Source organism: Adiantum capillus-veneris, chromosome 29, assembly GCF_014529385.1.
Source record: "Adiantum capillus-veneris isolate H3 chromosome 29, ASM1452938v2, whole genome shotgun sequence".
Lineage (NCBI taxonomy): Eukaryota > Viridiplantae > Streptophyta > Polypodiopsida > Polypodiales > Pteridaceae > Adiantum > Adiantum capillus-veneris.
In genome coordinates, this window is record NC_140959.1 from 16841263 (window position 1) to 16913351 (window position 72089).

Sequence of the window (72089 nt, forward strand, 5' to 3'; positions counted from 1 at the left end):
AACGACAAAGCGATCACTTTCATTCTCCAAAACGTAAAGTTCAATTTAAAAAAGTTGGCCTTTATGCTTTTCCAGTGGTAAAAAGTTGGTCCTCTTGCCAATATGGCTCATAAAACTAGCAAACCAAGTGCCCTAGGTAATAAGTTACAACTGGAAGTCACCTAGCAAGGCCATTCAAATCTCTTGTGAAATGTGCTTTACAACTAAATACTATGTGTTGGACGGTCTAAGATATTGAAGTAGCATTGCTAGAGATTGTCATCAATCCAAGATGGGAGGGATGGTCAAGCCGCTATACCAAACGGTTTGTGTCTCTGGTCGAATCACTCATTTTTTGGTGCAATAGTAGTGAAGGTATGTTGTATTAGCCATCCTTATGTGGAGCTCTTAAGGATTTTCAACATCAAATCTTTTTCAATTGGCATGGTGTTCTCAATGCTATAGACAAATGAAAGAATTGAACCAGCTTATTGTAGAAATGAAATGAAATGAAATGTTATATTAACATCTTCAAAAGGCCCAAGTGACCTATGAGACCAAAAAGTTACAATGCGGTGTATCTAATACAAAGTCAGATTAACAAAATAAATTAAACTAGGATAACAAAATATAAATACTGCAGAATCCTAAACTAAGTTGATAGGTGTGAAAGGTGAAAGGCGTGAAATGTGTGAACTAAGCAGTACAATGTGTAGAAAATATGGGAGGGAAGTAGAGATCCATCTTCATAGAGCTCCATCCTCATCTGGACTTTGGATGAAGAAAAAGTATGGCTCAAATCCTTTGCTGTAGCCGCCTTCGAAATTGTGTAGCTCCTCTTCTCCATCGGGGTCGTCTAGATCTCCCTAGCTCCAATGCTTGGTCTATGAGATTACCAGTAGTGCGGGTAGACCTCTCCACTATTGGCTGCTCCTCTGTCTATTCTTCTGGGTGTACAATATCTAGTGTAAATAAATCAGTGATCCGTCTCTAGGGTTGTCTCTCATCAACTCTGCTAAGTAAAGTTTCTCTATGCATGTGTAACTCAAGTAGATATAGCCCCAGACATCTCTGATCCTCATAACCCATGACCCTAGATAGAGGACCAAAACCTTCTCTGAATAGACAATGAAAACGGCCTCGTATCCCATAGTACACTGGGCAATGACATATGTAATGTACCTCTATCTCTATCTCTGGATGGCATAAGTGGCATATCCTGTTATTTTCTGGTGTCCCTCTGACTCTGCCAGTCTCAATCTCGAGTTGATATGAGGACGTGTGTATCTGACCAATGGCACAACGCAAACAATGAGAAAGATGCATGTCCATATAGCTAGGTCAAATCACAAACCCATCCCCTGTGAGGTGGAGAAGATTCTCTCTATAGAAAGCCATATTTGTGCCCAACTCCTGTATCGGCTATATCCATGTCCTCCTCGTGTCCAGCTGGATGAGATCCTGACGAATGAGTCTATTAATGTCTACCCACGTCAGAGACCTCAAGGGTGCTTGTAGAGAGTATTGAAAAGGAGGCAACCTGTCCATGGTGAAACCATGTGTCTGAAACCATGATGCCATCTGTGCATACCAACATGATGTATCCCCATTAAGAGCTAATTGTCTAGAGGACTCTAGAGCCATCCTCGCATATCTATCTCTGGTAGTATCCCACAGACTGTGTACAAAGGAGACTTATTTGGTAAGCGCCTCAATCTCCACTAGGGGGGATAGCTAATTTTGCTCGAATGATATCATGCGGTACGGAAGCCTTGGCTCTAATGAGTCGAGAGATCACAGATACCAGGGGCTTATCCATAAGCCTCCAACCATCCTGGCCTACAGAAGGTCCCCAAACCTGAACCCCATATAACATAGTAGAGGCAAACAAAGTATCAAAGAGTCATAACTTTGTCCGAGGTTCGTGGAACTGAACCTACGAACACATCCTCTCCATTCCTCCCAAAGCTGCACCAGCTCTAGTTAGTGTAGTCTCTACTGCTCTTCTCAAAGAAAATATCGGCGCAGTAAAGACTACCCCCAGGTAAGTGTATGCATCTCTATACTCCACAATCTCTTGACCATATTTGAAAGTAGGTACTGATCTCCTGACCCATTGCGGTGTGGTGTTAAACACCATATCCTTGGTTTTACCTAGGTTTACACACAATCCACCATCCTTTGCAAAAATGCGTAGTGCATCCAAATGTCGTTGCATACCTTTTGGCGAGTCAGATATCAACACAATATCATCAGCATAAAGCAACAATGGGATCCACGTCCATTTTAGCTGGGCATTCTTGTAACCCTCTTTGTCAATGTAATCAGACACCTCATCAACATACATACCAAATAGAGTAGGAGACAATGGGTAGCGATGTTTCACTCCAATAGTAGAGTGAACCAAATCAGATACCCCTTCCAGAGTGCGTACATGTCCCATCACTAATCTGTACAAAGCCATAATCCCCCAAATCACCTCTATGGGCACCCCCATATCCTCTTCTCCCATGTGCTTTGCCCTCCTCAATGATGGCCCTGAGTGTCAGAATATGATCAAGAGTGGAGAAACCCTTCCTGAAGCCGGCCTGACCCTTTGCTCGTACATCCTCGCCCTCTACCCAATTACTCAAGTGTTGCTCCAGAATAGATGCATACAACCGTGCCAATGTGTGTCCAACCATAATATTGCGGTAGTTCCGAGACTCTGTAGGGTCACCAGCCTTGAAGATGGGCACAATATTAGACAACCTCCAAGTCTCAGGTAATCCCTCACACATGGTAAGATTGAACAACTCTACGAGAACCTCCATCAACATATCCTTCGCATGTATAAAGTGCTCCGCTACTAGACCGTCATGATCATATGCCTTCCCGGTCCTCGTCCTGTCAATGGCCCTTTGTACCATCTTAGGTGTAAGGGTGAAAGCATGTTAACCTGTCGCGCTTTTTGTGCTAGTTAGCAGTTTCAAGTTAGCACATCTTCGAAAACTTGGGCGTCCGGTAATTTTTTTACAAATAATATCAAAATTTGTTGGAGGTTGTACATTTGGATTCCTTGTTTCAAGTGCTTTCTATTGATATGTCATATGTCATAGATCTTGGTGATGTAGCTCAAGTTATTGTACTAGTTAGCATATGTCAAAATTGTGCTAGTTAGCATTGTCCGGGACATGAAAAAGCATGACAGGTTAACATGCTTTCACCCGTAAAGAAAGTGCTCCTAGCAGAGAGAAGGCCCAAGTAGAGGGACTGAATAAAAACATTGAGCCCAAATGCATTCATATTCGAATAGGTGAGTTCTACCAAACATCAAGCAAACTTATCCGAGCAAGCTCAAGACCGAGCAAAGTTATTAAATGAGTTGCTGAAGAGAGATATCAAAGAGAGAGAGAGAGAGAGAGAGAGAGAGAGAGAGAGAGAGAGAGAGAGAGAGAGAGAGAGAGAGAGAGAGAGAGAGAGAGAGAGAGAGAGAGAGAGAGATGCATATTTGCAAGTGTGACATGTGTGAAAGAAGACACAAACTTACTAGCACATATATCATATGATTGTGCATTAAATCTCTTAGAGTTTTTTCTCTTAAGGCACCTCTCTCTTAGGTTCTTCCCTTCCCTTCCTTTCTCTTTAGAGTAGTACTTCAAGACTCCTCAATAGAGGTATGAAGTATCTTGTGGAATGATCCTATGATGTTAAAATGTCTCTTCCTTTCCCTCTTCTCTCTCTCTCTCTCTCTCTCTCTCTCTCTATCATTGCTCAATCAACAGTTAATTGGTAAATACGAGTAGCCATTAAAGACTTCAGTTATTTACTATACATTCATTTCCTTATTTCTTCATCAATAACACAATAGTATGGGCAACAACGCTATGATTCTCTCCCAAGCTATCAACTTTCTTATGGGTTATGGCCTTAATATTAACTACTAAAGGATCTATGCCAAGAAGGTCACAAAGGTTCCACTTTTTGACCTCCTTATATGGGAACCTTTGTAATATGAGGGTGGCATCCAAATTTCCCATACTATATCTCGCTTCATGCATCAATTGAACAGCTTATTTCACAAAGATTCAAGATACAACTCCTTTCCATTTTGAATCATTGTTTGGAAAAAATATGGCAGATGTTAGGAAGGACATAACATCCATCACACAATGCACAAGCATATCACGGTTGGAATATGCTTCACATCCTAGGTCATGTGGAATATTTATGTTGCCGCAAATTATAAGAGGTAAATTTGGCTCCAATATGTAAAGACCAAATCCATGCCCTACTCTAAAAGGTAGTACAAGAGCCTTCTTCACATCTGGACAAACACTTTCAACAAGAAGGACTTTTGCATACTAATTTTTTTGTGAAAAAATTTAGTCTCATTTGAGCTTGTGTCTATTTAACATAAGGTGGTATGGAAATCTTTCCACCTGAATGAGAGAAAGGGTTGCATGATTTTGAGAACACATTGTTTTGCTAGCTATAATGTGCGCCCATCACGAAGAATGATGCTAAGTGAGAGAATCTCTCTCTCTCTCTCTCTCTCTATATATATATATATATATATATATATATATATATATATATATATATATATATATAAACAAGAAACAATATTACTATCACCGGGACAATAAGCAATTTTTTTTCGGTAGATCAGTGTTTGGGAAAAGTGTGCCTCAGCTTGGCCTTTGGCTAGTAGAAAAATCAAAATAACCAGTCGATGGGAGACGGAGAAAGAAAAAATCCACTAGGAAAATTTAAGAAATTAGAGTAAAACACCATTTATTTAAAAAAAAATCCTCTTTGAATCTATCCAAAAGGTAGTTTTGCATGTTTTTGGAATGGATTTTTCCCTGACACTACAGCAGATACAAAAAGTCTTTACAGCAAAATGTCAAGCACGGACAAAATATCGAGTCTCAAGAATCTCCATGAAAGTTTGCAAGTACTAGAAAAAATCTTTGCAATCCAAGAGACCAGCTGACTACTTTGGTGTGTGCCTCATCTTTCTTCCACTTAGTCCTCATGATAACAAAGCCAAAGCACGCACATTAATACACTACTATGGAGGATCCTCTCTCTCTCTCTCTAAAAACTATCTGAAAGAGTGCTTCAGAGAGTTTTTTTTCTTCTAAATGGTAGTGTATGTGGGATGTTGTGTATAGGCTGGTGGCTCTACTGCTAGCTCTAAGGGCATGCGATGAGTGTCTATAGTGAAAAGAGATTGGACTTGTGAGCAAAGGTTCTCACACTACCTTTGGATGACCTGCGTACAAGCTGGCAACAGCCTCTGTAAGAAAGAGCTCATCGTAAGAAACACAACAACATACACGGCATGTTGAGAGAGAGAGAGAGAGAGAGAGAGAGAGAGAGAGATGCAACGGGAGGCTTTCAGTGTGATGTGATCTGTCGTGGAGGCTACGATGGCGGGTCTCGCATGGAGGCTCAAGTTGGAGGCTTACTATGCTCTACATATTTGAGGATTATGGCTTATCGGCAACTGTAAGATGGTGAGGGGATCTTAATGGTAGGATTTTAGTGAGATGAAGCCTACAAATGCAAGGAGTCTGAGGTTTGCTCATGATTTTTTGGGCTTCTCTGGCTCCTCTCTGGTTCTAAATGCATGGAAAAGTGAGTAGCAATGGCTGCAACAGAGCACAAGAAAGTATAATGAGCGCATATGGTAGTGAAAACAATATGGCATTGAGTTGTGGTGCAATGATTATTATGGTATCACAAGAATAGTGCATTGTACATGGTTTTTCAATGTTGTAGCCGAGTTAAAGAGATCATGGATCACCCCTCTACGCGCCCGCGTAGTCTGAGAGGAAGTGGTTTTTTCTCTATGCCTCTATGGCATAACCAAGCTCTATTTTTGAAGTGTGTAAATAGAGGTTGGTTGGATCATGCAACCCTTTGATCAGTAGCCTCACTCCATTCATTTTGAGCTCTCAAGTACCCCTTGTATGAGGGGCCTTAAACTTGATTTAATAATAAGTTGGCTTGCTGACAAATACAACTTCCATTTTGGATACCTTGTGGAATTTTGATGAGTTGGCATGCATACACGGCTGAATGGATAAGCTAGGTAATTATGACAAAAACAATAGCTTTTGATGCATGTTTCCCTATCTTTTTTCAACTAATATTTCTATTTTTAATTCGAATGCAAGGAGTCAAGGACAACATCAAACAAGTTTCTTTCCCTGTTTCTAGTTTTTATAAAAAAGGACCCAAAACTTGGTTCTCTACTCTCCTGTATATGCTTTCCTTCGAAGGCTTTGTCCTTGTTGGTGGAAAATCTTGGATACATCTACCACAGGGTCTTAAATGAACCCTGGGAGTTGGAATCTATAGTGGACAATGGAGCATGTGAAGGTTGAAGCGCGTAAATGGCTACAAAACATTCGACAACGTTTACGTGCCCTCGTCACTACCTCAATATCAAATCCGTGACCTTCCCGATTGGAAGCTAATACACTATCCATTGGCACACACTCTCTCTATTGAAATAGTGGAGACACATATCATTATACACATACACATACACATGCACCTCACAATCATCTCTAGGTATACACATACAGATAGAGGAGGAGAGCCATTCTACATCCCTCACAAGAGTAACGGACGCGAGGTCAGGTAGTAGTTTATGTCTTAATTTGGAAGGATGTGTACTCCCCAAAGAGATAATTTCATAAGCTCAATCGCTGGCTCAAGGGAGTATGTGCATAAAATCAAGGAGCAGAGCCAGTTTTTGAATATCATGGGGTTCATGATCTTGAAAGAGTCTCAAACGAAGGGAGAGAAAGATGTTAAAGCCCTATGGGCATGGAAGATTATCCTCTGGTCAAGAAAGGAGAGATGCTAACGATGATCAATCTATTGATCAAACTACTGTTGATTGCACGCATTGGATGTGGCATTCACAACAAATGTAATGCTCTTTTATTTCTTTAGGCTAGGTTGTTGAAGACTACGTGCATTGGTAGATGTGCGCACACACACTTGGCCAGGAAACTACCATGGCTTGGCTACCTATGACCACCGGTCATGCTTTTGGGGAGGGAGCATAACCTTGGATAATCAAGGAGTTAATATAAGGGTGTATGATTGAAGTTTCCATGAGGAATGCTAGAGGAGGACAATGATAGATAGATAAGATGTAATTTGATGTTAAATGTTTACTTTTAGTATTTAAGTTCTATATGTATCTTATTGGGCTTTGCTCGTTTTTATGATTGCTCCGAAAGGTTTTCTCGGAGTTTGAAATTCCCCTACATAGGCTGGAATTTGTTTTGGACCCCAAACTTCAACTACATGGGAAGGGGTCTAATAGAGAGGTCATGTGGGACTTCAAAAAGGTATGTGAACAATTGATCCTAGGTGACGAGGATAGAGAGGCTTGCCACAAATGTGTTGATTACGTTGATAAAGAAGATAGATTTGGAGATGCATGGCACATTAAAGTGATCAAGAAGCACTCAACTTTGGTGTGGTGGAAAAAGTATGGGGGAGACAGAGTGCAACTCTAGCATGTGTCCACTTGAGTACTATCAATAGACTCTAATGAAATTTGCAAACAAATCTATTCTACCTATGATTTCATTCACTCCAAGTGTAGGAATTGCCTTAATCCTAAGAGTGCCAAAGACCTCATGTATTTATTTTGTAGCATGCATCATTTAATTCATGACTTATAAAAGATTGAAAAGAAGGAAGTATATAAGCACCTCCACCCACCACAGACCCATGAAAGTCTTTCTACGAAATGAGTGAGTGATTATGAAATGGACTGGGAGGTAGTGGTATTAGAGAGTTGAGACTTAGAGGAGATCAATGATCTAGTGCCTATGATAGATGGATGTCAAGAGTGACCTACCCTAAACTTTTTAATGACACAAATTTCTTATTGAATAAAAAGTTGAGCACTCTTTGACTTGTTAAATCTTCAAATTGATAAATTCACATATATAAGTTTATAAATCAAAAACCAAAGTACAAAGACTCGTTAAATTGATGATTTGTCCATCTGTATAAATACTTGCAATTACAAAATAGGGACTTAGTGGTGATCATGATTCATAAACACTATAGCATAAAGTTTGGTGCTCACACTCATTAGCCAAAATCTCATTGATGCCAAAGAGTTCATCCTCTAGTGCAGCTACAAGGGTAAGAAATCAAAACCCAAAATATAAATCTCGTTAAATTGATGATTTGTCCATCTGTATAAAGACTTGCAACTACAAAATAGGGAATTAGTTGTGATCATGATTCATAAACATTATAGCATAAATCTGGTCATATGCCTTGGTGCTCACACTCATTAGCCAAACTCTAGTGTGTAGATTAAGCTTTACAATTAAATATCCATATATGTACTAATCAAGTGTGGCTATAATTTTGAGCATTATAGGCATTATGTCATATCCTTCTTCATCATAGGATTTAGTTGTTGTAGGAGCATTAAAATAGGCATCCATTGTTTTAAGAATTTGAGTCCATTCAAATAGCTCAAGTATGTCCCTCTAATTTTCGGAGCAGGTGGAAGCGATGTGAATCTATGGAGATGCTGGAGGAAAAACTGAAAGACAGGAAAGCATTTATCGACGTGGCGCAACGTGGCCAACAGGCATGTCGGGACTGTCAACAACTAGGAGCTGGTTCTGGGTTGTATTTCATGCTGTGTGTCCTCGCGATTTTTTTGTCTACGATACTCTCGACCAACCAGCGGGTGCTTACTATAAGTTCTCTACGTTAGCTATTGTTGCTCGTACTCTGTTGTGAGTGTGCTGGGTTCTGTCCGTTTGTGTGTCATGGTGCGCCTAAAGTCTGAAGCTCAAGCCAGGGGGGGAGCAGAGCCGTCAACTGTTTCTAAGAAAAGAAAACGTGCTGATATGAAGCCACCAAAGGGTAGACCATCAAGAATAGCTAGTAAGATGATGGAGGTTAGCATCACTATCTCCATAGGCAGTGGGGATGTGGATGTAGGGTTGCTACAACAGATGGATCGATTCCTTCAGAATGAGGCTGTAGCTGGGGTGTGTGTAGTTGAGAAGGGGGGTGTTCTTTTCCATTTGCATTTACAAATGGTGGTGCGACTCTGGGTGTCTTCACTGATTGTTGTCAACAAGAAAGTTAAAGAATACCTAGGATGGTACAAAGCATTGCCTGCGGGCAGCATGGTATTGTGTCATGGGCTCAAGCAACGCAAAATGCACACTTTCGAGGGTATGATAGGGTATTGTTTGAAGAAGAGTGGTGAGCCGTATTTTCAAAAAACCAAGCATAATATAAGTGCTGATGATGTCAATAGAGGGATAGAATTGTATAGCTTATATGGTGCGGACGAGGTCAAAAACAAGGTTTGTTTGACACCGCGGAACATTTTCGATAGAGCGTTGATGTTTTGGAAGTATAGGTTGAGACACCCTGTGGGTCACGATTTCTTGTCACTTTACATAGAATGGTTAAAAGAGGCAAGTATTATCCCTCTTCGTCATGGATAACTGTGCACCAAGGGCGAGGGATGGAGTGTGGCAAAACAATTGCTTCGTACCAAGATATCACTAATATCTTTGTCAATAGTGATACATATAGCACGACACACCCATGGTCAGATTGGTTTCTATTGCGTTGGCAGGAAAGAGGAAGGTAAAACACGAGCTTCGTTGAGATAATGGTTAGCAAACACAACAGTTTTTCATGGTTAGTGTGTTTGGCAGCCCGAATGTTCCTTGTGATGATATTGCTGACGCGCATGTGCGAGATGCTGATAATGACAATATGGATCTATATGTGAGAGATGCAGAAATAGGGGACAAATATATCCCTCTTGTCCATGAGATTGGTGTAACAACAGGTGCTTAGCATAGTAATTTTGGTTATTTGTACTCTTGTATTTGTTTGTTTTTTATTTGGAGAATGGAACTAATAGTATCGTGCTGATGCTATCAGGAATACAATGGACGACCAAAATCGAGATCACTTACTAGCATTGGAGCAGACGCAAGGAGATGAGTCATTTACGCAAGTGGAAGATGGACGAATTGATAGGATTGAGGATGTGTTGGTGGACATTTTGAAGGAATGCCTTGGTGATTAGACGAGGAGTCACCCGTCGCTACGCTCTAAACTTCTTCAAGCAATTTCTAGCATCAAAAATGTAATCAACAATTATGACGTTAATGTTGCTGATGTCCAAGTGACAAAGTTGGAAGAGCGGATTTTGTTGTTGCAGAAAGAAGTTGGTGTGTTGAAGACACAGTTGAACCGCCTAAATGCAATAGCATGTAGGCTTTCGAATCTACTTGCAAGGACTGGTATTTGAAATATGGCTACACACAAGCCAGTCAGCAGCAGCTGATGTACAGTTATGTGCGTCGTCATCTATGTTCAGTACTTAAAATATGAGTGCACAAAATCTGATTTTGTCTGCTTGAAAATTATCACCTGCTGATGTATAGTTATCTATGTCATGAAGCAATACTTCAGTTTTGTAGAACTCCAGAATTCTGTGATATGAAACTTTGTGTTGGTTGCAGTCCCTTTCTCATGCTGTATCTGTGCATCGCGAACATTCTCATCACCTATTGATGTGCGATTACCTATGTCATCATGAACAAATGATGCTTCCAGAAATCTGTGCTGTCAAATTTTGTGTTCATTGCACTCTGGTTGTCATGCTGTGTGTGTCCATTGCAAACATATTTGTTGCGAGAAGATCGGGAGAAAGAAGCTGCGATCATGACACAACTGACGTAGGTATGACGCACACAGTGGGCTACACCGACCAGACTTTTCTTTTCGAAGACGAGCGCGAAGTGAATCTTTGCGATTAATTAATTAATTCCTTGTCCAAAAGACCCAGTATGACCTAGGGAAAAGTATTAGGAATATATTCTTGGTCTTCAATTAGAATGTAGTTTAGTATTTTTGGTAGATAGTGAGTCAGATTCATATAATGGAGTTTTCAATACATCCCTATATAAATGGTATTACAAATTAATCCACAAAGTTGAACCAACATGTCTGAGATATATGTAATTATAACCCCATCCTCAATCTTGAACCATTAGTAACCACTATTTTTTTTCATAGTTGAATTTCTTTTCAAAATCCACTATTGCAAAGGTGTGTAGGTAATGAATATCACAACAATTGACCAAAAAACTTCAAATGATCCCAAGGGTCATTCAACATGTGCATCAACAAGCTAAAGTTTCATTCTCATCTTTCATATAGTTGGTTTTTTCATTATTTTCAAACTGCTTTTGCCCTCATAATAATCTCCAACTTTGTTCACTAGAGAAGGTTTGACAATTTTATTTTGAGCCCTTTTCTTATTTTATTTCCTTGATATTCTCTTGTGGTAGATCCTTGATTCCCATGTTTTTAAATCCCTTGAATATCACTCCATAGATAAGGTCTAACCTTTAGCAAATCAACAAGTGTTACCGTGCATAGATCTCATGTTGACAATATAAAATGCAAGCTACCAACAAAGTCTTTGCATGTGATTCTTGGGAATTTTCTAATCCACAATCGTCATATAACGACTCCATATCCAACAGTCAAAAGATATATCCAACAGTAAGAAGAATGGAGCATGGAGTAGAAAGATCAACGAATTATCCAAGCAGATATATGAGATCTCTAGAAGTAGACCTCTGGTGGGAAAAATAGAGACCCGGTGTACAAAATGTACATCTAAAAAACATCAATCCACTAGTTCTATAATTGGACACTTAAGTGTCCTGAGACACTAAAGTGTCCTGTTTTTCTACCAAGTTTTGGTAATTTATTTGTCAAGCTAGAAAGAAGTTTTTAACACCTTGTTTCTACCATAGATTGGTTATGAGGAAAAGAAAACACTAGATTTTTCTCCATTTCAAAATACGGTGTGTATGGAAAGAATTCTGGTGAGTTCTAAGACATAATTTTAGTAAAATTTCAAGCTATTTTGCCAAAAAATTCATAAAATTATTAGATCTTTTTGTAGAGATGGCCTTTTTTATGTTTATAAAAGCTTAGTGTTAGCATTTAGTGTTACAAAAACAATGGAATGCACTTCAAAGATACGTTTTCAAGTCACATGCAAGATATACACATAATTTCATACTTGAGCAGGTGCTGAATAAGAGCATAATTTTGGTCTTCCAAAGGTCCCCTCATGAAATTGGTACTATACTAGCGCAATTTGAAAACTACAAATGACTTTATATGTTTAAACCAAGAAACTACGTATTTTTTGGGCTCCCTAACTCAATTAAATCTCGTTGCTTGAACTCTATCTTGAATTCTTTTATCCTACAAAAACTCTTGAAAATCTTGAGTTCTCTATAATAACATTGAAACTAAGGTTTTAGGCACCCCAGTTGTGTATGTACCACGTACTTTGATACATTTAGTTGATCTACATGAAAAGTTTGATATTATTTGAGGTTTTGAATGCTTATGTCTCAAGAATGAAATATGAAAGTTTTCTCTTATGCAGTTTTGAATATCTAAAATGATCCAATAACTACTGCATACCAAAGCCCTTCTACTTGCCACCGTAAGTGCTCAATGGAAAGGGCAAGCAATGTATCACTTTCTAAATAGAAACATATTTTTCTTTGTATACAACGATATGCTTGAAATGACCATATCAAACAAATGGAACTTTTCATTATTTTATATACTCCAAAGTCAATTTTTTTGCACATGAAACTTTCAATTATCTATGGCAAAATTGTGGAAGAGTCACCTAAATTTTCTACAAGGCCGCTTCATTTTTTCTTGAGCTTATAAAGGCAATTTCTTCAAAACATCAATCACAGTCTTACGAGGGTCAACTTGATGAGTATAGTTTTTGATCATGATAGATTCTAAAATGCAAGGTTATATTTTTAAAAGACCCTCTAGCTAATATAGTTAAGCATATCAAGAGGATTTTCTTAAATAAACCGTCTAATTAAAGTAGCATTTAATTTAAATTTGTTAAAAAAAGACACTTAAAGTGTCATGTTTTGGTACCAAACTAGTGTTAACAAACTCTTTGTCTTTTTTACTTGGGGTCCTCTAGAGACATAGCTCACCCCTGAGGTGGTGATTGTGGTTGCTCTCGTGACTATGAGAAGGCCCATGAGATGTTGATGTTGGTGGATCGTGTTTCTCCTCCTTAGGTTACTTGGAGGGAGACTTCTTGGGTGATTTTTTAGGTGACTTCATGGGTGATTTCTTGGGGGACTTCTTAGCATTATATTCTATTTTCTTGGGTGACTTGAAAGGAAGCTTGAGAGGTTACAAAATATTCCTCTCCTTCTTTGTAGAATGGGGATTCTATAGTTTAAACTTTATTGGTAAATGATATGGTAGGCCGTTTCCTTGGATTTTTATTGGAGTCTTTTGTTTCTTCTTTCCTTTCTCCTTGCTTGGGATTTCTTTTCATCCAGTATTCATGCCTTTAGGACTCTTAAGATGCCTATGTCCCTTTAAAATCTTTGGATGTGGCAAGGGAGATTACAAATCATTGGGACAAAAAGCCTTCTTCAAAATTAAATAAACTTCCTTTTTGTTGACCTACTAAACCCAAGGCACAAGATATTCATGCAGCTGCAAAACAAACAGAGTGCAACAAATGGTGAAAAATCCTAAAAGTTCTCTTTCAAAACACTATAGATTGTTAACTAAATTTCAAACATACAATCAATGTAGACATTCTAAATTTGGATTCTCTAAATCTCCAATGTTTGGCAATCACTATGAAATTGAATCAAAACACTATAGATTGTTAACTAAATTTCAAACATACAATCAATGTAGACATTCTAAATTTGGATTCTCTAAATCTCCAATGTTTGGCAATCACTATGAAATTGAATCAAAACACTATAGATTGTTAACTAAATTTCAAACATACAATCAATGTAGACATTCTAAATTTGGATTCTCTAAATCTCCAATGTTTGGCAATCACTATGAAATTGAATCAAATTGGAGAGGTACAATTTGGTTGAAATATATTAAAATGGATGGTGATCATCCTCTATCTTAGAATCCCTATAGTCCTTATTCAAGAAGGCCACAATGACATTGCCATCACTGCACTAAGAGATAAGAGATCTTAGGCTCCAAGAGGTTTAGAACATATGGATATATATATAAAGAAAAAGGATAATTACATGTTTGATTGTCAATGGATGCTTGGAATTGTACGAAATTGTATGCATAGACAATGCATATCTCTTCAATAGGTTGAAAATGATAAAACTCCAATGTCCATTGAATGAACCAAAGAAAAGTAGTACTTTGCTCAAACAAAATAAAACAATTAAAATTATATATTCTACCTTTTGAACAAAGAAATAAAAGTTACAATCAAGATTTCAAAGCATCCAAAAAATCTTTCAAGTTTTTCCTACTTCTTGAAAGACATTGTATGACTGATGGATCAAGTACAAATAATGGCTTGGAGAACTCCTCAGGTAGGTCCCTTACCAAATATCTTAGAGACATTAAGCAAAGCAAGCAAGATAAAACATACATTTACCAATTGGAAGGCCATAAAGCAATCACAATACTTACTTCAATTTGCAAAACACAATGCTATAAAAAATCTCTAGATTGTCATCATTGAGCATACTTCCATTTTTAGGTAAAATACTAATAAATTTGGCACTTTCCCATGGTAAAGAAATATCCACTATGATTTGCCTTGCAAATCTCTCAAAAAACTTGGAATTAAAAGCTTTAAGCACTTCAATTTTATCACTAAGGATATTCTCTTCTTATAATTTCTCTCTCTCTTTCTCCTTCATCATTCACTTCAATTTGATCACTAAGTAAGTCTAATGGCATGCATAGGCAAAATAGAGGTGCAAATGATGCAAAAAATTCATGACCCCCTCTCCCTCGTCATCTCCACATTTGTGCCCATTGAAATTGAGTCCTCTACTTGTGACATGATTGCATGAATCTCTCCTTCTCTTGATCCATCTACAAAGCAAGCCCAAGGGGAGAGCAACCACAAGGAAGGGGAAAAGAAAGTCTCTATAGGCCACTTGCTTGCACGAAGCAAAAAAGGGGGTACGTAGATCAACCCCTCTTTTTTGCTTCGTTTACAATAGTCTTATTGTCCAATTTTTTTTTTTGCTCCAAATTTCCCAGCGCTCTGGCTCTGTTGACATAATCTTTATTTGTAGATTTGAAATGAGACAAGATCTGAATCTTCTTACATCACCAATGCATTTGGAACGTCCAAAATCCTCGAGAATGACTGGCTACATGCCTCATTCCGACACCTAGAGAGGCTCTTATGACAAAAAGGCCTCATTCAAAGATTAAGGGGGATTAGAGAGTGTACTAGCTCATTCATACTAACATTGTTATAATTAACACCAATTACTCAATGCAAGAGTGTGTGTGAGAGAGAGAGAGAGAGTGTGTGTGAGTGTGTGTATGTTGACTCTAAGTGATAACTTAATTAGCTTTAAATGAGTGATTACAAGAGGTGCTTAAATAGCACAAGCGAGCCTTCTACCACTTGCCACAAGCACATGCTAAAGAGAGAGGGCTGCTTTCTAGATCCACCCTTCTAGGGCACTTTAGGATGTCTCCAATTACTCCAAATGACCCTCACTATGCTTAGAAAGGTCCCCATGGGTAGTACCTTGACCTAAAAGCTTTTTTTGAGTATATCCCACATGCCATAGACCACCTTAGACCACCTAATCCACCTAGAATACTAGAGATTGTTCCCACTTACACAATTCCAAGCTACACCGAAGCCCAAAAGCAAAATCCTAAATTTACATGCCTTTAAAATAATATTTGGGTGAATCCATTAGCCAATTGAATGTTTTATGATCATTCATCGTAGTGAAAAAACACAGATTGTTGAGATGTTGATGTTGATGTTTTATGGTACTATTTGTCATATTTTTATTGAGGATTGAATTGGTCTATTTTGAGCAGTTTGTGTGCCATACTACCTTGAGTTTTTAGAGAAGAGAATCTTTCAAAAACATCTGGAGGAATTTGTGTCTACTTACTGAAGTGGGAATACACAAAACATCTACATGGCTGGTCACTGAAGTTTTTTGCTTCTTTTGGTATGGTGTTCCCTTTCGTACTCCCTTGGATGCAAGCATTAGTCGTAACATAGTTTTATAATTAAAAAAACTTTGAAAATATACGATGTTGAGATATTATGTCTGCATTTTGCTTCCTATTAAAATAGTTTTAATGTTCTCTCTTTTGTGTCAATTAAATGGATTTGTTTCAGTAAAATTTCATCTTTGACTTTTAAATAACCTTGGTGTAAGATAAGATAGTTAAAGTCAACATTGAATGATAGCAATACATGGTGGGACTTGCTAAAAAATGAGATTGCTAGCTTTGTGAAAACTCCTCTCCCATAGGATGTATTATTGCTATCAACTATGTGCCTGGATTGATCAAAAAGAGATCGAGCAAGATTGTTTGAGACTCTGTATGCTCAATGTTGTGGCAATTGTGCTAGGAAAAACAAAGAGAGGGGAGAGCAAGACTGAGGATGCATATTAAGCCACATGACCCTCGAAATATGGCCCTCCATTATAGAGTAGAAAAATGCATTCTCCTTCCAAAGGAAATGCAAAGTAGTGTTTGCAAAAATTTAAATGACCAAAATTGCAAAGTCCCCGCTAGATTTCAAGATTGCCTTGAAGAAATTCAGTAAAAATATCTAAGTTCTACTAGCAAATGCTCCAAAATTTTTAAGCTAGAGATTGAGGAAGTTTTAAATTTTTAAGCTAGGGATCGAGGAAGTTTCAAGTGTGCCTTTTTTCTTTGGTTAAAAAACATGCTTTTCATGAGCCTTGGTGCAAAGGACCTACAGGCTACATGTATTCGTAGTCTCCTTCGATATGCATCAACTTGTTCGCTTGGTCCTTGTGCACATCTAGGGTCACTCATTGCACCTTTTTGCAAAAATCAAATCAAATGAATCAAAAAACAAAAGTGTCTGCAATTTGAAAGCACTACCTTCAAAGTACTTCAAATCTGGAAAATCCATGTGCCAAAGAGATAAATTTACTTTCCATCTACTTGCTTTTTAAAATTGCTCCACGAAGCCCTTTGGTATGCCTTTTCTTCGTTCCTTTTTTGCTTTGCAGAGTTAAAACAAGGATGTTGGCTCAGTGATGGGATCTTTTGATGTGACAAGTCTAATGATCTTGGTTGCATCAATCCGCTACTTGAAGGTGCAAGGCTCCCCTCAATAGCCTATTCGGGTTGTGCTGGTTTGAGCTTGTGCTTTCGGGGATTCTACGAGTGCAGGTCCTTCGGGTTTCCAAAATTTGTCTTGTGATCTGGCTTCAAAGCGGCTTGGTTGGGGCATGTTGATGGTTGTGGCAGGGTTATCGGCATGGTGGCAACCTGGTTGGTCGGATGGTGATGGGGACTTGGGCCCCATCCATGCAGCATTATGTTTGATATGCTAATTATGTGTGGTGATTCCCGTGGGCTTGGTGGACATGGCGGGTTGTGGTGACAGCCTCCCAACATGGTGGCATTCTCCCGGTCATCCACGGGTATATTTAGTATGATTTATTATGTATCAAGGTTGTTTCTCTTTGTAAAAGCCAAGACTTTTTTTTTGGTGTCGTTTGGTACAGTCGAATCCTGTGGTGCCCTAGCTCGGTCTCAACAGGACTTTCTTTGTAAATTTTTTTATATCCGATTCATTTGACTCATTAGCTCTCCTCAATCTCATAAAAATAGAAATATTTTCAAAATATATTAAGGGTATAAGTGACGGGTGAGTTTCGGAAATAAAAAGACACATGAAGGTGGAATGCCAAAAGAGATATGAAGGGGAAAGTCAAGAGACTTTTTCAGTCGACTATAAAAAGAGGTGTTTCTCTTTTCTTCTATTTTTCTTTTAGCGTTTTCTTCTCTTTAAAGTGTCTTTGCTCTCGCGCTCTCTCTCTCTCTCTCTCTCTCTCTCTCTCTCAATGTTGTATCCGTCCTTCTTAGTTAATATTGTTACAAATCTATGTGCTTCATCATTGCCCGTTGCTACGTGTTACAAACTAGCGCATCGTTTTTCTTGTTGTTGAGAGAATCTTTGAATTAAGAATACAGTGAGCTTGAAATTGAGTTCCACGGTATAGTCTACATGGCCCATGTATTCAGTAGGGAGACATTCAGTGAGCTTGAAATTGAGTTCCACGGTATAGTCTACATGGCCCATGGGATTCCATTGCCATCATTTGAACATGATTAAAGAAAAAGCTTGATAGCTCCACACACATCCACAACACTATATCACACGGGGTGGTCTTTAATGAGGCAGCATGATTGACAACACGGGGCTCCGCCCAAATCCTAGCTCTGCCCAAGTCTCAAAGTCATTGGAGGGTGCAAAAAAATCCAAAGGCATGTTCTTTCACCCCTTGCAGTCAGGTTTTGAACCCATGACCTCCACTTTGAGAGCATAGGGCCTTAACTACACACCACATGGATTTCATTGATTCCATGGCCATTTCACTTACATATAAAGCAAATTGATGCGGGTAAAAGAAACCTCTGCCATAACAAGTAAACTCTAAAACATTGGACGAATAAGGAACATCGCAAGAAACGGGCTCTGTTTGTCTATCATCGGACGCATCGCTCGACCTTCATTAAATACCCCATGTGATATAGTGTTGAGGCACACCCATGGATACATCGACACTCTAAGTTAGGGCATGTTTAGAAATTGCAAGGTGTCTGAGTCACTCTTCCTAAGGAAGGAAGGAAATCCTGAGAAGTCAAGACTAATATCCCTGTCGGAGAACGACTCTTTTGACCCTGCAGTCTGGACAGGAGAGATTATCTGAAAAGGGAGTGTATTCAGACACCTCGGAGCTCCCATTGGGGTGGATGTAACCCACAAACAAAGATTTCAATGGTTCCTTGAAAGAATAAGTTCGAAAATGAGAAGATGGGAGTTTGTTCTCCTCCCCTTCCAAAGCCGGATTAAAGTGGTTAATGCTTTTATGATCCCGTATAATTCTTGTTTAAACGCTGCAATTACTATTACGATCATATTGATTTACGACCCATTTACCCTAGCTTAGCATAAGCCCTTAATCTATGCGTGCATCGGAGCTTTGACCTTTAGCAGCCCCGTGCTCAAGATGGCTAAGTGTAATTGGAAAGAATTCTTAAAACCAGTGAAAAGGTTTGTTTGGAAGAACAACACGAAAACCTCCCGGCCATGGTAGTGGGCTAGATGAGAGGTAGTTGCTCGCCCGTTAGACCAAGGAGGGCTCGAAACTCTTAACCGTGTATCCCATGCTGAGTCCCTTTGTGCCAAGTTTATGGTCTCAGTGGCTAAACAGGACCAAGCTTGGGCTATCATGACCAAGGAAATGCTTGATGTAGTAAAACTGGGATCGAAAGAGGGAAAGTGGAAGGCGGTTGTGATGCACGACAAACTTCTCGCCCCGAAGTGGTCTTATCTTAGATATGGTGGACTCTCAGGGGGGCTAATGAGGAAGTGCAAAAGTGCAGTTGAGGTTTTGGAATGGGGGGAAGCAACCAGATACTTTAAGAACTCCATTTTTGCACTGGTCCCCTTGGCTCTTTAAAATATTGGGGCCGTCGCATATCCCCTACTACATAGAAATGGCCAGGAATGTGAATAATAAGGGGCTCGTTCGACTTGAGCAATTCTAGGATGGAAACAGGAAGTGCTAGAAAACTGTTGACTCTTTAGCCACCCAATTTCAACTGAATGGCTTTGAGATCTTACTAGTCTACAAGGTGACGAAAGAGCTTGATAAGATGGTGATGCCAATTTGTGAATCCAACTTCAAATGGGCCGCTTGGAGATGATCCGGGAGTAGCCTCTTTTGGAAACCACATTCTAAAGGCATTTACCATGCATCAATGCACGAGGCTAATTGGTGTAGCCCCCTCAACAAATTATGGAAGAGGCACTGGACGGGAAAACGGTGGGAGGGAGTCATGGAGAACATTTGGAAGCCAAGGTGGCCTCAGTATATGAAGATATTTTTGTGGAAAGTTATGTGGGGTGCTCTGCCGATGGGGGCGTGAAGATATAAGAAACAAGAATCAGGTCCGATCGTTGCTCGGGGTGCAGAAAATCTAGTGAAGACCTAGCCCACCTTTTCATAGGATGCCAGACAATCAGTGGCATGGCTGGAAAAATATGCAAGTGGATTCAAAGGACATTGGAAAATTAAGTTCTTCAAGAATGATCTGTTCTTTGGTAGTAATAGGTTGGGAAGTCCTGCTCTTCTTGTCTGCACTCAAATAATCAGGTAGTACTTCTTTCACCATATTTGGCAAGCAAGGAACCGCCGCGTGTTTGAGGGGGATCTGGTTGTGGCAAGCTTCGGTGCAATAATACAAAAGAGTCGAGTGATGATCCACATGATCGCAGGCAAACAAGCCTCCGAGGACTGGTCTAGAACAATACATGAAATCTTGTAATAAGTAAAGCCTAGGAGTAGTTGTGGTCTCTATGTCAAGCAGAAAACTTGTAATCCTTTGACCCTCAAGGCTCGGTTTGAGCTCGAAGTTGGTGTATATTTCTGATGTTCTTGATACTATCCACTCACAGTTATCTCTTGAGGTCCATAAAGGTGTCTTTCAGAACAAAAATACCTGCATTGCAACCGTTGGATGTTTGACATTTCAACATCCAAAATTTGAGAGCAATCGTCCAATGATTGCATGCAAAATCAACTCTCGTAATGATTTTTGATGCGCCTTGCAACCGCACAGATTTTGTCACGTCAGCATGCAAAATTTCATTGCATTGGAACGAATCACATTTTGCCAAATCAACTACCGGAATCACGTTCTTGATCCCCTTCCCCCTGACTATGATAGCCAGGAATGGTCAGTCAGAGACCATTCCCCACTAAGAATGAGGCTCCCACCATGGCTCCTGGCTCCCCACCAATAGCCATGTGGTCGCCTACATTTTAGGGAATGGTCTTTGACTGACCATTCCCTACCCCATCTTCCTCAAATGTGACCATGGCCCGTTTGTTTATTTGTTTTTGCTTTTGAAGAATGTGAGGATAACCTTGTTTTTGCATTTTTGGAGTCCCCAATTTCCTATCAGAATTAGGGGCCATTGATGTAGCATGAAGGATTGAGACGTAAAAACAATGCATGGAAAATTGTTTGTTTTATTTCCCATGATTTTTTTTCATGTAGCACGCAAGATTGAGACATGGAGAGAATGGATGGAAAATTGTTTTACAAATGTTGCAGTACAAAAGTAGTCATTGTTGAAGGCATTGCCTGAGAAGAATTTAATGCTAGTTTGGCACTTTAGCACATCTTTTGAATTTTAAAAGAGGTCGTCAAGGCACTTTAAGAAAGTTTTGGCACTTTAAGAAAGGTTTGGCTACAACATGTAATAGATGTGAGGGAGGGGACTAAACATGATTTAAAATACAGGGGATGGTAAAAGCATCGTGCAGCATAAGAGTGCCAATCACGGTTGCTCTCCAAAGTCCATGCAAGCCAATATCAAGTTGATAAAGGGCACACTGCCTACTATGATGATGCGTATGATAGAGATAGTTACGGAGGGGTATGTTGCACATAGAAACATTTTGTCTCCCTCTCCCAAGAGTGAACTCTACCCCTAACTTAGATTTTCTTTTCTTACAACTACTAGTTTTACCCTCATTTCTTTATATTTGGTAGTGAGCTCACATCCATCTCTACCTACCCTTCATCCCCTTGTGCATCTCTATCTCTTTTTGTTGATTCATTGCCACCTTGGCTCTACCCTTTGTCTCTCTCCACCAACATTATCTGAACAAATTTTTTGGGACAAGTGAGACTCCCACCACCCGGAGGTGGTGGTGCCACCCATGGAGGCAAAAAAGAAGAAGAGGAAGAAGGAGAGAAAGTGGGAGGTTTTTCCTCTCTTTGATTGAAGTTGCCACCACCTGGAGGCAAAAAAGAAGAAGAGGAAGAAGGAGAGAAAGTGGGGGGTTTTATCTCTCTTTGATTGCAATTGCCACCACGTGGAGGGGAAAATTTCCGCTTAAAATAGAGTATACATGGTCCAAAATTAGCACTTCCCTACCTACATGCCCATTCACCATGCACTTGGTCTCTTCCAAACTTGCCTAGTGCCAGTTTGTCCCACTCTACTGCCTCCAACAACAATTTGTAGACAAAAAAAAATATTGATAGACGCATAGGTAGATAGATGATATTAGTCCCCTCAAAGGTGAAATATGACCTGTGGGACCCAGTCAAACATGTCAAAATTTTGGGCTGGGTTGATCAACGGCTAATAATAATAACCCTTCAACTCTTCATTCCTGGAATAATGTAGCACTTGCTGGCCTCCTAAAGGTGTTCATGAGACTACATTTAGAAAGAAATCCTCACTTCACATTCCCTAAGACTTCAGCTCATTACTTCCTCGCTTCTAGTGAGATCATGAAAGAAAGGCTCATTGCGTTCAAGTCCTTAGCATTTTCTTCTCCAAGTTAAGAGGATATTGCATAGCATAGCACTTGGCATACAAACTAATGATTGTGATCCCTATTGTTACTCTTGTTGTTGTTGTTGTTGTTGTTGTGTGTGTTGAGGCGGTCCGGGGCGGGCAACAAGAAGAGTGTCCTCTAAACACCCTTCGAGGATCCCGTGCTTCTCAATTGGGGCTGGGGCAAGTACAATCAGAGACGACAACAACCCACAACAAGAAACCAAACAAGAAAAGGGGCACCACCTAGTTGGAGATGGGAACTAGGACGCACGTGATATCTCCTTGTACTCAAACGCACAAAGAGAGGGGAATACAAGATAGCCATAAGCACCTTAGTCATCAAGTACGACAAGCACCTCAAGCACCTTAGTCAAAAAGCACAACAAGCACCTCAAGCTTAGGTCGGGTTCCCATCTCAAGCTCAGCACTAGCTTGCGAAAGGTCAAAGGACTTTTAACACTAACTATTGGAGGTCTTTAATGAAGCTAACCCTAAGGTATTTTAAGCTCCATTAGATGTACGTTGCTCTTTGATAGACTACGTTCTTCTAGACTTATCTCAGTAGCGGACCAAGAGGAGAGATGGTTACATTTCAATACGGGTCCAAAAAGAACCAACCATTCTAAACGTCTTCCATGTACGGCCAGTACCAGAACTAGTGATGGTGCCAGAAAAGTCTCAGCGTGATAAAACAGTGCCAGTGGAAGAGTCAGTAAAGTGTCAGAGTCGGTACCAATTCTTGTCGGGAAAGGGCTAGTGGGAATGCATGTGATAATCATTAAAGGGAACTTGGGAAGCATTAGCCAGTGCATGTATGCCACGTTGCTGACGGTGCACAAAACTCTAGGAACGGTAAGTAGTGGAGCTTTTATGGCACGTACACGTATAACAGTAAGGCGAGTGGACATTCTTACTCAAAAATCTCTTGCATGATGTCTACCTGCTGTTACACACTCGCCATCGCCAAGCTCTGAGGATTATTCATTACAACTACAAACCTCCTCGTCAGAAGAATCTATTGATCACTGTCTGTCCCTACCTGACACACATGGTTGCGGCTTGGAATATACAAGCCGAAACACTACTACAGCTATGGGATTTGCATGTGGTTTTACAAGCTACTATGGGATTTGCATGTGGTTTTACAAGCTACAAGGATAGATTTTGACACGGCCATAATCAAGAAGGTTCTTGATTCTTTTAATGTCGAGGATGGCAGTGTTGTTGTCAATGGTGTAAAAGTCACAATAACTCCTAACGCCATTGCTTATGCTTTCAAAATGCCCAATGAGCCAAAGCCAACCACAACGTCTACAGAGCATATAAGTTTGGCTCTGAAAGAGGATGAAGCAGCCAAGAAGAAACAAAAGGCTAATGCACAAGGGATTCTAGTAGCAGGACTGGACGTCCCCTCAGCTCACAGATTTGTTGTTGAGGCTGCTAGCTTGAAGAACAATCCCACATATGTGTCAGAAAAGCTGTTTGCCATGTTTCTTGCAAAAAGATTAAATGCTACAGCCAAAATCAACTTATGTCAGATCTTATCTCACAATGTGCTCCAGCAAACTGCCAAGCTAAAATCTCAGAATGTATTCAAAGCTTGGTATGTATGGTAATTTCTATATTGGGCAACTGCTCCAGAAGCTAATTTCCAGGTAAAGATGGCTTGGGGTCCAAAGCCTATTCCATCCACTAACAATGTAGAGCTGTCCTCAGACGAAGAGGACCGAGCTAGTCAATTAGCCCTAACTAGACAAAAGAGGAAGGCCACACAGGTGGAAGCCAGTGGTTAACCTTCGAGGTTATTCGCCAATGCTTGTAGGGTGCCAAAGGCACATGCATCTGTGCTCTGGTCGTGTGCTAGAGGCTGAGCAACTAGAGAGAATTTTGACTTACTCGAGTCTCAATATCCACCTACCTTAGGTTCCGGGCCCTCGGCGGGGACCCAAGGTAGTACAAACCAAAACCCAAACATAGCGGCTGGTGACTCTTCCTCTGACGAAAACGTCATGGAGGGTTACCCAATGCCTAATCCTGATAGCTCAAGGCAAGACATGCATGCCATGGGCCCACGGTCCGGGCCAAGCGTGCTTAGCCGCTTGAAGGAAACCTTTAGTAGAGCCACTCGCTCCGAACATGGAGCTAACAATGTAAATGAGGGGGTGGGAAATTAAATTCGCCATTCATGACTAACGTAGACCCCATGTTCTTAGAGAGTGTGCACATGAATACTCCATTCACTGCACCCCCTGACTCTTCAGAGCTATTCCCCTCCGAGGTTATATTACCTGATGGTAGAAGCCTTGCCGAAGTACAAGAAGTTGAGAGGTATAGTAATCTATAGTCGACACACATGTGATATGTGTTGTCTTTCTTTTGCACTAAAAGTAATGGTGAAAAAAATGGAGAGGAGCTAGACCTCACCATCCCTTTTTCCACCAATTCATGCACTTGCCTCATGATCTCCTCTTGTTGAGCTTGTGAAACTCGATAAGGAGACTTGTTAGGCAGTGAGCTCCCTGATAGGAGTTCAATTGCATGGTCACCATCCCTCATTTTAGAGGTAGCTCACTAGGGATGTCATGAATGAAAAACATCTTGGTATCCATTTAGGAAATTAGACAACTCTAATTCCTCTTGATTCCCTTTATTGCAAGGATATGGTGTTCCCCGACTCATTAGCATCTATGTACATGCTCTCTTCCATGTAGGTGAAGTAGATTCTCCTTTCAAGGAACTTCATGTTGGAAGCCATGCGGTTAAACCATGGTGCCCCAAAAATAACATCCTCATGTTTGAGAGGGGAGATGAAGAAATCCTCTTTGTCCACATAGCTTTGGACATAAAGCCTTAATTTTCCAATTAAGGAAGTAACTGAAACGTCTTGTCCCTTGATAGCTACATTGACTTTCAATGCATCTCCCATCTTGTGGGCTTGTATGCCTAGCTTAGTGGTCAACTCCGTGGATATGAAGTTGTGAGTTGAACCAGGTCAAACAAAATAAAAGCATCATGCTCTTCCATCTTCCCCAAGCATAGGAAAGGAGAAATCATTGGCAATGAGCATCCTCTTTTGGAGCTTCAAACATAGAGGCTCTAGGAGTCTCATTGTGGGAAATTTTCTTGGGGCAAGGATGATAACCATGGCATTGCTCCCCACACTTAAAACGTTTGTGGTCCTGACAAAAAGCTTCTAGCTCTTTAGGAGAGAGTTTATATTTACCTTTGTACACTCCCTTCTCCTTGGACCGATTGTTATTGTTATTGTTCGAATAGCCTTGGTAAGAATTTTGGGCATTGATTTTTCTCTTAGCATCACTTTTGTCTTTATTTTCCATGGGCTTGACATTCCGTCTAGCCCCTTGTTGGAAATTGATGCGCGAGCAACCATGGTGTGGTGGATTACTTCGGTGATAGAACCAGGCCATTGAGAGTTAACATACTCGGCCATCTCTTTGGGTAATCCCGCACATAACTGTTGCTTTTTCTTGGCGAAGTCTATCTTTTGTAAGAATAGCACTGAGATATAAATCCCAAAACTTGTCCACATATTTGTGGATAGACTCATGAGAGAGAAGCCTTAAATTCCGCCATTCGGTGAGCACTTTGTCCTTTGCATCGCTTGCAAGGAATTTCTTCATGATGAAAACACGTAGATTTTTCCATGTCTTTGGGGATTCACCATTGCCACGAAGGCTAGCTCAAGTATTTATTAATCCAATGTTCTACTTTAGTTGTGCCAGCTTGAGGAAACCATTCGAGGTTCAGTGCGATGCTTCATGTGATTGCATCGGTGTTGTGCTTAACCAAGAAGCCCATGCAGTGGCTTATGAAAGTAGACGGCTTAAGGAAGTAGAATTGCATGCCTCGATCTATGAGAAGTAACTTATGGGTGTGATTCACGCCTTGCGTACTTGGAAGCCGTGTCGTGGTTGATTATTAGGCTAGAAAGGCAACATTGAAAATGAGGAGGGAAAAGAATCCATCCTTGATGTAAATTTAAAGGGTGCGTCCATCCCACTTGTATTAGCTTCGGTCATTTCTTAAGAAATGAAGTCTAGTCTTTTCTTTTACTTGATCTTTTTGAGAAATTTGGCAGAACATACAAATTCAAATATGTCAGAGTTAGAGAAGAACATCAATAATGTTTGCAAGCTCAAGCAGGTTGGTTCTGTGAGGGTTTGCTAAGGAGCTACCTCTTGAGAGACCCAAGGATCATGTGATTGAGTTGATACTTGGCAACGCGCCATCGAATTCACCTTATAGAGTGAGCAAAGGCTAGAATCCTTTGTGACCTACTTTTCTCTATAGCTCTATTTAGGAAAGTCCCATCAGTCGGAAATTGACATGTCATGGGGTCTTGATGAGAGATCCTTCATTGGAAGAAATCTTTCACGTGCTTTTGAATGAGTCCTCTATTAAGAGTGTGCTGAATTTTGTAATAAAGCATGTGTGTACCTATGTAGCTGCAACAACTATAACCCAAGTTAACTACTTTGTCACCTTGGACAAAGGACCCAATTCCTCTCAGAAGAGACATTGAAAGGATGTTGTTTGTCTTAAGATATCGCGCGTGAACTTATGGGTGAAATCATGTTAGCCTGTCATGCTTTTTCATGTCCCGAACAATGCTAACTGGCACAATTTTGACATATCCTAACTAGTACAATAACTTGAGCTACATCTCCAAGATCTATGCCATATGATATATCAATAGAAATCACTTGAAACAAGGAATCCAAATGTACAACCTCAGACAAATTTTGATATTATTTGTAAAAAATTTACCGGACGCCCAACTTTTTGAAGATGTGCTAACTTGAAACTGCTAACTAGCACAAAAAGCGCAACAAACACCATTTTAGATAATTTGGGAAAATCCCGTTTCCCAAATTCTAAGTGTGTATGCTAGGATTGTGTTATTTAATGATTTCTAAGCTCTAGTTGCCGTTTATTTAGATAAGTTATCATGATTGTATGAGTCTATTTTAATTTCTCTACTATAAAATTTAAGAATAAACCTCCAATATAGTTTTTGGAAAGAGGATTTGTATGACATCAGTGCTTTTCAAAATTCAACAAATGCTTCTAGAAGTAGCTTCTCAAAAAATGAGGTGTCAAAAAAAACAATTGATATGATTTTAAAGCACCATATAAATTGATTACAGCAATTAAAAAAGATAATATGTAAAGGCAAATACTATTAAACACTCTTGTCATAATTTGGTGACCTTAATCCATGTATAACAAAATACTTGGTCATGGTTTTGTAGCATGCTATCAAGTTTTAAATACACGATAATTTAAACAACATTCAAACTAATATTTCACACTTAAAAAGTCAAAACAATACTATATAGTATCCTATGGCTATAAGACCATGAGATGCCATCTATTGCACCTATGGCCTTAAGGCCATAGGTGCTCTTTGTAGACATGTCTATGACTTTAATATGTGTCTTTATGACCTCAAGGCCATAGGGCTAGGATATTTAGCTGGTCCCAACGTACAAAGAGGTCCAGTCCTTCAAATCCATATGGGACTTTATTTATGTGCCACCCTATGTCCCTAAGGATGTAGGTTGTCTTAGGGCCACAAGATGTTGTTTATGCCAATAAGAAACCCTTCTATGCTCTATGTTGGCACACTATGTCCCCAGGCGCACAAGGTGTGCCTCATATGCTAGTTAGAAACCCTTTATTCTATATGTTGTCACCATATGGCCTTAGACCATAGGGTGCCCTCTATGCTAGTAAGAAATCCTCTATACTCTGTGTTTGCACCCTATGGACCTGGGGCCACAAGGTACCCTCTATGCTAGTAAGAAATCTTCTACGCTCAATATTGAGACCATGTGGCCCCAAAGCCATAGGATATCCTCTATGGTAGTGAGAAAAACCCTTTATGATCTAAGTTCACAAACAATTAAAAAATCTAAACAATAGTATAGAGTATCCTATGGCCCTAAGACCATAAGATGTCATCTATTGCACCTATAATTCCATTTGGTATTTTATTTAACTATACAAAGTTAGATGAGACACTTACTTAGATAAAATATCATAATTCTAACTTTGAAATTATTTCTTAACATAAAACTCCTAATATAAGTTTGTGCCAAAGAATCAATGTTAAGATGAAGATTTTTTACATCAAGTACATGCTTTAAAACTTCACTCAAAGGTTTTAGAGATGGTGTCTCAAAAAAAGGAGGTGTTTAAAAACACCATTTGATGTCAATAATATGCATTGTATACATTGATTATGTCAAAATAGTATAAAGTATAAACATAAAGATTACCACCAACTTGACAGTTTCATAAAAATGATGGTCTTCATCGCATGTACAATAAAATACTAACTAGAAAGAGTATGATATCTCCAAGATTGAGGGTGTTCAAAAAACACCGTTTTGTAACACTACCAAATGTCAAGAAATTATGATTGTTTGGATCACTTAATAAAGACAATTAATAAGAAGAAAAATTTAACAATACCATAGAAGCATCAAACAATGAAACCAAAGAACTTGAATGAGAGAAGTCTCCTGACAATAGGATGCACTTCATTAAAAAAACAGCTTAAATATGTTTCAAGATATCCCACAATATTCGGGGAATCCCAAAATCCGAGCAAATATAATCGAGCGAGGGGGAAACCGAGCAAAGCTTATAATTTTTTTGACACAAAACTGAGCAAACCATAAACTTTGCAAAACTTACAATGTTTTTTTATATCCTTGTGCAATATATTAGTTGTATATATCTTTGACTTTTATTGGTTAGAGACACTCCCTACATAGTTTCTTTACATATCAAAATAATTTTTAAATTGTTCTATCGCTAACACATGCCAAAAACCTTCCATCAACATTGAAATTAAGCAAAAAGGTGTATCGCATCTACAAATCAAAATGGAGAGCGCAACAACTAAAATACTTCCGCACGAGAATATTTGAGGCAAAAGTTAATACCAATAAGCACATATATATCACCCAAAAAACTACTTCTCAAAACCATTGCAAGGTCCACAAGCCTTTAAAGCTGCATCAGCACCTGTGAACCTCCAAGTGCTTGGACTAACTCCAATTTCGTTACAGCAGCTTGATGCATGAACGCATGAGCATGAGGGTCAAGGCCAAGTACTTGCAGAAATATGAAGTAAATGTGCTTACATGGCATATACACAAGGCGCTTGCTTACTTGGTTTTGAAAATCCTCGCAAGTACATCTAGGAAAATCTGACATTGTCACAGAGTATGTCACTCCCTTTGCACTTGACCCCATAGTCTTAACATAGAAAACATGTGTTTCATTGCAAACCACAATGACCTCTCTCACCAACTCTGCTGCCATGGTTCTACCCACTTCAATCTTGCCATGAAACTCCTTTGTTAATCGTGATCTCCATTTCACAATCTTTCCATCTCTAAATTTGGGACGAATGCTGCTAGCAACTCTTTGGTTCAATGGAACTGTTTCATGCATTCTTGTTGTTGATGGCACTCCTGCTTGCAAAAAAAAACCATTGGCTTGCAATTGCGTTACCTCTTGGGGTTGCAAATTTGTGCCCTCTGCAACCACCCAAACACCAGGAGCTGGACCTGGTGGCCCTTCAACTATGCTGTGAACCTTCAACGTGTGCATGTTATTGGAGTTACAAAACCAAATGTACCCTTCGACAAAGCCTCCCTGGTGTGAACCAGATGGAGGATAATTTCTGCAACCCCAAAAACAAGGAGCTGGCACCCCTATTTTGGCATCCATTGAGCAATCATTAATGAACCGCCCACATCTATCTCCATCTTTTGACACCACACCAAAACAAGTCATCTTTTGCCCAGGTTCTGTTCTCCTTATTGCCCAAACTGACTTTGCTATATTTACTTCGGGATATGGGACATCCCTTGGACTTTTTTTTTTTGCCTGAAGCCCACCAATTGAAGTTGTCATTGTAACATACTCTGGCCTGTGGCTATCCTCCTCCAAGACAATATTCGCATCAGCAAAAATTGGCCTCTTTTTTCTAATACTCTTTTCTTGGAGTATATTTCTATTCATTTCAGGACTATTGACACCCATTTCATGCATTGAAGAATGTGTGAGGTCAACTAGTTTATTTCCTGTTGCCACTGAAGCAGATGAAGGTTGGTTCATGAAGCGATCTGCCAAATCTTTAATGCCAGGACCGGCGGAGCTCCCAAAACCTTTCAAATAGGCATTATATTTCACACTTTGAAGCACAGCTAAAGCCATATCTGCACATGCTGCCTCATACAAACTTATGTGATCCTTATAACCAACAGAGGCTCGCATACTAGCATGTTTTGATTCAGACAAGTTTGTGTTAGGGACAAATATTCCTGCAGCATCTTGTGATACAAATCTTTCCCCCCAATGAGGCACTCGCACATCCCACCAAGCCAGCCATGTCTCCAACGAAGCAATCTCCCCTTCAATGGCCATTCCTGTTTTCCAAAATCTTCTAAGCTCTCCCTTACAATGCTCAGCGGCATTCTCTGTAGGTGCAGTTCTCCACTTGTGGCACAAAATCTTGTGCTCCTCTTGAAATGCGGGACGGATGAACTTGCCAGTATGTCGAACCATACTTTTCTCCCAATGAAATAAACATGATCTCTCTTTGTTTGGAATAGACCTCTTTGCTCCTCCAAAATAAACAGTATGCACAGCAATCCAATTGGCACTGGCTTCATCTGCCATAAATCCCCTGAACTCTGGCTTATCAAAACCCTGTTCCTTAACCACATTGTTCAGCATCTTCCAAAATTCAATCTGAGCATATTTATTTTCCATGCTAAACTCAGCAGTTGCAATGGTGAGTAGCTCTCGCACGTAAGGGTCATTGACATGCGCTGACATAGTCGGCCATCCTTGTACACGGTGAACATGATCAAAGTGCACCCACATTTGCTCTAAATTACCTCCAGGGCGCATCCAATTCACCAAATCAACTCCACTGCCTGGTCCCTTAATTGACATTTTAAATACATGAGGTTGTACCTTTTCACCCAATTGACCTGGGAAAAGGATACTATGGATGAAAGGATATCTGCACTTGCTTTTCAAGTCAAGCACTGCCTCAAGACCCTTTGAAGTGATATTCTTTGATCTTTTTGCAGACTCCAAGCTTCGTTCCACTCTCCTTTTATTTGAAAGGGGAGTCACACTGTCAAGGAATTCAGCAAATTCCAAATCTTCAATCATAGAAGTTGCTGTTGAACCTGCTCCAATAATCTTTTCCATGATAAGATCATGGGTGGTGGCCCGTTCCAATTGTTTTGCAGTCACCAAAGGATCTCGACTCGCACGATCAAGCAACATTTCATCAATGTTACTTTCAACCATCCGACTCCTCCCTTCTGAACATGGATGATTATGTTCTCTAGGATGCAAAGCACACCTAGTACAATTATGCTTATCTCTAGGCAAACAATAGTAAATAACTGCAGGACATGTAGAAACACATTCGGGAATTTTTCCACAATGAGTGCATACGAGTGTGCCATACTGAGAAGAGATCAATCCTTTAGGACTAGATTTAACAAGCCGACCTCGCCATTGAGACTCATTGGACATATTTGAACGCAAATAAAATGGACAATCAATGTTGATGCAACGCAAATGCCCAAAGCATCTACTAAATTTGACAACACCATCGAAACTATCACTACTACAAGTAACATACTCTGTCCACATGTGACTATCATGTCTTTGTTCCATACCACTCATACCTGAACAATGACCAGGTGGCGGTAATTCAAAAGCAATATACCCATCATAATGAGCTGGGAGCTCATCAGTAGAGACCACTTTCTTGGCTTGATGGAGTGCAATATACAAATTGATTTTCAATGGCATGCACTTAATCATGTCAATCACACTTGCATTGATCTCTGAGATAGGTACTTTCTTGTCTTTCTTGTCATGAGAAACTCTGCCAATGCCAACATCAATCTGATCCTCACTTCTCATATCCACCTTGTAGAACTGGTGTTGCTCATGATCAAGCATAAAAGTTAGTTCACCATCTGATGATATAGTAGCTTCTACCTTGACTTGCGATCCAGATAATGTTAATGGACGAAGACAGAAATTAGCATCATGAAGCTCAAAATGTTCTTGCAAAGAAGCAACTGTCAATGAATAAATTCTGGTATCAAACATAAGCACTAGCTTTTGTCCACGCTTTGGACCAAAAACTGTAATACATCTCCCCATGGGTTAATAGTGTGCAGAGTAGAAGGTAAGAAATATTAGCAAGCATTGGCATGGTTTTGAATGATACAACGGGTGTAAATATAATAGACTTATATGCTTAAAATCCTATTCATAACCGCAAGCCGCCAAAGAGGATTGCATGTTCGTGCTCCCAAGAACAACAATCATAGCTTTATAAAATATATTATAATAAAAATAAATCACTTTGAGTTTTAAGATTTTCAGTGAATCGTGCATAGTAATGACAAGCGAATTTCACCTACCCTCTTCAATATCCCATGCACAAATCCCAAATACCCTCTCCAACCGTATTTTAGAGTGTTTGCACACTGCTGAGCTACGGGCATGGTCATGTGAGGATTAGTTAGAACCAAGCCCCGGCAGTCTCCGACAAGAGCTAATAACTTCCACCTTCGACAGCAGGTAGAGAGATGAAGATCGATGCAGAGATGAAAACCTGGCAAGCGTCAGATATGGTCGGCAAGCGTCAGAGATTTTTAAGCTTGAAAATCAAGGTCCCATGGTATTATGATTGGGAATATTTAATTTGCAAGCCCAATTTACACTACAGACCGGGATATGTGAGCACTAAGCTAATCTACCAGCATTGGGACTATGCCCCAAACAGGTAATATGGTGAGGGATGCAAATAGTTGTACATGTGCCTTCGACACACAGGTTAGTTTGAGATAGATTCCAAAGTTCCATAAAACAAGGTCAAATTAGCTGTATGTGTAATCGAAGGAAAGCTCTAGCTGAGGGTATCCCCCACTCTTGGATCAGACATACTACAAAGTAGGACTCATTTGAGATAATATATGGGACAAAGTACATTGCCTTGGAGGATTAATTGCATTTGTCCAAATTTTACAATAGTTATTTTAAGCGGACACTTTCCCCGAACAATGCAGTGAAAGTGTTACAAAAAGATTTGATTTTTTATAAATAATGCGATTTTTCAATTGCTTTCTTGCATTTAAAAACCTTATTCAGGCCCTGCGTTAGCGTCTTGTGTAAGGCCAACGGCCGTCCACACCTCTTGAAGCCACCCACCTCTCTGGAAGAAAAACACACCTGCCCGCACTCTCCTTGTATGCCGGTCACCTAACCTCCTTCCGGTATCTAGTTCGATTCCAAAAAACTGGGACAACCAAGTATGTAGAGCAAAAGGACATGTGTGGCAACAAAAAAAAAACGCAGCTTTTATCTTTTCCAAAATAGGGTCAAGATGCGCTGGCTCTTATTAATTATACGTTTTTCTTAAAGAAGCCTTTCTATGCTGCAGACCTACAAGTCTTGCCTTGAAAGCTGCTTGCGCTACCTCTTGCCCATCTGTTGCTCTAACCACGGCAATCTAATGCGCTAACCTCAGCCCTCTCTTGCGCCATCTCTTGCCTTCAAACCTCCTACCGCAAACCTCAGCCCTCTCTTGCTCTCAAGTTACTCCCTTTGAGGCCATATACTCTCTGTAGCAAGCAATCTTCAACCTTCAAGAAATCTTCTCTACAGCATATGCGCCTTAACCACTACAAATCGTCAAGCTCGGAGTTCGCATAGAAATCGTCATGGGGAGAAGGGAGTCTTCCTCGGCTCGAAAGCCTCCTGCCAGGTACCTTTGTAAACTACCTGTAGCCATCCACACTGGCGTGGATGGCTACAGATAGTTTTTTTTTCAATGTTTAAGATGAAGTTTTGTAAGGTTTTTTAAGGCTACTAGTTTTAATTTAATTATTGACAGTTTTTAAGAATACAGAAACCTGTCACAGAAACCTGTCCTAAAGCTTTCTACACATTACAGGAGGCTAAACTAAAGTACTGGAGAGATGCATTCTTAGCCTAATCTCTTGGATAAACCAAACTACTGCATACCCTCTATTGCTTTTGTGATTGATGGTGTCTCATAAATTCTGCTAGAACTGGCTGTAGACATCCACGCCGACGTTGGTGGCTAGAATGAATTTTTGAATGTGTGAATTTAGCTATAGATACGCTCTCTCTTGATATTTGCAGAGTTGCACAGCTTCTCTTAGAACTGTCTATAGAAATCCACGCCGACGTGGATGGCTAGAAAGAGTTTCTAGGGACAAATGTTTTCAGAGTTTTATAGCTTCTGTTAGAACTGGCTGTAGCCATCCACGCCGGCGTGGATGGCTAGAAGGAATTTTTGAATGTGGGAATTTAGCTATAGATACGCTCTGTCTTGAAATTTTCAGAGTTGCATAGCTTCTCTAAGAACTGTCTCTAGCCATCCACGTCTGCGTGGATGGCAAGAGAGAGTTTCTAGGGACAAATGTTTTCAGAGTTTGATAGCTTTTGTTAGAACTGGCTGTAGCCATCCACGCCGGCGAGGATGGCTAGAAGGAATTTTTGAATGTGTGAATTTAGCTTTAGATACGCTCTGTCTTGAGATTTGCATCGTTGCATAGCTTCTCTAAGAACTGTCTCTAGCCATCCACGTCGACGTGGATGGCTAGAGAGAATTTCTTGGGACAATTTTTTTTTGCAGTGATTCATTCTCAGTAAGATCCCTCAAGATGTCCACGCCGACATGGATGGCTAGAAGGAATTTCTCAAGATAAAATTTTATAATTATGCATGCTTTCTTTAAATCTGTTAGCTGCCTCTTGTTATCCATGCCGACTTGGATGTTTTGGTGGATGATCAATAAATAAAGTTTTTGATTTTTTAAATTGCCTCTAGGCGTCCGGGTCGGCATGGAGTCCTAGAGGTAGTTTCAGTGAAGTAAATAAATTGGTTTTTGTTGTGTTTTGCAAGTCCTTCAAGTCGTGGACGAGGTCGCAGAGGGAGACGACTCTCTTCAACTCAGGCTTCAAGTATATTAGAGAGCTGTGATCAAATAAGTGCAGTATCTGTCATTGATATGACAGAAGGTTTGGAGACACAAGAAGAGGAGATGCAAAGTCAAGACTTGGGGCTTGGCTCCATAAATGAAGTTGATGAATATCTTGCTCCACAAGAGGCATGTTTACAAATAGTGCCTTATGTTGTAAGAGCTGAAGTAGTAATAGATACTGAGACAGGGGATGAGCACAAGCTATACATGCATAGAGAACAAGATATTCTTCAATGTAATCGCATGTTTAGTTGTTTTGATTGTCCACCGATTCCTTTATGTCGATTGATCCCCTATGCAAGGGTGAGAGGATTAAGAGATGATGTTAGTGGATTGAAATCTGCTTTTGCAAAGGAGGGCTATATGCAAGAAAAAGTAGCTTTTATTGTTTCAATTTGGAATTGCAAGAAGGAGGAAGCCTATGTTACAGGTATTTCCTTTCTCCACTTTGATCTTTTCTACTTTCTGTTTCTACTGTGTTTTTTGTTGTTCTCATAAATAGTAGTTGAGTATGCTTTTCTGTCTATGCTTATCTATTTTGCAGAGGACCTTCTTACTTCATGGGACCCAATATGGGTTGATATACATAAAGAGTTTGAAATTGAGCTTTCTAAAAGACCAAATCTTCAAGCCCTTTCTAATAAAATGTTCTACGTTTGGGAGGGTAATCATAGAACGGTCGCTTGGACGGCTGCTATTAAAGAGAGATTCTCCACTGATCGAGAGAAACATTGTAGTGTGCTTTGTACAGTTATTGACCCTACACGAGTGCCAGAGATAGCTCTTCTTAGTAGCTTGCAAAGAATGAATTTCTAAGTTTTATGACTTTCCATATATTCTATCAAAAAATGTCTACGTTATGTTTTTGACTATGTATGTATTGTATATGAACTTGGAATAGCATGAACACACATGCTCTTGTGGTCACCCATCTTAGGGATGAGCTTGTCAACTGCTCCCACATTTGTGTAGCAGATCATGAAGCTTATGTAACAGGGCTTCCAGAAAAAGATCAAAAGTTGATTGCTGCAGTACGTAAGAAATACTCGAAGGGTGTGGAGCCTTGGTATCCACTTACTCAATGATACTTGGGAAAGCTCTTATACGATGTAAGTGTCTTTGGCCTAATTTTTAAGAAAGATCTCGTGTTTGGTTTTTTTGAAAATTATGTGTTTTCAATTGTGTATTGAAGGATAAAATATCCAATTAATTGAGCCAAAGAGTATGTGCTTGTTTTTTTGCAAATTATTTATTTTTAAGTATGTGTTGAAGGTTCAAATGTCCAAGGAATTGAGCCAAAGAATAGAGCAAGCTAGGCAGACAATGACAAATAAAGAACTTATAAAAGAGGAGGAGAAGATATTGAATGATTTAGCACTCAAATATGGAGAGCGTGTTGGAAAGGTGGTTGAAATATTTTTGTTTAGGTATTTGCACATAGTGTAATAGCTGTTTAAACTTGGTTTTTTACTCGTTGCTCAAATACTGCAGTTACTAAATATTGTTGATCCGAATCTTGGACCGGATTGGATGGTTCGAGTTCTTGCACTCAAGTGGGGTCCTGATAGTTGGGCTACGCTTGAGAAGCTGAACTTGATTGCTATGCATGATGCTCCTGTCTTGAGCAAACTGTTATGGGTTTCCTTGCCTGAGGCAGACAAGATTACTAGAGCATCTTATGGTTTAAAGAAAGGAGATCATGTGTATCGCATGTAAGTGAAGTTTCTTTTGACATTCAAGAATCTTTGATGTACGATTGCTAGTTTTTTGTGATTGTTTTAGTTTTTTCTCATCTTCATTATTATGTAGTTGGATTCGTAGAGAAGGCCTTCTACAAAGGATATTTGAGAGAGCCACAAAGTTTGTGGAGGACTTAACCAACATTGTTGGTGGTATTTTGTTGCCTCATGATTGCTCTCTTGCCTCTTACTTTGAGGAGCTCAAGTTTGAAGCACGACCCTATCTTTTTCCTTTGGAAACCTCTCTTGAAGCTAAGACAAAAGATGTTGACAAGAAAGCTATGAAGAAAGTGGACACAGTACGCATGGCATCTCAACGGCTAGCCTATAGGTCAAGTTCATCATACTTTTATTTCAAGCTTTTCATAATTACAAAGTTTGTAGTGATGTTATTTTGTTTGATTGTTTTAGATTTCTATTATCCTTGGTTGGAAAAGGCTTTCTTCCAGGGATTCCATTCTTAGCTAAGCAGTGGGCACAACTATCTACTGGGGAAAAATGCATGTACTCCCCTTCCATACATAAGCTCACTACTTGGGAGATGGAGACATGCCCATGGTGGATAGACATGGCTTCTGGGCATGTATTGGCGAGAGAGAGAGAGCTTCACGATACTATGAGAGTTGGTGGCGCATCTGTCGATGTGCCTCTACCTCCTAGAGTGAATGAGGTAATATCAGGTAAATGGTTACTCAAAACAGACTGAACCATGATTTGTTGAAGAGCTTTAAACTCTCTTCTTTCTTGACTTATTTGTTTTACATACTGGTCATATTGTGTTTTATTGATTTTTCTAAGCTACAAATACTACTCACAAGGGAAAGGAGGTGATTGTTGAGACTAGGGTGGATGAAAACATGGAGCGAGAGCATGGTGAGCTATCACTTATCTCACAGACGTTTGTATGTTCATTTATTGGAGTTAATTCACTTTGTTTAGCCTCTTGTATTGCAGTAGCTCATGGGGAGATTGTTGCAAAGAAAACCATTTCTTTTGTCTACATCGTTGATATTCCCTTGTCTTCTCTGTCCTCATTGTTTGACTCACGATGCATGGCCATTTCTGGGGACTACATAGCCATTGCTGCTGATTTTAGGGCCGGTGTTCGACATCCGGCATGGATTCGTGTTCATGAGCACATGGGATCTGCACGCTTTGATGGGACCTTGTGCGTGCGTGGTGGGAGAACAGTCTCATGGGCTGCTGATTTTATTTTTTTGGATCTTCCCTTTAGTGGTTCCCACTTAGCCTCCCCTGTTGTACCCCTTTGGGATGTTTGTAGTGAGGATCATGTTCGTGCAGGCATGCAACTTGCATATTCTACTTTGTCAGACTCTGGGTGGTTGTTGATCATGGTCTCTATGACAGGTTTGTGCTTCAATCTTAATTTTGTACAATACTTGTTGATATTTTTGTTGTATGTTTTCTATTGTGACTTTAGAAACCTCTTGCAGGAGATACCATTGGCTGGGTTGAGAGATTTTGTCGTGCATCAGAGATGACTATTCATCGTCGCATTGTAGTCCTTCATCATGGAGCTTATGGTTATGGTAATAGCTTTGGTGGTCGGATTGAGGTAATTCTCTTCTACATAATTAACTTCTTTGTTTCTCATTTTGGTGTGTTATTGTTATTTTTATTGTTCTAATTGTCTATGTAAGGTCTCTGACCCGATCACAAGAGAATCCTTGTACCACGAAATGAATACAATGGAATAAGTTACTATTTTTAACAATTTTCCAGATTCTGTCAGTGCCATGATGTTTAGGATGTTATAAAGCTTCAAAATGTGAATTAAAATAATTTTTGTGAAAAATTTCCAAAAATAGTAGGTTTTTGGTCACCCGACCCGTCCAGTTTTGATCGTCTCGAAAAATTGCACCCGTACCCCAAATTTGAAAAAAATGCATTTTCGGACCCGGGAGGCTGCTAAATATGGCAGGTACTCGGGCCAGTACGTCTTAGTTAGAGCTTAGTATAGCAATTTAGGGCATCAAAATCCGACTCGTATGTCCCGTTTTAGCCTAGAACCAAATTTCCTAAAAATTGTCCGAGGACGCACCGAGGGCCCGGGATTGTGTGGGAACAGGTCCCAGGCCACTCCAGATCATCTTTAGCAGCTAGGGGGCGCCCTCTTGCTTTGTGGGAGTCTTGGGAAAGCTGCCAAGCCTGCAACTCAGTCTCAGAACAAGTTAACCAAGCCAACCTGACACTTGGTGGGCAGAGAACTGGACTTGCCATGCTTAACTGGAGAAGCTCCCAAATGCATTTAGCAACCCAGATTGATTTTCAGCCTGTAGGAGCCTATTTGAAGACCTGCATACACACACACACACACACACACACACACACACACACACACACACACACACTTATGATCACACACACACACAGTGCATACACACACACCCACATACATTGGGGAGGTGCTGCCGAATCACACACCTATTGAAGAAGAAGCTAGGAGGGAGGTGCTTCCGAATTTTCATCTCAAGAAGCTCGATTAGATCAGAAAATCGAGAAGATTACCAGCTCTTAATCACGATAACGACAGTTTAATTAATGCCATCTGTAAATCTTTTTCTCTACCATCTAAATTCCTTGTCTATTATGCTTATTCCTAGTCGAAAATCTCTATGACTACTCTCTAAATTCTCCTTATTCGTACTCTATTATGTAATCATCATTCCATAGCTTAATTATCAGCCATTCTTCACTCTCGATTAATGATTAGAGCATAATTATCAGAATCTTCTCTCTCTAGATAGCATAGTAATTAATCGGTAAGCTAGTATTTGTGCAGATTGAAAAGAATCACTATTGTAATCACTCATTAACATTGTAGCCTAATTGAATTCATTTCTCTTATGCATTAAGACGTAATTAAGGAGAAATTAATCCGTCAATAAGTCTCTAAGAATTGGTTTTTCCTCACACATATGCATAGGGTAAATCCGCATCATCTAATTGCTAGGAAATAGTTTAATCATACTTAATCCAATTCTCTAATAATTCCAATAGTGAAATCCCAAATTATTCTTGATCATGTAAGCCGAATAGTTATCTTAGGGCCGGTTCCCATAGGATTATGTGCCATCCTTACTGATTGCTTTATGAAAGAAATCTAGACTCTCATATAGGAGGGATAAATTGATGTCACTAATCTACCCATTGGACTATTATGATGCTTGTGAACCTTAGCTCTTTCTCCAAGCTAATCATTTAAAGTAGTGAGAAATGGCCCTGATTAAGAGGACGCGCTTCGGTGGTGCCCATGATCGCGAAGCAGGAACGAGCAATGTCAACGGGAAGGGGAAGGCTCCCATGGACGAGCAAATACCGGCCATCTCATGGGCTATTGACGAAGAAATGGAAGAGGTAGGTCCCAATTTCTATTCAAGTTGTTAAATTAGCATTGCATACGATTAGTTAGGAATGAACATATCCCTGAACATGTTGGAGAAATCCGACAAAAACCTCGGCATTGAATGCATAGTACATTTAAGTATAAAGTAGGAAAGAAATGATTGATGGGTATGCTGTTTGCAAGAGGAAAGAATGTTTGCTAGGGAAAATTTAGCTCGACATGTTCATTTTATTTCCAATGTTGAATCAGTCCTGACCCCCCTACTGATCACAGGGGGCAGAGTTCCTCGTTAGGGCTCTTGAATCCACGTCTTGCTTTCTATGCGGTGGATACCCACGACTTGCTTTCTATGCCGTGGGAACCCACGTCTTGCTTTCTATGCGGTGGGAGTGTCCATGACGTGCTTTCTATGCGGTGGACATACCTAGTTGTATGGGCAGCTAGGCGACAACGGGAGGAGTGAACTCTCGCTGGAGGGGGGATGTTGTACCTCCAGAACATTGGAACGTTTATGAATAAGTTTGAGTAGAATTTTTACTAGAATTCTATCTTGGTTTTGTTTGCAATACTGGTTGAAGGGCTGTTTTAAGGAACCATGTGATTCGGAATTAAACAAGGAATATCTATGTTGAACAACCTTGTGGTAGTAATTAGGTCACACGAGGAAGTGTGAGTGTGGGGGTGGAAAGTGGGGGCTTGGCTCGGGTTGCGAATGCCTACGAGATGGGTGGTCCCGATTGGTCGGGAACTCTCTGTCCCCATAGTGCTTACTCGATATTGGTATTACTCATTGCCCCTAGAGCGGCGAATCCTCGAGAGTACGTGCCTCTGAAACATGGGGAAAAAGGCACTCGGGGTTTCTCTCCTCTTGGAAGGTGGGTCTTAGGATCGCTAGATAGTTAAGTACGCTTCCCCTCCGAGGTGGAGCTAGATCTCGTTGCTAGTAGGCTCGAACTCGACTCACTTTGTTATGAGAGATCGTCCGCTAGTTGAACCCTGAACCATTTTGTTTGCTTCCACTATAGATCTAGTGGCCACCAGGTTTACCATCAGATCCGTTGTTTGATACGACGGGGTGGGGACCTCACACCTGGTATCAGAGCCTAGGTTAGGCTGGGAAAATAATGTCGTATTGTTTGAACATTTATAAGGAACTGAAAATATATAGGTAGTTGATCCGAATTCCTTGCATTGGTGTTGCAGGAAGACCCCGTGCTCGAATATTGGAAGTTCCAAGTGTTTGAGCTTATTTATGAGCAAGCTCGAAGATCCCCTGTTTACCAGTTCAGGCGAGATGTCATGGAGATACTATTGAAGGCTTATACGCCACACTCCACTCGCATTGACAAAGGATGGGAACTTGATTGGACATTTCCAGGAGGGGTTTACTACATCAATGCTTGGAAGCTAGGATGCCTGGCTACCGACTTGAAGAAGATACGTTGGGGAGAAGTGTTGAGAGTGATAGAGATATTCTACTTGGTGCCCACACGATTGGACTAGACTGTTTTGGGCAACTCCAACCAAACCATCAACGACTGGCTCTTGGAGAAGGTCACCAATGTGATTCCAGCAAACCGAGTCAAAACCTTTGGATTACTGAAAGCGGAACTCCGGCCCGATATCTTAGTCTATTATCCCCTCAAGAATGTGTATAAGAACTATTACACGAATGAAGTAGTGCATCATGTCAATACCATTTCCTAGGCGTATGTTATACGCAATCCATAAAGCCATGTAATAAGCGGTCATTAGTCATTCTAAACCTTGAGGAGTTTCGATTGTAATAAATTTCCATCAATAAAGTGCTTTTTGTCTCTGAATCTCTGTCTCTTGATAAAGTGGAATTTTGAATTTTATTAAAGTCCCGTATCTATCTTGAAATTCAAGTAATGGTATCAAGAATTTCGTATAACCCATGTAGGTACCGCCTGTTGCTCTGTACTCGGCAGCGCAAGAGAAGAAGCTTCTCCTCAAACATGCCCAACCTCCGATCTTTATGGGCGAGGGGGCAAATGTGGAGAGAGATGCGGAAGTATGGATGGAAGCCATGGACGATTACTTTGAAGCTGCGGGAACCCAACCCGTAAATCAGACCATACTTGCAATGTTTCGCTTGACTGGCGATGCCAAGATATGGTGGAAGCAACATTGCAGAGACCTGGACATTAAAGGATCTTCCCAATCTTGGGAAGACATCAAAGCTGCGATAATGGGACGTTATTTACCACCTGCCTATAGGACCTTGAGAATGAATGAATTCTTTTCACTTCGGCAGCTGAATTCAACGGTCGAAGAATACTATGCAAAGTTTGTCACTCTTCGGAGATATGCTCCTAAGATGACCTTGGAACAACAGGTGGCGAGATTCTGTCAAGGACTAATCGATCCCTTGAACACTCGGCTGGAGGCTCTCAGGCCGTCAACTCTACAGGATGCCTTGTTGAGGGCTAAACCTCTAGTTCTCGAAGTACAAAAGGCTAATCAGAATAGGAGGAATCATTGGGCAAAGAGGGCAAGGAACACTGCTTGGGACAATAGACCAGCCAACCAAACCTATAACCAGCGCCCTATTGTGGCTACCACTACAACCATGGAGTTCCCTGATGTTCGATGCTATGGTTGCGGCGAGCATGGACACTACAGATCCAATTTCCCCAGGAACATTCATGCAACCAACGCCAATGCCATACCCTTGAATATCCGTGGGCATGGCCAAGCTAATGGAAGAGGAGGACGTGGAAGAATGAACAGAGGGCGAGGGCGTGGAGCTACCGCCAGAGTGAATGCCGCAGTAGTTCAACCAACTGTGGGTGATGAAGCAGTGGAGAGAGCAACCCTACATGCTGCAGTTGACAATCCCAATGGTTGCGAGCAATACGCAGTCATTCATACGCCAGGATCTCTCAGAGGTGAACAAGTTAACTTCCTTATAGATTGTGGCAGCACTCTTTCGTTTCTTTCACCTAGATGCATGAGAAAGCTTAAGCTAGATAAGTATCCGTCAAGCAAGCTAGTTGTCGAGTTAGCAAATGGCAAGGAGGTAGTATCTCAACACTCTGTAGGCAAAATTGACTTTGATTTAGGGGGACACCCAGCTTCTGCCCAATTTCGAACCCTACCCTTAGGATTCTTTGATGGGATACTAGGGATGGACTGGTTAAATAAAAATAAGGCCCATATCCATTGTGGACAAGGAAACTTTACATTTACAGATAACTTGGGTAATGAAGCCTTAATTCAGGGGGAGAATGGGAGACCTAGGGCTATTCTCGTTAAGGCCAGCAGACTCTTGAAGGGACTAAGAAAGGGTCAGCAAATATATGCAGTTAAACTCAATAAGGTAGACCAATCAGATACCTCACTTCGACCAGACTGGCTGAGGGAGTATGATGACGTATTCCCCGAGGACCTTACGAATCTTCCACCACACGGAGAGGTAGATCATGAGATTGAGACTATCCCTGGGTGTGAACCTATCTCGAAAAGACCTTATAGAATGTCACTTCCGGAGGCCATCGAACTCAAAGAACAACTTAGGCAACTCATTGAGCAAGGATTCATTCGACCCAGTGCTTCTCCTTGGGGTGCTCCAGTTCTTTTCCAGAAGAAGAAGGATGGGACCTTAAGGCTATGCATAGACTATAGTGGGCTGAATCAGGTAACTGTCAAGAACAAGTATCCAATTCCAAGGATCGACGAACTCTTGGACAGGCTCCACGGCGCCAAAACATTTACAAAGATTGATCTAAGGTCAAGATATTACCAAATCAGGATCAAGGAATCAGATATTCCGAAGACAGCTTTCAATACTAGGTATGGGCACTACGAATTCACAGTAATGTCTTTTGGTCTAACAAATGCTCCTGCAAGCTTCAACCGACTTATGCAGGATATTTTCAGACCTTACCTTGATGATTTTGTCTTGGTTTTATTTGATGACATTCTGATCTATTCCAAAGACGAGGCAGATCACGAAGATCATGTTCGCAAAGTACTTGATCTTCTCCGAAAACACCAACTTTACGCTAAAGAGAGCAAGTGCACTTTTTGCTCACCAAAGGTCAACTATCTTGGATTTGTCATTTCCGTTGAAGGGATTTCAGTGGACCCAGACAAAGTCAAGGACATCGTTGATTGGCCTCAACCATCCACCGTCAGCGAAGTAAGGGGATTTCTTGGAATAACGGGATGGTACAGGATTTTTGTCAAGGATTATGCACGTATTGCTGCACCTTTGACGGAACTCCTGAAGAAAGGAATGAGGATCGATTGGAAGACCGAGCACGAGTCTAGTTTTTCTAAGCTAAAAGAATTCTTGGTCTCAGCTCCTATTTTAAAGCTTCCAGACTTCAATAAAGAATTTTAAGTAGCGACGGATGCTAGTAAGTCTGCTCTAGGCAGAGTTCTTACTCAAGAAGGAAGACCGGTGGCGTATACTTTGCGAAAGCTGAGGGATCATGAGAAGAATTATCCCACTCATGATCTGGAACTTTTAGCAGTTATTCATGCACTGAAGTTATGGAGACATTATCTTCTTGGACGCAAGTTTCAGCTGGTTACAGACCACAAGAGTTTAAAGTGGATTTTTACTCAACCCATTCTCAATATGCGACAACGGCGATGGATAGAGCTATTACAGGAATATGACCTTGACATAAACTATAGACCAAGGAAGGAAAACGCAGTTGCAGATGGTCTTAGCCGAAAATCGTTTCTCGGAGCTATCTCTATTCCAAATAACCCTATCTGGGATAGAATCAAAGAAGCATCCCTCGAAGATCCAGAGTACTAACGTATGGCTTCATTAGTCCAGCAGAATAAGATGCCTGAAGCTAAAGATTACTCTCTTATGGGGGGATTTCTTTACTACAAACATAGACTCTGTGTACCCAGAGACCCAGCTTTAAAGAAGGCCATTCTATATGAAGCACACGATAGCCCTACATCCGGACACCCAGGCTATGCTAAAACTCTTCACGCCGTCAGAAGGAGTTATTTCTGGTCTGGAATGAAAGGAGACATACTTCGCTATGTGAGGCAATGTCTTTCTTGTCAACGAATAAAGGCCGAAAGGATCAAATTACCAGGGCAACTTCAACCTCTTGACATACCCCAGATGAAGTGGGAATGCATTAGTATGGATTTTGTTACAGGGTTACCTTCTACAGGAGGGTATGATTTTGTTTTCGTGGTTGTTGACATGCTCACAAAAGTGGCTCATCTAATACCCGTAAAGACAACCTTTACTGCTTCAGATATTAGTCGGGTATTCATCAAGGAGATTTTCAGGCTACATGGCCTACCCAAGCGTATTGTCAGTGATAGAGATGCCAAGTTTACATCAAAATTTTGGACTTCTCTTTTCCAATCTATTGGGTCACAATTAGCTTTCAGTACAGCATACCATCCACAAACAGATGGGCAAACTGAAAGAGTTAATCAAATCATCGAGGACATTCTCAGAGCCTAATGTTCACAAGAGCCAAAGAAGTGGTTACAATATCTACCTTTGGTAGAATATGCTTATAACTCTTCCAAACACAGAAGCATTGGAATGTCACCTTTCAAAGCTCTTTATGGACAGGACTGTTTAGCACCACTGAACTTTTCAGATCCAACCATCAAAGTAGAAGCCTCTAGAAAGATGTTAGAAGATATGGAAGCACAGACTAGAGCCATTCGCCAGGACACTCAGGCAGCTCAAGATAGGCAGAAGCACTATGCAGATAAGAACCTCTCAGATAGAACTTTCAAGGAAGAAGATAAGGTTTTTCTCCGAGTTCGACCTAAGAAAAGCAATTTATCGCTGGGCAGATACAAGAAGCTAAGCCCAAGGTATTGTGGACCATTTGAGATCGTTAAGGTTATAAGTGACCAGGCCTACAAGCTAAAGTTACCTGCAAACTTGAAGGTTCATGATGTATTCCATGTCAGCTTACTCAAACCCTATATTCCCAATCCTGATCAGTTCTTGGACTCAGATCAGATAGTCATGCCAGCACAAGGAGTTCTCGAGCTCCAACCTGACTATGTACTTGAAACAAGGGAAAGAAAGTTACGCAACAGAACTATCACGGAGCATCTAGTAAAATGGAAGGATTACCCTGAAGAAGATGCAACTTGGGAGGACGAATCGACGCTCTTAAAAGATTACCCAAACTCATTCTTGAGATGAGGACATCTCAAATTTTTCATGTTGGGGAGGTTGTAAGGTCTCTGACCCGATCACAAGAGTACCCTTGTACCACGAAATGAATACAATGAAATAAGTTACTATTTTTAGCAGTTTTCCAGATTCTGTCAGTGCCATGATGTTTAGGATGTTATAAAGCTTCAAAATGTGAATTAAAATAATTTTTGTGAAAAATTTCCAAAAATAGTAAGTTTTTGGTCACCCAACCCGTCCAGTTTTGATCGTCTCGAAAAATTGCACCCGTACCCCAAATTTGAAAAAAATGCATTTTCGGACCGGGGGGGCTGCTAAATATGGCAGGTAATCGGGCCAGTACGTCTTAGTTAGAGCTTAGTATAGCAATTTACGGCATCAAAATCCGACTCGTATGTCCCGTTTTAGCTTAGAACCAAATTTCCTAAAAATTGTCCGGGGAGGCACCGAGGGCCCGGGACTGTGTGGGAACAGGTCCCAGGCCACTCCAGATCAGCTTTAGCAGCTAGGGGGCGCCCTCTTGATTTGTGGGAGTCTTGGGAAAGCTGCCAAGCCTGCAACTCAGTCTCAAAACCAGTTAACCAAGCCAACTTGACACTTGGTGGGCAGAGAACTGGACTTGCCATGCTTAATTGGAGAAGCTCCCAAATGCATTTAGCAACCCAGATTGATTTTCAGCCTGTAGGAGACTATTTAAAGACCTGCATACACACACACACACACACACACTTATGATCACACACACAGTGCATACACACACACCCACATACATTGGGGAGGTGCTGCCGAATCACACACCTATTGAAGAAAAAGCTAGGAGGGAGGTGCTTCCGAATTTTCATCTCAAGAAGCTCGATTAGATCAAAAAATCGAGAAGATTACTAGCTCTTAATCATGATAACGACAGTTTAATTAATGCCATCTGTAAATCTTTTTCTCTACCATCTAAATTCCTTGTCTATTATGCTTATTCCTAGTCGAAAATCTCTATGACTACTCTCTAAATTCTCCTTATTCGTACTCTATTATGTAATCATCATTCCATAGCTGAATTATCAGCCATTCTTCACTCTCGATTAATGATTAGAGCATAATTATCAGAATCTTCTCTCTTTAGATAGCATAGTAATTAATCGGTAAGCTAGTATTTGTGCAGATTGAAGAGAATCACTATTGTAATCACTCATTAACATTGTAGCCTAATTGAATTCATTTCTCTTATGCATTAAAACGTAATTAAGGAGAAATTAATCCGTCAATAAGTCTCTAAGAATTGGTTTTTCCTCACACATATGCATAGGGTAAATCTGCATCATCTAATTGCTAGGAAATAGTTTAATCATACTTAATCCAATTCTCTGGTAATTCCAATAGTGAAATCCCAAATTATTCTTGATCATGTAAGCCGAATAGTTATCTTAGGGCCGGTTCCCATAGGATTATGTGCCATCCTTACTGATTGCTTTATGAAAGAAATCTAGACTCTCATATAGGAGGGATAAATTGATGTCACTAATCTACCCATTGGACTGTTATGATGCTTGTGAACCTTAGCTCTTTCTCCAAGCTAATCATTTAAATTAGTGAGAAATGGCCCCGGTTAAGAGGACGCGCTTCGGTGGTGCCCATGATTGCGAAGCATGAACGAGCAATGTCAACGGGAAGGGGAAGGCTCCCATGGACGAGCAAATACCGGCCATCTCACGGGCTATTGACGAAGAAATGGAAGAGGTAGGTCCCAATTTCTATTCAAGTTGTTTAATTAACATTGCATACGATTAGTTAGGAATGAACATATCCCTGAACATGTTGGAGAAATCCGACAGAAACCTCGGCATTGAATGCATAATACATTTAAGTATAAAGTATAAAGTATAAATGTACTATGCATTGAATGCATAGTACATTTAAGTATAAAGTAGGAAAGAAATGATTGATGAGTATGCTGTTTGCAAGAGGAAAGAATGTTTGCTAGGGAAAATTTAGCTCGACATGTTCATTTTATTTCCAATGTTGAATCAGTCCTGACCCCCTTACTGATCACAGGGGGCAGAGTTCCTCGTTAGGGCTCTTGAATCCACGTCTTGCTTTCTATGCGGTGGATACCCATGACTTGCTTTCTATGCGGTGGGAACCCACGTCTTGCTTTCTATGCGGTGGGAGTGTCCATGACGTGCTTTCTATGCGGTGGACATACCTAGTTGTATGGGCAGCTAGGCAACAACGGGAGGAGTGAACTCTTGCTGGAGGGGGGATGTTGTACCTCCAGAACATTGGAACGTTTATGAATAAGTTTGAGTAGAATTTTTACTAGAATTCTGTCTTGGTGTTGTTTGCAATACTGGTTGAAGGGCTGTTTTAACGAACCATGTGATTCGGAATTAAACAAGGAATATCTATGTTGAACAACCTTGTGGTAGTAATTAGGTCACACGAGGAAGTGTGAGTGTGGGGGTAGAAAGTGGGGGCTTGGCTCGGGTTGCCAATGCCTACGAGATGGGTGGTCCCGATTGGTCGGGAACTCTCTGTCCCCATAGTGCTTACTCGATATTGGTATTACTCATTGCCCCTAGAGCGGCGAATCCTCGAGATTACGGTGCCTCTGAAACATGGGGAAAAAGGCACTCGGGGTTTCTCTCCTCTTGGAAGGTGGGTCTTAGGATCGCTAGATAGTTAAGTACGCTTCCCCTGCGAGGTGGAGCTAGATCTCGTTGCTAGTAGGCTCGAACTCGACTCACTTTGTGATGAGAGATCATCCGCTAGTTGAACCCTGAACCATTTTGTTTGCTTCCGCTATAGATCTAGTGGCCACCAGGTTTACCATCAGATCCGCTGTTTGATACGACGGGGTGGGGACCTCACAGTCTATGTGGTGGTGTAGTGTCATTGTTCTCTCTTACTTATGGTGCATAGGGTTGGCATGCAACCACCTTGCTTTGTGGTTGAGAGCACTCCTCTATTCAATCGACTTGGCATGCAACCTTTGGATTCTTACATGATGCACCATCTTCCAGAGTCTTCTCTAGCGAGATCATCATCCGGGGAGCCATGGCGTGGTGGCTTGCAACGAAGTCATTCTTTTATTGCATGTTTTGTGGAGCTTCTATGTAGACCTGGAGGTCTTTGTTTGGAGTTGGGATGTGGTACATCACCCGTATTGGCAGCATGCTTAAGCACAAGGCGGGTGTGTGCAGCAATCGACATTGACGACACTTTGATTTCAGATTATGTGCAACCATTACTTCGCCCTAAAAAGCGAAGCAGAGAAGGGGCCTCCACCTCTCTTGATGTTGATGATGTGGGTGACATGCCTTCGCGTGTCAACCCCTTTGATGACTAGTGAGAGTTCATCTTACACTTCATTTTCCCCCACTATTTTATGTTTCCATCATACTTTTATGCTACTTTGTCACTTTTTTTATCATTGATTGTTCAGTATTTGAAAATTATGGATAATGATTCAAACAACATTTTGAGATTTCTTATGTTTCAATGATGAAGGTTATGTATTGCTTACATGTGGATTATGAGACTTACCTTTTTCTTTTTGTATGGAAGTGTGTTGCCAGTTTATGCTGAGGGGATTGCAAAAACCATGGCTGCTGATATACGATACGATTTTGACACCCACAAGAAGTGTCAGAGGCGCAATCTTTTTATTGATGACGAGTGTGACTCTTCATAGTCATGAGATAGAACCGTAGCATTTCTTGTTGTTGTTAAAGTGTAGAGGCATGACATGTTGCTCTCTATATTCCACTAAATATTCCACTTGTTATCTTATAATCTTAAAGAAATCTCTCTTTTTTGGTTATAAGATATGACAATTGTCTCTTAATATAGTTTAGAAACTTTGTAGATGTATGAGCATTGTTGACTAAATTTAAAGTTAAAATTAAAATTATGGTGTTGAATGTAATGGTGGATCATTGCATGGTTTGTAATAGCTTTGCTACCTGCTTGGGTTTCTCATTGCTTGACATCAAGCCTCAACTGCACAAAAGAATCTAAAGTCTAATTTTGAACAATGCTATTGCTACGATTACTTAGGGATTCTAGAAAATATTCTCATTTTGAACAGTATTATTGCTATCACTTAGGGCTTTAAGTAGGATCTTCATTCATCTTTCTTGACAAAGCCCATTTGGTTTCTTTATTCATTTCCTCGGATTTTCCTTTGCTCGACAGTTCTCGCTCGCCACATGGTAGGACTCCAACATTCCATCAAGTTTAAATTTTGAAAAGTACACATTGCCAAATACTTGGTAGATGCTATTTAGAATACTTAACTAGTACACTTAAAATGGCCTCCTTCTCTTGAGATTTTGAGTCCTTTGAGACATATAACATTGCATTACATAGTGAGTCTCAGGATCAGGATGGAACATTACAAAATTTCTTATGGTATAGTCTCTCTTGTCTTTAGCATACAACCATCCACATAACCATGGAACAATTTTATCTTTTAAAAAGCTTTGAAGCAATTGAGTAGGTTGGTTCCAAAACTTTGGAGAAATCATATGAGTTCCTTGCATATTCCACATCACTCGATATGGACTATCATCAAATATTATACTGTTTCCCCCATCTAAATAATCAAATAGCTTCCATATGGTAGAAAGATTTTTGTGATAGGATCTTTTGTGATAGGCTCTTTTGTAACCGATCATGAAATTTGAATTTTGGCAGCACAGGTTATCCATAATCATCTTGAATTTGTGACTTTGTGTAGGAAAACAGGTCTTGATTATGTGTTGAGCTTTTTGTAAACAATGGCAGCTCCAAATCCAAACCTCAAAGAACTCAAAGCAAAATCTTAAGAAATACTCTGCATCTGGATGCACCGCATACACCTCCTTGTTATCTTCTACAATGCACATGTACTTGGTCCAAGTTGGCCTTGATTGAAGCTCAAATGTTGCAAGAAGCACACCCTCTAAATCCAAGATAAGCGTTCTTTTGTCCTGTTTGAAAGATGTTGGTAGATAATGAAACCATTGGTCTTGGTTTGAATGTGATATTTGATGTAATATGAAAGGGAGATCCTCCATTTTGTGATAATCTTATAGCAAAAAAAAAATTCTTAGAAGCCCTGAAATGATTTAAAAAAAAGTTAATATAGAGATCTTAAGTGTGTTGAAGACCTTAGGGACATAGGGTGCTAATTTGTGGTTACACTTAGTAAGTCCTATGCAAGAACACATGCCAAACTATGACCCTATGGCCTTAGATTCATAGGGTGTTGAGACCATAAAGTGAAATTCCTCCAAGGACATATAGAGTGAGATTTGACCTTATGAGCATGTAGATTGTCCTTGATGGCACAGTGAACTCAAATTTCAAAGCAAACAACTATAAAAGCTTTTTAAAAAAAGAGCATTTGGCACATGAAACTCAGAAGTTACTTACAGTATTGAAAGACAATTTAAAAAACTATTAATCATTTACATCTTCATATATCTTGAAACCCTAAGCACTCTAACAAAGTCTCTGAGTACATAAAGATCTTTGTAAATGACAAAATGTTACAAAACATTGCTCCATCATTTCTTGATATAGGGCTATTTGAGATCATACTGAATTTTTAGATGCTTTATATAATTCCTGGCTTCATGTACTTTGATCACAGGCTCCTTGTACCCCAATTTTTGGGCAAGCATGATTGCTTCTGTACCTTTCAAGGCTGATAATGATTTGATATTCTTTAAGACCCTTACTTTTTCTCGATCACGTGCTGAAAGTTTCTTGTCTTGACTTCGAGTGGACATTCCACTAGTGCTAGATGTTGTAACTTTCTCATCGTGAAGAGGACGAGAAACTTCTGGTAGTCTTCTCTTGGAGTAGGTTTTTCCTAGAAAAATTAGATTTCTCTCCTCCCACTCTGCAACAACCTTGTGTATACGGTTATAAAGCTCATGACCTTGAGCAATGGGTGCTTGTCCATATAAATGAGACCCTGTAACTGTGCGAATGTCGTTAACATGATTGAGAGCTTTGATATATGGTAGTAGCTCCCCAAGGAGGATATTATCCTCCTCATCATCAACATTAAATGATGGTGGAAAAATACAATTCAATGCAGGATTCACACATCCCTTTAATGGTTCATCATCTACAAGAAGCAATCTTCTTGCATCAAGCCCAAATTTTGATGATGCAATAGCCAGCGGTTTGAAAAGTGCTTCTACTCCTGGATTATCTAAGCGAGTGATCCTTGATTCTACGCATGGTTGACATTGGCTTTGCCCCCAGATCATAAAGAATGGAAATTTTTCTTTAGCTTCCTTTTCTAAAATCTTGATGATGTCCACAACATGCATGTCATTAGCAGCTGACCATATCCCTACATTGAAATTGCTAAATAGAGCCTTTAAAAACTCAATGCATCCTGGATGAAGAAAAATATGCTCATGTCCAAACTTTAATCTCTTCATTTTCTTGGACTTTTGCCAGCATCTCCTCAGGAACAATCCACACAAGCTCACTATTATAGTCAGCATTGGTTTGTTGGTGGATGGAAGGTCTGACTCACCATGCACTTCGATTTCCAAATCCTGGGGTACTAAAATATTTGTGTTCGATTCTCCTTCTGGCGTTGCACATGTTATGGAACTTCCATTGCCTTCTACTTCCATTGTGGTGTCATGCAATCCAATTCCCAACTGTTGGGCTACTAGAATATTTTCATTGGATTCGTCTTCTTCCCTTGCACATGTTCTGGAACTTTTAGTGTCTTCTTCCATTGGATTACTCTTTAAATTTGTCTCCAGTCGTTGTAGCAGTTGACCTTCAAAGACTTGTAGATTCTTTTCATCTTCGTCAGAAACTCTTTGGTTGACATGGAGATTGATAGAATCTTTCTCAGTAGGGTCAATGGCATTAGCATCCTCTATACCAACAATCTCGAGTAAAACTTTGTCAGCCGCAATATCTTGTTGAAGGACTGCAAGTTTAAAGAACACCTAATTTTAGATTCCAAAGTATCTACATTTTGATAACTCTTTTTTTTTTCACTCTTAGAAAAAACTAATCGCAAATAGAAAATTTACTAACTGACAACACATCTACAATGAATTTATTTTTATGCTGCTTATTGTCTAGATATTCCTAATCTTTATCTAGCTACATTAGTTCTGTGTCCATGATGGTGGCGCCTAGAAGTATACTTGGAGAAACATTTATGCCTTTAGGCTCTAGAGCAGAAGTCTCATTTTCTATTGCCATGATCTTCTTGCATTGGATGATTTCCTTGACTAAGTTTCTTATGGCCTTCAGGCCATACGGTTCTCTTTGTAGATATCTCTATGACTTTAAGATAATCCAAAATATGTATGTTTATGGCCTCAAGGCCATAGGGTTAGGATTGTTGGGAGGTCTCAACATATAAATAGATATATGGCTTCAAATCCATATGGTACTTTATTTATGTGTCACCCTATGGCCCTAAGGCCATGGGTTGTCATAGGGCCACAAGATGCCCTCTATGAGCACTAGTAAGAAACCATATATGCTTTATGTTGGCACCCTATGACCCGAGGGCCACAAGGTCTGCCTTTTATGCTAGTAAGAAACCCTTTATGCTACATGTTATCGCTCTATGGCGTTTGGGCCATAGGGTGCCCTATGTGCTAGTAACAAATCCTCTATGCTCTATGTTTGCACCCTATGGACCTAGGGCCACAATGTACCCTCTATGATAGTAAGAAATCCTCTATTATCTATGTTTGCACCCTATCGACCTAGGGCCACAAGGTAGCCTCTATGCTAGTAAGAAATCCTCTATGCTCAATATTGAAACCCTATGGTCCCAAGGCCATAGGATGTCCTATGTTGGCACCCTATGGAGACTTGAAGGCCACAAGGTACCCTTTATAATGCTACTAAGAAACCTTGTATGCTCTAGGGGAGCACCAAATAGCCCCTAGGCCACAAGGTTCCCTCTATGCTAGAAAGAAAACCTCTACGGTCTACATTGGTAACCTACAGCCCTCGGGCCATAGGGTGCATCAAATGGCTCCTAGGCCACATGGTGACCTCTATGCTAGAAAGGAAACCTCTGCGCTCTACATTGACACTCTATGGCCCCAAGGCCATAGGGTGCCCCTTACGCCTAGTATGAAACCATTGAAACTCTATATTAGCATCTAAAGACCGTAGGCCACAAGGTGAGCTCTATGTTAGTAAGAAACCATCTAAACTCTATGTTGGTAGCCCAAGGCCATAGGATAGCCAAGGAACCCTTTAGGAGCATTCCCCACAAAGACCACCTTATGGCCCCATGGTGATTTAGTGGCCTAGGTGCCCTTCTAAGACTCTTTTATTTTTGTATCATATGGCCCCAAGGAAATAAGCTATCCTCTATGCTATCAAAAAACCGTTTATGCTCTTTGTTGGAATCATATGGCCCCAAGGCCATAGGGTGCTCTCTATGCTAGCAAGAAACCCTCCATGCTATATGTTTGCACCCTATGGCACCAAGGACACAGGGTGTCCTCCATGATAGTAAGAAACCCTCTATGCTCTAAGTTTACACCCCATTTGACTATGTTGACACCCTATGGCCCTGGGGCCATAGGGTGCTCCACAAGGTGCCCTTCAACCTAGGAAGAGACCCTTTATGCCCTAAATTGGTACTCTTTGGCCTCAGGGTCATAGGGTGCCTTCTATGCTACTAGGATACATTATATGGTCTAGGTCTCCACTCTATTGCGTATGGCTAAAAGGTTTAATCTATGAAGAAACCATGTATACTATATGTTGGCAGTGTATGTCCCTAGGGATAGAAGGAAACCCTAGGGCTATAGGGTGTCCTCTATGCACTATCATATGGTCCAAGGGTGAGATAGTGACTGACCAAGGTATCATGTGTGTCCCAAGGGTAACAAGGTGCTAATAAAAAGCCCTCTATGCTTTATGTTGGCACCCTATGGCCCCAAGGCCATAGGGCGATCTTTATGCTAGTAAAATTCCCTCTATGCACTATGTTTACGTGTATACTTATAAGAAGCCATTTATGCACTATGTTGGCATCTTATGACCCTAGATCCATAAGATGTCCTCTATGGTAAAAGAGAAATTGTACATGGGATATAATGGCATCCTATGGTCCTAGGGCCATAGGGTGTCCTCTATGCTAGCAAAATGTGTAAGCTAAAAAATGCGATAAATATGCAACACGATATACAAAATTGAATCATTATCATACATCATACATTTGTTGCTTTACTACACAGTTGAAGGGGTCTTTGCCTTCAAATATCATCATAACATTCAAACATTTAAATCTAAATTTCAAGTACTTTAATTCACAAATGCATTGATCTGCTGGTGGATGGAAGGTCCGGCTCACCATGCACTTTGATTTACAAATCATGAGGGGCAAAAGTATTTGTGCTGGATTCTCCTTATGGCATTGCACATGTTTTGGTGCTTGCATTGCCTTCTAGTTCCAATTTAAAAACTTTAAAAATGGTTATACATTATACAATCATTTCTTTGCAATAAACCTTGATACAATGTTCTGATTGCTACATTCCTAAGGGGCAAAAGTATTTGTGATGGATTCTCCTTATGGCATTGCACATGTTTTGGAACTTGCATTGCCTTCTACTTCCAATTTACAACCTTAAACAATGGTTATACATTATACAATCATTTATTTTCAAGAAACCTTGATACAATGTTTCGATTGCTACATGACAAGCTAAAAAATTCTACTAGTCCTAGCTTCTCTCTATTGAAAAAAATTCAAGATATAAATTCCAATTCTCTGCATCATCTAGAAGAGAAACAAAATCATAGTTTGGAACAAAATACTCGCACTTTATATCTTTGAATAAAATCTTGTTACAATCAAAGAACTAGATCTTCACATAATCCAAAGGACAAATGCTTCAATAACCATTTATACTCGATGTTTACTATCTAAGCAAATAATTGGCATTTACAACAAATGTTGAATATATGTTTAATCTAGTTAGTTGCAATGCAAAGATAATTATTTCAAACGCTTACACCATCAATTCACAATAGAAGAACTTACACCCAACAAAAAATAATCATACATCAATTGTTCAAACTCTCATTTTGAAATTTTGAGGACTAAATACTTTTTAGTTTTTTCTAGATTATTTCATTCTCAATAGAATATTAAACCTTAACCACAAGATAAAATATATGTCCCTAATGTATATGGACACAAGATAAGGCCAACGAAAAATGTTCTTGAAACACTTAAAGAGTCTTTAGGTGACCTAGAATAACCAACCTATGGTCTAAAGGCCATAGGGTGTCATGTGATGTTTTATAAGATGTGTCCATAAGAGCTAGTTGATTTGCATCCATGGGGTGATTTAAGTGCCCCTGTGGAGATTCTATGTCACCACCCTATGGCCCTAAGGCCTTAGGGTATCCCAAATTCTCTTGGATAACTTATGTTTCCTTCTAGTAAATCCCAAATACTCATGTGCCCATTTAGAGACTTTATGTAATCTCTCTATATACATAAGATTGTAGGATAGCTATGTTGACACCCTATGGCCTTAAGGCTGTAGACTAGCCCAAATGCTTATGTGCCCTTTTAAAGACTCTATATAATCACCATATATCTGTAAGATTGTAGGGTAGCCAAATTCTTTTGGGGGATTCTATGTTGACACCCTATGGGCCTAAGGCTATAGAGTAACCCATATGCTTATGTGCCCTTTTAGAGACTCGGTGTAATCACCCTACATATGTAAGGTTGTTGGGTATCCCATTTCTTTTGGGGGATTCTATGGCCCTAGGGCCATAGGGTGTCATGTCTACAAAGAACTCTATGATCCTCAAGTCATCCTCAAGTCTACAAAGAACTCTATGATCCTCAAGTCATAGTGTATTCTTCCCAAACCTCATATGATCAATTAACTTTAAAGTATTACATAATATATATCTTATGACCATATATAAATGTAGAATTCTATTTACCAAAACATGTACATATAATATCATACACTTAAGTCTAATTCATTTATTGTGAAAAAACTCAAACTCACAAGTTCACATTTTTTCAAAGAAAATAAATTGAGAACAATAACGAGCCAAACATCAATGTTTTTAACATCATGGGCAGGTTTGAGATGGGACAAATAAAATAAAATGACAACAATAATAATATAAATATCAGTAATGTAATATCATGGGTGGCTAGCTTAACCTGTTTCCTGTAGACTTTCTAGAATGGCCTCAGTACTTGCATCCAATGGTTCTTCAATTTCTTCTTCCTCTGAATCCTTGGCATTGACTTTCTCTGTGTTATCCACACCTGCCCACCTTCTAAGATCAAGGTCTTCTTCCACTATGGAATGGCAAAGAGATTCCAATTGCGTCATTTGATCACTACTACATGCAATTGATATCACCTTTCTATGTTGTTGTAGTGCCTCTATAGTCCCATAGCCTAATGAGAAGATGTCTATCACTTGATCATCATCTTTGAGATAGATGCATTTGATTGAACGACGTACAAAAAAGGATTTGGCCATGGTCACAGCATCATACTCATCGTCATTGATGCAGAGAGTATGCATTGGCTCTAACAATGACTCTTTAACACTAGAGTAGTTGGTGTATTGCTCTCCTTGACTGAAAAATGCCCAAACCCCAAAAACTACTTCGCGAAGAGCACATGTTTGGATGGTCTCTGATCCCATTAAAGAGCTCAAAGGTAGAACGTGCATTTCATACCATTTAGATTTTTCAGAAATTGCCTTCTCTAGGGAAGCAACATGCTGATACTTGACTAAGCTGGCAATTAAAAACTCTGATGGTTGATGTGCTACCCCACATACTCCATCAATTACTTTACCAAATTGGGTAGCATTCCAACCACTAGATGTAAGACTTTTGTGTGTTGTGTCTATGATGCAAACACCAACACGAATTTTAGAGCTATTCTCACTGCAGAGAAACTCAATGCCTTCCAAATTCTTTCCAGCACACTTGATTGTCCATGGTAAAATGAATTGCAAACTAGAAGTGCCATTCTTTTGTGCAATGATCCACTGCACATATCCCCTAGTGATCTCAGGAATTGGCTCTTTCTCCTTTCCTTTTTGTAGTAGGAGATTTAGCCATTGCGTACAACTCGTGAAGAGAGATTTGTAAATCTCATCTGTAATGTTATAATGAGACTTACATTTATCCCATGAAGTAACTGCTATTGCTGATGGATCTATCTCTTTAAATGCCATCAACATTTGAGGCTCAAAAACCCTGGTCTTCTTTAAAACCGTTGCACGTGCAGTGAGGTCGAGCATGCCCGCTTATTGACGTGGTTGCTTCACTAAGCAGGTCTTCTCATTTGCCAGCTCTTGTTGTATTAGCTTGACATCATTATCTTCTAAACCAGCTAGGCATCTAAAGGTTGTTATGCTTGGTTGTCGCCCACAAGCAGTTGATGTCTGATGCTTCTCCAAGATGTGTATACGCTGATCATAGATTTCATCATCGTACATGACCATGTGTGCTTCTTTGTTGGAAAATGATTTATGGTTGAACACGATGTTCGCCACATTTACAAAGGCCTTCAAAATAAAGAAAAGAAAATTAACTTTATTTCAAGACATATTTGTAACAAAAACAAGCATAGGGAAGTGGAACTTACATCCCAACCGGCTTGACTTGGATGACCGACAGGAACACCTGCCTTGGGTTTTGTTGGTTTAGAATATGCAAGCCATTGACTACGGACATGCTTCAAGACCTCCACATAAGGATGGTGTTTCGTTGTTGTTATTCTCTCCATGTTCTCCATTTTGGAAATTCAAATAACAACCTCTTTCGGAGCGTCTACCACTATCCTTGCAATTCAAAACTTGTAGAACTCTTTTCTCAAAGCATACTTAGTGTTGTTGTTACACAAAAAATCTCTAGCCGCTATGATGGAATGCTGACCAGCTAGAATCCAGTAGTGGTATGTTGATAGCTTGTCTCCATGCACTTCAGCTGTTTGTAAAGGCATTTTTGTAATTGGGTTATACGGCAGCAAGTCTGTTGCACTGTAGACTGGCCTAGAGTGCCTTGCAAATTGCTTCAAGAGATATTTCACATATACATCTGACAATGGTCTGCATCTATAGCCTTCTGGTGCAAGGTTGCATTGCTAAAGTGGGATCAATTGGGTAAACTGTACACCAAATTTAAAATAGTGGTCAATTCCAATGTATCCATCTAGCCCACTCTTAGAAATTTTGGCAACTTCTTTATCAAGATCTTTTTCTTTGGACTGTATAATAGAGTCCAACACAGCTAAGGATTTTGAGTCCACAACCACTTCCACTGAGGGGGTTCCAACTATTAGGGTTGCAAGTCCACTAGAATCTCCTGCTTCTTGAGTCTGTAAGGGTATAACTGAAAGATTTTCTTTGGCCAAATTTCCACTATTTTCTCCAAGTGAGGGAGTCTGACTCTCCTTGAGCGTCTTAGATTGATTTGTTGTACCTGTGTCTTCATTCTTTCGCTTCTTATTCTTCTTTGTGCTCCTCAATTTACCTAAATATTGATTGACTTTCTTAAATCCCTCAATATATAAGTCTATAAAGTTCTCACTTGGAGTGTCGTCTTGAAGCTCCACCCACCCTACTTTTGTCATTGTCACTCCTTCATAATCAACCTTCACCAATTTTTGAGCAAAGGCCACAGGCTCCAACAAGTAGGAGTCGCCATTGAGTAGTTTTACTCCAAGGCATGGAGACATTTCAAGATCTAAACAATCTTTCTTTACCCCCTTGACAATACCACAGTCCTTGAAGGGCAATTGCTCTTTATCTTGAAAGAACAAGTGGACTTTCTCATCACTTCCACCATTTGGTAAGTGAAAATCTAGATACCAAGAACTTGGTGTTGAGCCTGTTGCATCAACTGACTTTGACTTTCTCTTCTGAGACATTTTTTGTAAAAATAATGACATATATTTAGACAAGATGGATATTATTACATCCATATGGACCTAGGGCCATAGAGTCACCTCTATGTTAAACCATGTGGTCCTAGGTCCAAAGGGTGCCAACAAAATGGTTCTACAAGTGTACCTAGTCCACTCTATGGTAGTGTGATCACATGTTCCCTTATGACATTAGAGGACCCTCAAAGAAGTATCCCTTGAATGGCCTAAATACTCCTTTAGAGCCTCTACACCAACACCATATGGAAATCTGTGGCCTGAAGGTCATAGGGTCCCCTGCATGCTAGTAAGAACCTCTCTATGCTCTACATTGGCATCCTATGGCCCCAAGGCCACAAGGTGGCCACAATTTTTTAAAGAAACACTTCATGAGGGTTTTCTGGTAACCTATGACCCCAGGGCCATATGGTGCTCTCCATGCAAGTAAAACCACTATTTGCTCTATATTGAGGAGACCTTGTGGGATGAAGTCCATAGGGTCCCCTCTATGCTAGTAAGAACCTCTATTTACTCTATAATGGCACCCTGTGGCCTAAAGGTCATAGGGTTCCCTCTATGCTACTAAGAATCTCTTTGTGCTCTATGCTCTATCGTCTATGCGCTATGATCTATATTGACTTCCTATGGCCCCAAGACCACAAGGTGCCCTCATCGTTTCCAAAAACACCTCATTGTTTTGCTATGGCCCTAGAGCCATAGCTCTCTATGCTGATATAAAGCACCATGCTCTATATTAGCTCCCTAAGGCCTGAAGGCCATAGGGTTGGCCTCAAGGGACCCAAGGGTGCTCTATATGCCAATGAAAAATACTATTCGCTCTATATTGAGAAGAACTTGTGGGCTGAAGGCCATAGGAACCCTTCTATGATGGATTTTTGACAACCAATCTCCCTAGGTGAGGATGTTCTTTATGCTAGTAAAAACACTATTTGCTCTATATTGGCAGCATGTGACTTGAAAGCCATATGGTCCCCTATATTCTAGTAAGAGCCTTTCCATGCTCTATATTAGCACCCTTTGGCCTGAAGGCCATAGGGTCCGATCTTTGCTAGTAAGAACCGATTTATGCTCTATATTGGCACCCTATGGCCTAAAGGCCATAGGGTCCCATGTATGCTAGTAAGAACCTCTCTATGCTCTACACATCCAGTGACCCCAAGGCCACAAGTTGCCCTCTATGTTTTGAAGAAACCCTTTAGGAGGGTTTTTTGGCAACCTATGGACCCAGGGCCAATAGGGTGCTCTCTATGCCATTGAACAACCCTCATTGTTTTGGTACCCTATGGCTCCAAGTATAAAGCACTATTTGGTCTCTCTATGCTAGTAAGAACTGATCTTTGTTCTATATTGGCACCCTTTGGCTTGAAGACCATAGGGTCCGCTCTGTGCTAGTAAGAACCCATCTACTCTCTATATTCTCTATATTTAAGCCATAGGGTCCCCTGTATGTTAGTAAGAACCTCTCTATGCTCTACACATACTATGACCCCAAGGGCACAAGGTGCCCTCTATGTTTTGAAGAAACCCTTCATTATGGTTTTTTGGCAACCTATGGACCCAAGGCCAGGACCCAGGGCCATAGGGTTCTCTCTATGCTAGTAAAAACACTATTTGCTCTATATCCTGGACACTTTGTGGGTTGAAGGCCATAGGTTCCCCTCTATGCTAGTGAGAACCTCTGTTTTCTCTACGTTGACACTCTATGGCCTGAAGGCCATAGGGTTCCTTGTATGCTAGTAAGAAGCGCTCTATGCTCTATGCTCTATACTCTATATTGACATCCTATGGCCCCATGTATAAAGCACTATTTGGTCTCTCTATGTTAGTAAGAACCGATATATGCTCTATATTGGCACCCTATGGCCTGAAGGCCATAGGGTCCCCCCTATGCTAGTAAGTAACTCTCTATGTTCTACACATCCTATATGTTTTGAAGAAACCCTTCATGAGGGTTTTTTGGCAACCTATGGACCCAGGGCCATAGGATTCTCTCTATGCCATTGAGGAGACCTTGTGGGCTGAAGGCTATAGGGTCCCCTCTATGCTAGTAAGAACCTCTATTTTCTCTATGTTGACACCCTGTGGCCTGAAGGCCATAGGGTTCCCTCTATGATAGTAAGAAGCTCTCTATTCAGGCCACACGGTTCCCTCTATGATAGTAAGAATATCTCTATGCTCTATGCTCTATATTGACATCCTATGGGCCCAAGGCCACAAGGTGCCCTCATAGTTTTGTAAAAACCCTCAATGTTTTGGCACATTATGCTCCCAAGTATAAAGCACTATTTGGTCTCTCTATGCTAGCAAGAACCGATCTATGCTCTATATTGGGACCTTATGGCGTTCAGGCCATAGGGTCCCAATGTATGCTAGTAATAACCTCTCTATGCTCTACACATCTTATGACCCTAAGGGCACAAGGTGCCTTGTATATTATAAAGAGACCCTTCATGAGGGTTTTTTTGGCAACCTATGGACCCAGGGCTATAGGGTTCTCTATATGCCAGTAAAAAACACTATTGCTCTATATTGATGAGACCTTGTGGGCTGAAGGCCATAGGGTCCCCTTTATGCTAGAACCTCTGTTTTTTCTATATTGAGACCCTGTGCCTTGAAGGCCATAGGGTTCCCTCTATGGTAGTAAGAAGCTCTCTATGCTCTATGCTCTATGCTCTAAATTGACATCCTATGGCCCCAAGGCCACAAGGTGCCCTCATTGTTTTGAAAAAACCCTCATTGTTTTGACACCTTAAGGCCCCATGTATAAAGCACTATTTGGTCTCTCTATGCTAGTAAGAACCGATCTATGCTCCATATTGGGAGCATGTGGCCTTCAAGCCATAAAGTCCCCTGTATCTTGTAAGAACCTCTCTATGCTCTACACATCTTAAAGAAACCATTCATGACAGTTTTTTGGCAACCTATGGACCCAGGTCCATAGGGTGCTCTCTATGCCATTAAAAAACACTATTTTCTCTACATTGAGGAGACCTTGTGGGCTGAATGCCATAGGGTCCCCTCTATGCTAGTAAGAATCTATGTTATCTCTATATTGACACCCTGTGGCCTGAAGGCCATAGGGTTACCTCTATGGTAGTAAGAAGCTCTCCATGCTCTTTGCTCTATGCTCTATGCTCTAAATTGACATCCTATGGTCCCAAGCACTATTTGGTCTCTCTATGCTAGTAAGAACCGATCTATGCTCCCTATTGGGAGCCTGTGGCCTTCAGGCCATAGAGTTCTCTGTATTCTAGTAAGAACCTCTCTATGCTCTACACATCTTATGACCCTAAGGACAAAAGGTGCCCTGTATGTTTTAAAGAAACCATTCATGACAGTTTTTTGGCAACCTATGGACCCATGTCCATAGGGTGCTCTCTATGCTAGTAAAAAACACTATTTTCTCTATATTGAGGAGACCTTGTGGGCTGAAGGCCATAGGGTCCCCTCTATGCTAGTAAGAACCTTTGTTATCTCTGTATTGACACCCTGTGGCCTGAAGGCCATAGGGTTCCCTCTATGGTAGTAAGAAGCTCTCTATGCTCTTTGCTCTATGCTCTATATAGAGATCCTATGGCCCGAAGGCCACAAGGTGCCCTCATTGTTTCAGATGGAAAGTAGGGCACCTTGTGACCCTAGGAAACATAGGGAATCCTATGGCCCTTAAGATTGTAGATTGTCACCCTACGGCCCTTGGACCACAAGGTCTATAGATGGGACAGAGGGCATCCAAGGGCCTGAGGGTGGCCTACGTACATAGGGTACACCATGGTGTATATTAACGGGCACCATGGCAGCCCCATGCACCTAGGGCTCTAGGGCCATAGGATCTCCAAAAGTAACATAGGGAATCATATGGCCCTTGCGATTGTACATTGCCACCCTACGGCACTTGGGCCATAGGGTCTTCAGATGGAACGTAGGGCACCTTGTGACCCTAGGGAACATAGGTAATCCTATGGCCCTTCAGATTGTAGGTTGTCACCCTATGGCCCTTGGGCCACAAGGTCTCTAGATGGGACATAGGGCACCCTATGATTCTATGGATATAGGGCCATAGGATCTCCAAAAAAAACATATGGAACCCTATGGCCCTTGGGCCACAAGGTCTCAAGATGGAACATAGGGCACCTTTTGATCCTATGGCCATAGGTTCCCTATGTTCCTTTTGGAGATTTTATGGCGCTAGGGTCATAGGATCTTCAGAAGTAGCATAGAGGGAACCATATGGCCCTTGAGATTGTACATTGCCATCCTATGGCCCCTGGGCCACACTGTCTCTTGATGGGACATAGGGCACCCTGTGATCCTATGTCCGTAGGGCCCTATGTTCCTTTTGGAGATCCTATGGCCCGAGGACCATAGGATCTCCAAAAGGAACATAGGGAACCCTGTGATCCTATGTCCGTAGGGCCATATGTTCATTTTGGAGATCCTATGGCTCGAGGACCATAGGATCTCCAAAAGGAACATAGGGAACCCTATGGCCCTTGAGATTGTACATTCCCACACTATGGCCCTTGGGCCACAAGGTCTCCAATAGGTCACCCTTTGATCCTATGGCCCTAGGGTCTTTATGTTGCTTTTGGAGATTCTATGGCCCTAGTGCCACTCTATCTCCAAAAGGAACGAAGGAAACCCTATGGCCCTTGGGCCACAAGGTCTCTAGATCGGACATAGAGCACCATGTGATCCTATGGCCATAGTGCCATATTTATTTTTTGGAGATCCTATGGCCCTATGGCCATATGATCTTCAATAGGAACATAGGGAACCCTATGCCCCTTGAGATTGTACATTGGCACCCTATGGCCAGATGGGACGTTGGTCACCCTATAGTACGATGTGAGACCACCCTATGGCCTTATGGTCACTGAACCCTAATCCATCCTCATACAACAGCGTGCTCTACTTGTCCTCTTACAACGTGTGCCCAACTCCCCACAACCCAATTACAGGTATCCATAGTTTCAGCATTTTCTGTAGTTGTTGTCTTTTGCATTTGCAGGTTTATAATTTTTTGTTGTTTTAATTAGAGATGTTTGCAGTTAGAGTTTTATAATTTTACAGCATTAGGTCACTTATGAGGAGTTTTCTGTTTTACAGATTTAGGTCCCTAATAAGAGTTTTTGGTTTTACAAATTTAGGTCCCTAATTAGTGTCTTCTGTTTTATATTTTTAGGTCTCTAATTAGAGTATTCTGTATTACAGTTTTAGATCTCTAATTAGAGATTTTTCTATTTTATAGTTCTACAGTCTACAGTTTTACAGTTTTAGAGATGTAATTAATGATTTTTGTTTATTGTTCTAGAGAGAGGTGATTCACAACTTAGCTAAAACGTAATTAGATTAAGAATAGTTAAAACTGAATTAAGAAAAAATATTAGGGTTTCTACAGGTTACCTCTGAGTAAATCTGCGTTTGATGAAAACTGGCTGCAGCAGTAGCAAGCAGTAACTTAGGTGTATTGAGGCTGCGACGATGATGGTAACAGATCTGTGTTTGGGAGGTCGCGAGAGCAATCCTTTTGTTTAAGGTTGTGGCGATGGCTTCGCGTAGATCTGTGTGCGCGTCGCAACGATGGCGTAGAACTGTATGCGTAGGGAGAGAGGGAGAGAGAGACAGAGAAAGACAAGCTCTGTGCAGGTTTCTGTGTAGGTTTCGAGCAAGAAACGAGAGAGAGAGAAAGAGAGCGATAGCGCGAAAAAAATTGTGGCAGAGAGAGAAAGAGAGAGATAAGGTTAGTTAGGTTAGGTTAGAAATTCAAAATTCGAATTTTAAATGTAGAGGTTGTTCTCACGGGTTTGTAGTCGAGATTACTAGAGTTCTAAGCTTTGTGCGAAAATGAGACATAGCTCGTCGGCTCCGAAATTGAAAGAGCTTTTCACCAAAAAAAAAAAAAGGAGTATGGGAAAAAAAAAGTTGGTGCAAGGTTTTGTCAATGTCCATATCTTTGTAGTACGAGTGGAACGACACCCATGAAGCAAAATTTGACTTCAGAATCAAAATCTGCATAGTAAAAAATACACTAAAAATAGCTAAATTTAAAAAAAGTTATCCCGAAAATTGTGCGCTATTTTTTGTCTGATATCAATAAGTGTATTTGAAAACCCATTATGACAAAGTTTGTCGTAGCGTTAAAAAAATTAAATTAAATTATTTTTTAATTATTTTTTAAATTTATGCCGCTTGCGGATATCCCTTGAATGGCTGAAATTATTATGAAGACACCTCAGCCACCCCTGGGCTCACACCATAGGACGGCAATGTTGGAGGTCAAGGATTGTTAACCCTCACGGCTCACGGACACCCCATTACCTACGACGTACGTGTATTATGTATTTGGTAGAGTCAGGTACCGGGCTTGTCGGACCAATAGGAAAAAGGTAGAGTGATCGCCGATGAGAGGCGCACTTTAACTTGGACATTCAAGGGATTAGTTGGCTAAGCATGGGCGCCCAAGTGTGAATGGGGTGAGCTCCTATAAAAGCCAACTAAACCTAATTTTTACTCATTCTCTCATTTGTGCAATAGAAGAGTGCTCTTGCTCCATCTCCATCTCCATCTTCTTCTTCTTCACCTCCTTGTGTGTGTGTGTGTGTGAGAGAGAGAGAGAGAGAGGGAGAGTGTGTGTGCGATCGAGCATTACGAAGGCACGACGGCGGCGAAGCAGTTGAGCGCGGCACGACTGCAGCTTCTTCTTCATCGCGACGAGGAATCCACCACGAAGGCGAGCGTAGAGCGGTGAGTGACACACCCTTTGTTTTCTTGAGCTTGCTAGTTTAGGCTTGTTGTGTGCTTGGAGCCGTTTGTGGCTCGCACACGGTGTATTGGCAAGTCCCTTGCTTCGACAGTGCGGCAAGGAGCGCACATTTTTGTCGCCGCTGTCGGGGATATGCCCTACACTAAGCTCGGTTAGCACTTTACGCTTCCTTGTGGTGCAATTTCTATCATAGGAAAGGCAGGGAAGGAGTGTGTGGAGATTTCTGTTTTTTGCGTTTTCTGCATTTGCTGTCAAGTTTCAATTTCTGCTATTGTCTGCGTTTTTTCAATTTCTGCAATTTCTGCATTTTCAAGTTCGGCGTTTTCAATTTCTGCAATTTTCTGCATTTCTGCGTTTTTTCAATTTTCTGCAATTTCTGCATTTTCAAGTTCGGCGTTTTCAATTTCTGCATTTCTTGCGTTTTTTCAATTTCTGCAATTTCTGCGTTTTCAAGTTCTGCATCTTCAATTTCTGCGTTTTCTGCATTTTTTTTTAAAAAAAAAATATTTTTTTTTGAAAAAAAAAATATTTTTTTTTGAAAAAAAAAATCAAAAAAATAAAATTTCTGAAAAAAAGAAATTATTAAAAAAAAAAAAAACGCAAGTGAGCGGCGAAATTTTTCGAAAATAAAAAACGTGACTCTTAAAACGGACGGGTTGGTTTGTATAAAAGATAGATCAGGATCATTTGCCCAAGCCCAAGCCCAAGCCCAAGCCCAAGCCCAGGCCTCAGTCCTCAGTCTTATGATGTATACTAGACTCACTCTTATATATATACCCTACTCCCTCAAGAGAGAATGAGAGCATGTGGGACAAGTCTTCCACTCTCCTCCCTTCTCTTTCCACTTGCACCCTTAGACTTTCTAGTTTGGGCCTAGTTCCCTACTGGAAATTGACAGTTTTAGGGATTCCGAGGGCATAGAGTGACCAAACGGAGGGCTGTAAAGCACGGCACGACCCTCTGACAGATACGCTCATTTCGAGCTATCACACGGCCCATTCCACGACACGCTCTAAAAAATCTAGCAAAAAAACAAACAAAAAACACGCTAAAAACTAGTCACAAGGCCTCCTAGAGAAGCTTTTTGACACCTTAGGGTATCAAAAGCACATGCACTTACGCTCTGGGCGGGTGCTAGAACACGAGCATATTGAGGGTTCCTCTGTTCATACGGACACCCATTACCCATTCACGATAAGCTCTAGACCCTCAGCGGGGACACAAGGTAGCACCACCCAAGACCCTAAAATAGCCGCTAGTGATTCCTCCTCCGACTCAGAAATCATGGAAGCATACCCTACCCAAAACACTGAGAGAGAAGGCCATGCACCTCCCGAAGCTCCACAGCCTAGTACTAGTATGTTTAGCCATTTCATGGAAACATTAGGTAGAGCTATTCGCTCGGAACCTGATGCAAATGAAGCACATGAAGGGGGTGGGGAAGTGGACTATCCTTTCACATCGCACGTGGACCCCACACCCCCAAAGAGTGTCCATGTGGATATCCTGCCAACTTCTTACCAAGAAGGCCCTGTTGAGCTGCCTCCTTCAGAAGTTACCTCTAGAGTACCGTTGGTGACAAGTAAAACCACGGGGAGCAACATTGCTTCTACCTCACAAGAAACCGTTAACATGTCGACTCTAAGAGGATTGTTCATTAATGATCATTGGACATACGACCTCCACACTGAGGTGTTGACGGATCTACACTCTGGCCACGCCTACCATGTAGGATGGATAGAGATTGTACAATCCACCTCTAGTGCCACGAGCATCGAAGATCAACAGAAAATGATCTGTAATGTTATCCATGGCATTATTCAATCAGAAAGGCAAAACCGAGGGGTAAATATACTCTCAACTGGCCCCATGAGATTTTTGGATACGAGCAAGGCTCAACAGCCTACTCTATCACAAATGGAGACTCCTCTAATGAGCCCCATGGACCCATCTTACGTCATTTCACCTGGGTTCTCTATGCAATCTGAGCCTCCGAGCGAAAACTTTAGCTTCCCTAACTTGGCTCAACCCTCTATTAAGGAAAACCCAGTGCTCACTCCAGGGATAAGCCTGACAGAGAATGTACCGATGACATCTACGGTTAGTGCAGTGCCACTACCTAGTGTCATAGTACCTAATATGGGGCCTCGACCGTATGTGCCTCTAGCCCCTTATGCACACATGGCCCCCACACCTCCAATTGTACCACTTGTTCATGCTCCTCGAGTGCCGCTCCCTAGTCCTTATCCGAGTGGACCTATGCCCGGTTATGTTCCATATCCTGCATCATCCACACATATGCCAAGACCGGTACCCGTTCCTCTCCCACATATGATTCCAAGAGTACCTCCACCGGCCCTGCCTCCTCACATAGGTGACTTGGCAGCGTTTGCTCAAACCATAGGTCGATCTATCGCGGAAAATATGCGTCATGCATCTGATAGAGAGCCTAGAAGTAAGGCAGTATAAATTGCCAAACTCACGCAAAAATTCAATGGGGACGAAGATGCTAGGAAACACATTGAAGTGTTTGAACAAGTATGTGATTCCTTAGGGGAACGCAACGAACTACATAAGTGCAATGCCTTAAGCTTGACATTAAGTGGGAAGGCTGGAGATTGGTATAGAACCCTAAGGGTGGGCGAGAAAACAATCTACCCTACCCTTCGAAGGTTGTTTCTAAAGGAGTACATACGAGAAGGTGTGCTTTGGGGTGTAGTATCTCAGCTACAGAAGGCCGAACGTAAGGAAGGAGAGTCAGTAAGGGACTTTATTAGTCGTCTAAAGCACTTAAACTCTCGATGCCCTGTAAATGAGCGCTTCAACAATAACCAACTGCTTGATCGATTCATTCGAGGGTTGAGGAATGAAGGAATCTATAATGGACTAGTGATTAGAGGTATCACAACCTGGGAAGATGTCACTGCCAATGCAATCCAACTAGAGGACAACTTGATGATAGCAGGCATGAGGGTGTCTACTGACATGAGATCCACTAGCTCACAAGCCATTGAGTATGAACCCATGACTGCAAAGCCCATTGCCAATGAGCCAAAGGTATTTGAGACATTCTTGACAGACCTCACCAAGGCAATCCAAGAGTCTCTTAAGGATAATCGACCCCCTCAAAATAGTCACATGTATCCAAGAAGGGAGCAACAATGGTGTTCCATTTGCTTAGGTCCACATAGCACTAGTGAGTGCCCTACGTTTAGAGTAAAATTTAATGGAACTTGCAACGCATGTGGTAGGTATGGTCACCAAGCTAAGGATTTTTAATGATCAAACGTATGATGGCAAATAGACCACCTGTAGCCTGAACGGATGTGCCTCGAGCTCCTGTATTGATGCCTGCTCCACCTGTTGCAACTACCGCAACACATGGTCCCTAGATCTCAAAATGTTGTACAAGCTACACCGCTACCACCTCCTGTGCTAGGACCGCAGCCCCCGCATCCAAGAGTCGCCCCTATGAACCAAGTGGATTGCGAGCCATCAAATGCTTATCCAGATGGCTGTGAGGAGGAAAAGACACTAGTATTGCCTACGGACTTGATACATTGGAAGAGTGTCCTATATACTACATGGAAGATTGTTGGGGACAAGTCATGCCGGTTTATCAAGCCGCTGCTCTCGCATCCAGAGGTCAAAATATCAACACCCAGGCTAGGAGGCCACCTCTTCAATGCTACGAGTGTGGTGGACCACATCGAGCAGTGGAGTGCCCTATTAGGCTGCAAAAGAATGCTGTACAGATGCAAATGAATCAAGGGAGCACGTCTACAATGCCAATACTCACATGTAATCGTTGTGGCATAGATCACTTGATTGCCCAATGCCCCTATAACCCAAATGCGCCTAAAATCACACCCCTAAAATTGGTCGAAATTGCTAGTGTGACATCACCAATACCACCCGTCGCACCCGCTTATGCGATTACACGGTCCATGCTTCAAGGGCCAGGCCATATCCTCAAAGAGAGAGATACCGCATCAGTTATCCAAGCAAAGAAAAAGAAGACACGAAGGAAGAAGTCACAGAATACGGAAAATTCAAAGCCAAGTTCCAAAACAAACATAGGAACAGGAGATGACCCCGTGTATATGAATGACCTCGAGGATGATTCAGATTCAGTCGAGACAATGGAGACTAGAACCAATACCACAAAGATAAAGACCGACAAAGAAAACCGTAACATGGAACCAAATGAAAACCGAATAAGAGAAAACCATAAAAAGCCTCTGAAAACACCACAAGTGTTTCCAAATCCAATCCAAGACCCCCAAGATAAACCGCAGGGGCAAAAAGGGAAGAATCGTAAAAAGAAGATTGGGACGTACCCAAACCCAGTAGACGAGATTAAGCAGGTGAAACATATAAGAGGTTTAGTGGAGGAGACTCAAAGGAAACTAGAACCAGAACCCATGCATGTCAAAATTCATGACACAGTGTTTCCCACGCAAGTTCATCCACCCCACATGAACCATAGACCGTTAGCCATATCTAGTATCATCCAAGAAGGGAGTGAGGACGGGACAT

At 40.8% G+C, this 72089-nt stretch overlaps 1 protein-coding gene and 2 pseudogenes across 1 annotated transcript; 2 read left to right on the forward strand and 1 right to left on the reverse strand.

Moving 5' to 3' along the window:
- Positions 1–3803: 3803 nt before the first annotated feature.
- LOC147418826 (2-C-methyl-D-erythritol 2,4-cyclodiphosphate synthase, chloroplastic pseudogene) lies at positions 3804–5281 on the reverse strand (annotated as a pseudogene).
- A 29000-nt stretch (positions 5282–34281) lies between these two features.
- Positions 34282–37286, forward strand: LOC147418827 (uncharacterized; annotated as a pseudogene).
- A 639-nt stretch (positions 37287–37925) lies between these two features.
- Positions 37926–50341, forward strand: LOC147418828 (uncharacterized). Its single transcript, XM_086505752.1, has 5 exons — positions 37926–37989; positions 38108–38182; positions 38264–38677; positions 38764–38885; positions 50282–50341. The coding sequence occupies exons 1-5, from the start codon at positions 37926–37928 to the stop codon at positions 50339–50341; spliced, it is 735 nt and encodes a 244-aa protein (XP_086361878.1).
- Positions 50342–72089: the final 21748 nt, after the last annotated feature.

Coding starts and splice junctions, on each gene's coding strand:
- LOC147418828 (XM_086505752.1), top strand. CDS start 37,926: ATGAGAGTTGGTGGCGCATCTGTCGATGTGCCTCTACCTCCTAGAGTG. Junction 38,183..38,263: donor AAACATGGAGCGAGAGCATG/GTGAGCTATCAC, acceptor CTTGTATTGCAG/TAGCTCATGGGGAGATTGTT. Junction 38,678..38,763: donor GATCATGGTCTCTATGACAG/GTTTGTGCTTCA, acceptor AACCTCTTGCAG/GAGATACCATTGGCTGGGTT.